General features: G+C 38.6%; 1 protein-coding gene across 2 annotated transcripts; it reads right to left on the bottom strand.

The window, feature by feature from the left end:
• Positions 1-11,870: 11,870 nt before the first annotated feature.
• Positions 11,871-55,313, bottom strand: LOC104059962 (opsin-5-like). 2 transcript variants are annotated; one of them, XM_054060815.1, is made up of 7 exons: positions 55,193-55,289; positions 47,930-48,000; positions 27,663-27,750; positions 26,898-27,060; positions 24,105-24,232; positions 23,245-23,579; positions 11,871-14,440 (listed from the first exon to the last, which is right to left on the bottom strand). In XM_054060815.1, exons 3-7 carry the CDS (start codon positions 27,748-27,750, stop codon positions 13,829-13,831), a joined length of 1,326 nt encoding a protein of 441 aa, XP_053916790.1. In that variant the 5' UTR covers positions 47,930-48,000; positions 55,193-55,289; the 3' UTR covers positions 11,871-13,828. The 2 variants fall into 2 exon arrangements, with proteins under 2 accessions (XP_053916790.1, XP_009559983.2); XM_009561688.2 differs by lacking the exon at positions 47,930-48,000 and having other exon boundaries at positions 55,193-55,313.
• Positions 55,314-60,234: the final 4,921 nt, after the last annotated feature.

Genomic DNA, 60,234 nt, shown 5'->3' with positions numbered 1-60,234 from the left:
GATCACCAAAGAGACTCGTTATTTTTTGTTATTTCTTAAGAAAAACTTTATTGCTGCAGGAAAAAGCAGATAACATCCCTCCTGACTTATAATCGTTTCTAATACAAGCAATTAGGCAGAATATGTAATTAATCGCCTTTCATGCAATGAAAGACTAATTAGATTCCATCTAATTTTAAAATTTCAGTAGCAACAAATACTGTCACTTCATTTTCACACCACCTTTTTAATCATATCAGTACTGTAGGGTTTTTTTGATGTTGTCAGAGAGTGTTAGGTATGATTCTGATAATATTTTATTTCAAATTAATTTAATTCAGTGGAAATAATTCCCTAATGACTTCTTGTATTCTTGATAGAGTTTCTAACACTCCAAGATCTTGTATATCAAGGCTTATTGGTTTACTAAAATTTTTGTAGTATTCAAGATGGAGTCAACCTCTGAGGAATGAAGAAAAGAAGAAGCAGCAGACTGTTGGCTTTTGTAGCTACTGTTTTCCATGAAGTGAGCATATACTGACATGGAAATAAATCCACTATTTTTTCTAACCTGAATTTCATGTCATAAAATGAATTGAGGCAGCATCATTTCTACAGCTGCCCCATTTTCTGAGTTAATCACTACAGCATTTGATGAATGTGCCAGGTACGTTTGCTGCTTAGGATAGAATGGTATCTCCCAGAGGAATGTCTCCCAAGATTTTCTGTTGATTAATCGTAAGTCACTACGAGTTCTGTGTACAGATGCTGTACAGTAGCAACATTGGAACATTCTGGATGAACTAACTTGACTTGCTTGAAATGTGCTTTTGCACAGACTGACACTTTTCATTAGGTGATTAGGAGCAAAGCATTAGGGATCATGCTGTCACCTTTAACTGAAACTAAGACTGCAGTCATGTCAAGCATGAAGAGGGTATCTCAGCCTGTTGTATCTGCCAGTTTCCACTTGAAGGATTGTTGGATAGACTCATCGTTTCAGGATGGCAGACATCATAGGAAGTCAGTGCATGGGTGCTTGCTCTAGGAGTTTGGTTGGAGCCTTACTCAGAGTATACTGGTAATGCTAATAACATGAACACATCATAAAAATTGGCTTACTAGTATGATATGGTGATAATAATGAAACAGCTATATCACACATGGCAGATAAACACGTACCTCAAATACTGGGGATGCTGGAGCTGCTTCATCCTCTCTTCAGCTTCAGAGCACCAGATTCAGCATCAAAAAATGCACTTCACATCACTATGTGAAAATGTAGACCAAACACTGTCCTCTGTATCTTCTCTCTCACATATTTTTCTTTCTTCCCCTCACTGCTGATTCAAATCAATAATTTAATTTCACTTTTTAAAAATACTAGAATTTAAATCTCCTCCCTTTATGTTTCAAATGTAAACGCACAGAGTCAATAGTGAATACAAGTCCAAAAGCCAGGAAAGCATTTCCAGTATGTTTTCAGCTATCTGAATGTCCTTATGCATCTTCAACCTTAGAAATATGTATTTGCACACATACAGAAAATCTTATGTCTGTCCCAGTCAGAGTTCCTACATTATTTTCTTATTTATTGTGTTATTACTACATCATTGCACCTGTTTGCTAAGGTGACAAAAATCCTTATAAAGAAAGGCTGGGTTCAGGACTTCACTCTTCAGATTTCTTTGAGAAAACATCTCTTTGTAAAGCTCATGTGCAAATTTCCATCCTCAGCAGCCCATGCATACATAGGGCAGCTGAGTCCATTGCTGAGCCTACTCAAGCTTCAGGCAGATAAACCACGCCTGCAGAGACACAGTTTTCTCATATTCCCTGTCGCAAAATAGCAATCAGAATTGCTGTTCTTATGTGATGTTTCTTCCTTCCTGTCTATTATTTCTGGAAAAGTAGAGCCATTTGAATGTAAAACTATCAGGAAAGAAACACTTGAGAATATAATACTAAAGTTGCCTAAATATTCCCCAGGCTAATCATCCCAATTGGTCCAAGTTATTGGTCATTACTAAGAGTGGCAGATAGGTTTTTAAGGCAAAAAGACCTTAGATATTTCTTCTACTCAGGCTGAAAGAGTGCTTATCGTAATCGTTGTCTTCGGTAGGTTTGTCTAAGACTTCCTGCTTGAGCTCATTTTAGTGCACCTTCCCCACACCTTTGACTGAAGATCCCTCCAAGTAGGGAGAATAACATCTCAGTGGTCATTGAAATCTGTGGTACAGTGGTACAGTGAAATCTGACAGTGCTCATTACACCAGAGTCCTTAAGCTGCTGATAGTACTCTAAGGAAAATACCTTATTGCCACACTTCTTGTGATGCATTAAACATTCTGAAGAATGACTGAGATGTTGGGTTCCTGGTTCGTGAAAGGACACCCCCATGCTGTCTCAGACACTAACAGGTCACTTCTCTGTGCCAGCAGCCCTTCCTCTGACTACTCATCTACCTCAGCCCCGAGAAACCTCCACAGCCCTCGGAGGGGATTGTTATAATAGCTGAAGTCTCTGCTTCCAGAAGCAGATTTTGATATGAATCTTTATGAATTTAACTGTGCAAAATGTGTTACTGTGTTTATGGCTACATGGTACTGGGGAAATCAGTCCTAATTACCCCACTTTGCAAATACAAGTATGCTTTTTTATAGCACTATGAAGTCATTCCAGAGGCTTTGTGAAGTCTTGTCCTCAATTAAAGACTAATATCTCCCAAGTGATTCCTCGGCAGGATCTGCTCTACAAATTCTTTCAAATATTTTTTAATTATTTCAGGGTTTAAAGAGAAAAAAAGATCTTGTATGTCTTCAGTGCGAGTGACAGTCAATGCTGACAAATGAGGAATTGATGACAGCGATTTCTTGTAACTTGGATCTCACTGCCACTCAGTATGATAGCTCATATGATAAACACTATAGCAATAAAATCGGAGTATGTCACTTGCTCCCAGGCGCATATAGTTCATCACAACAACTACCTGAATTTATAACTTCCAGTAGATTCATCTCTTAGCTATGTAGATTTTACAGTTATTCATTAAAAGATTAGCTTTTGATATATTCTCAAACTTGAGACTGTTGTCCAAATGTTATGCTATCAGTACTTTCTAAGGAATGTTTAAATCAAGAAAATGGAGACAATTTTTGTAGGAAGTATTTATGGTAAAAGTACTGAGAAATGACTGAGCCATACAAATACAGCAGTGTGTGGGTGCTGACAGAAGTAATTTGCTCTGATTTACAAATACAACCGTCATTTATTGACATTACGGAAAGAGGTCTCTTATTTCAAGGAATATGTTTATTCTGGAGCAAAAACTAGCAGACCAGTCATCAAAGAACAATGAGAAAGGGAGCCTTGAAAGTTGCTACCTTGAATCTAGCAAGAAAAGTGAAGAACAGAGTTTGTGAGGAAATGGTAATGACTGTAGGATCATTGGGTGTCCCTGGTCATGCCCAGTTTAATCATATAAGGAAAAGGTCACTTTTTAAAACTGGAAAGTACTATTAATTAAAGCAAAAGTGGGTTTGTGTAAGTATGACAAATCCTTTTGCATGTATTCTAGAGGTTTTATTTGAAATTTGAGCTAACACAGAGAATCTGTTATGCAGAAAAGACCTTGAGGGGTAGTTTGATGGGGGTTTGTAGCTCTTAAGGAATCAGAAGAGAAAGGAAAAAATGACAGAAAAATAAGCATTCACATAAAGCATGACCATCCTATTTAATCTATTAGTTAGATCAGAAAAATTAGAGTTTCAGAAGGTGTAGTGTGCCAGATCACATAAAAAATCAAAGGTGAGAAGGAGGGACAGAGAGCTTGTTACACGTTTCTTGTCTTTTGTGGCTTGCTGATGTTAAATCCAATCCTAGCTAGCCAAGGTTTCCATGAGTAATCTTCCAGCTCACTTGCAAGTGTTCTTTAGTTAGGAAAGATTCACTGAAAGACCTGTCTGTTTTCCTCAAATATGTTTCTGCTAAGTCACTCAACCTCACTGTCAGTTGTGTTTCAGGGCAGCTTAGTAAAATCCCACCTTGCCTAAAATGCACTGCCTTAAATCTGAACAATTCCTTTCCTCTTCAGCATGCAGATGCTTTGACTTTGTTAATCTGTGGTCAGTACATACAAAATGAAGTCTGCTCAGAGAATTTACTCTCTCTTATTTCCATGCACCAGCTGCTGCAGTACTATGGCAGATTTTGTTATCCTTAGATTAATAATTATAGTACAGAGAAAGAGCTAGGTAGTAACCAAGCACTTATTTTTAATAAATTCTGCAGAATTCATATGGGTCAAGGTAAGGAAGAAAATGCACCTACGTTTAGTTTTATAATACCTGTGTCTGTGAAAGGCATTTTTAAAAGTTTTACATTTGACTTTTTAACTTTTATAAGTGTAATGCATCTCCTTATTCTTCTAGTAGGATCTAAGTCCTAGATCTTCTCACTCCTGGAAAAAAAACAATGGGACTTCAAGATGAACCGATTCTCTGTTCACTTCAGCTGGTACATCAGAAGTCTCAGACAAAGGCATAGTACAACCAACCCAAAAGAAATGAGAAGACTTCGTACTTTCCTTGCCAGATACCACTCTTTCAAAAAATTCCAATTAGATATTCTGCAGCTGTACATTTTTAAAATCAAAATGCCTTATGGAGGACTTCGATTAACCTCAAGGTTAAAACTCAGACAGGTCACCAGTGAAAGAGTGTTTTCCAGACATCTTTTTTACTCTACCTTCTCTCCTGCCAGCATACTTAGCATTGTAATGAATTGCTAAGAGACTGGAAGTCTTCCAATTTTTTATTTCCAGGTAAATCAATCATTTGAACTGTCTTGGACCTGAAGCCCTCATAATTTTCTAGGCCCCAGCTCCAGGAAAAAAAAAAGAGTAATTTTATTTTGCTGAGAATTACATACTTATTTGGAATGCATTCTGGAAAACCACTATGAAGGGAAATTAACATCTTACTTGCTTCATCTTTCGCTTTCATCCTTGATATGAATATTTGTTCTTGAATAAGCCATCTCTAGATCTTTTACATATTAATGTTAGGTATCAAGGTATGAGTTGCTTCAAACTACCTGGCAGAATGCTAAAGAGGTAGGTAGGCTGTTTTCATGATTGTGGTAATATATTTAAATGTAAAGAGGTTAGATAAAAAAAAATCAGAAAACCGATATGAAATAACTCAAGCATCAGTTCATTAAAATCATGCTTTAAGGGGACATTGACCATAAGGAAAAGTAGGACAGTTAAACAAGAAGCAATTAGGACTAAATTTTGTCCACACTGATGGATATGCAAAAGTCCTGGACTGTAGACTTTATTGATGGTCACTGACCTTTTGGATAAAGTAAGTTTTAGTCAATATCAAAGAATGCGTGTTTCATTCTCTGGGGAAGGAAAAAAAAAGTAGAAGTTTGACTATAGAAATTATTCAGTTGCCTTTGGATTTAACTATGATGTTTTGAAACTGCAATTCACATATGTCATAAAGATAATGAGATTGTTTAACTGGGGGAGAACATCTCCTACTGGTGGTACGATACAAATTTACCCATTTTTCAAACTTCAGAGGAGTCACAAACCCCACCAACTGTGGAGTTAATATCTCCACTAGGCTGATAGCTTTCCCAACACCACATCATCCATGACTAACATACAACCCTGGTACGAAAACACTCAAAAAGTCCAAATGTTTTGACGGGTCTTTCCATATTTGAAATACCTTCACAGTGACATAAATTCACCAGTTCTCTTTGAGAACTGTATTCTTCTATACCATAATCATAAGTTTTGGTGACTACCTTGTATATATGTATTGCCTTCTTTTAAGAATCCCTCCTTTTAAAAATGTCATGGAAGACACTGCTGAAAGTTCTAGTAAGTCAAGTCAGAGTCAATCAATCAGTCACCTTTTTCTAATTCACCAGGCCTGACACTTTGTCAGGAAATTAGACTGTTTTTTAATATTCTGTTCTCAGTAAACCCATTTTATCATTTTGCAATCAAGCTTAATAACTTGAGTAGGATCTTTCCAGTGATCAAAGATTAGCTGCATAGAAAAACAGAAAGCTATGGACCTTCTGCCTTTTATAAATGCAGAATGTTGATCTTTTTACAGTCTTTAAAGATCTTCTCTGTCCTATATTAATTCTCTACATAAGTGCTAGTGGTTCATAAATCATATTGGCTGCTTCTTTTAGTTCCCCTATAGGATGCCTTTTAATATTGCTTTGCCAATAAACTGTAACTCACCTACATTAGCTAAATGTACTTGATTTTGCTCTTCAGACTTCTGTGAAGATATGTCTCTTCTATAACCACTTAAGGTATCTGATTGCATCAAATTTCTCCAGAGACTGGAGTGAAGTAATAATTTAGTTCTTCAACATACTTTGCTTCCCCTTTTATCCCTTCTTCTCATTTTGTGAAGCACCAGTACTTCTTTTTTTCTTCCACTTCTGACAGAACTATTTCTATTTGTCTGTCTCTTACTATATGAGGTCTAGTATGCATTTCTGATTTCTTTACATTCCTGAATTATTTCTTCATAAAAACAGCTTGTTTTCACTTCTAATGCAATATCTTCTTTATTTTCAGGTCTGTTAGGTTCATATTTATTACCAAAATTTCTTCTCTGCCAGCCTTATGGATGCATTGCATTTTTAAAATCCTTTCTCCTTACTCTGTTGCCATTCCTCTGTAAAATTTTGTGGGGGAAAATTCTCCAAAATTCATTATCTTTAACCTACACTTCCTTCCAATGTGGTATTTTAATCAATTTCTGTTTATCCATGTTCATTTAATGCAGCAGCCTGAAATAGTTACCACACACAGGTCAAGTTCAGGAACATGTCTCAGAAACAGGGCAAACGCACAGGTATCAATATGCAGATCACAATACTACAAACCTCATTTGCACTCCGTGAGACTTGGGCAGTGAATAAGGACATGTGCCTCTTTTTTACCACTGAAATGAACTAGCCAAGTCTTCTAGTCTTCCCATCATGCAGCTATTGGGATTTTCTAGACACATAAACCCCCCAAGCTTTCAAATCAGAAACATGTGGATTTAACAAAAGCAAGAGTTGAATCACGCCTTTGTGGCAGAACGTAAAGGCAGAGGGGTTTTGTCCTTGGCTTAGTCAAAGTCCACAGTACTTGCCAAAACAAATTCCCTTTTATCTCCTTGTACATTCACATATTCCTTCTTTAGACATGACAGCCCACTTTACAGGACGGAGGTTTTAAATCTTCCATCCATGTCAAAAGAAAGCACATTATCTTCAATTCTCTAACCAATACTGAATAGTGAGTCATATTTCCAAAGGAATTCCCTAGAGAAAAAAATATTCATCTACCTTTTGTTTTTAAGAACAGATAAATAGTGCACACATAACTAAAATAGTTTTCCTTCTTTCAGTCATTTTTTTCAGTTTTTAGTGTATTACATAGATTACTCAGCAGCTTTACATTTTGCTTCACCTTTCTAACCAGTTGTCACCACTCTCATATGTCATAGCATACACAGCGTTTTAAAATCAGGTGATAATTACGTTCACGATGGAAACATTCACTGGCAACATTGAGAAGATGCACAGTGTTATAGCAAAGGGAAATAACAGTTCTGTAACATAAGCCATAATGAGGCTGTCCTATGACAGACAGTACAGTCTGTACTGCCAGAACATCTTTCCTTCATTTCAGTTCTCTTTTTCTTTTTACAGCTAATTCCTTTGAATACTGATACCAGGAAGCCGGCACCAACTGATGCGTTTAGACCAACACAGCAATCTGCCTGTGCAGAGTAGCTGCAAAAGCAAGACCACACATGTAGGGAACTGATAATTGAAAGAAGCAGAAATAAATCAGCTTCCTTTCAGGTGGACTGGGCGGGGACCAGACTGAAAAGAAAATACGACCTAATAGTGTACCTCTGGGATAATATTCTACCTTATGGTTTGGTTAATTATTGGCCTGGTCAAATTTGGTTTTGCTGGGAGTCTTGTTTATATTGATCTGCTGAGCAGGTAGCACCCTGGAGCAGGCAGATTGGGAGCATAACACTGTCATAGGGTTCCTTCCACCTCATAAAGCAGCCGGCTGGCAAAGAAAAACTCACCCAGAAAATCCACATGCGGAGCAGATGTTACAATGTCACTTCTTCAGGAAAACTGAAAAACTGCAAGGCAAAATTCTCATGCAGTTTTAATACCACAGATATCCTGACTCAAGGCTGTGGATCAAGAAAATTACATGCAATTGGATGTGGAACTTCATCCAACACGGGTAAGGACTGAAAATAATAAAATATCTTGGGAAAAGAAGTCAGCTGAGATATGTCACCTATGTCAAGCTGTGCAGAATGTTTCCTAATACCTTGGGCCTGGAGCAAACTTTCCCTGAAAAGGTATTTAAATCGGTTTGGTTTTTTTTTTCATCCAGCTTTCTGGCTCTGTTTCTCTATTGGTGGTGTAGCCAGGGCATGTTGAAGGAACCCTCTTCCCAGGTAATTAGGCTACTTGGGGTTGGCCAGACATAGTAAGCTGTTTAAAATCCAGCTGTGGTGAGCTGCAGTGAGGGAACCACGGACTGGGTAGCAAATGGAAAGCTGCTTTTCAGCTGCAGACTTAGCTAGCATTTTAATAGACCATAGTCATTTCTGTTGTACACTTCTGTACATCAGGGAGCACACTAACTGTGACCACAGTCCATAGAGAAGTTGTCTGTGTCCATGCACATAGAATTAGAAAAATTGCCTGTAGAAAAAATGTGATTTTCCCCAAAAAGCAGGTAATCAGCATTCAGTAGCAGCCTTGTCTCCGCACGAATCCTGATGGGAAGCAGAGTGTCATAGCAGAGAAACAAGATAATTGAAAATGAAAATGCTTTCAGCACTCATGGCTTCTTCTGTCAGTCCCTCTGAACTAAATCTCAACAACTGACTGGCAGACAGCATTTGCCAGTGTTTCCCTGTCAATGGAATAGGTTGGTCCTGACCCTTTTCAGAAAGTGAGACACATCAAACAAAAAGCAACAAGATTCATCCTCATTTCAGCTCACAGCTATTAATTTTATGGTGTGAGTCCTCCAAATAACAGATGCATAGCCAGAGATGTTCCCGGATTCCAAGTGATCGGAGACGAATTTCTAGCACCTTGACTCTTCTAATTACTCTGACAAGTCTCCTGAAATCTCTGCTGTGGTCCTTCATCTGAAAAAAAAATGCAGATGATCTCAGTAGCATCTGTTGAGCTGAGAGGAATGAGAGGATTAGTTAGTTGCAGTTCATAAAACAATAAGATTAAAATCCTTAACTGCAAAGTGTAATTGGCAATAACAATACCATCACCACAGTGCAAGAAGGATAGAATGTCAAAAAAAAATATATTCATTGCACTAAGCCCATGGACGAGGGAGAAGCCTGTATCGCTGGCTGGGTCTTCAGCACTGCTGGCTTAGGCAGCTGCCTGCTTCTCCTCAAGGCTGGTGCACAGGCAGAGTGATTCTCCATCAAAGGAGCATCACCCCTACTTCTCCAGGCATCTGATGGTCTCCTTGGGTCTTACTCTGGGGCTCCTATGTGGCATCCTTCAGCTCACTGGGGAGGATTATGACTAGCTGTGGTCTCGGGGCCTGTGAGATGTCCTGCAGAGGAGGGGGTGTGCAGAAGATAGTGTAGTTTTAACCTTTCTTCTGCCAGCCCCACAAGGTGTAGTGTGGGCTGCAAGCTGCTGGATAGTGGGACAGCCATGTCCCAGGCACGCTCAGCAGCCAGGCATCACCCTCAGACTAAGGGTTGGTCTGATTTGACATCTTCTGAATGGTATCAAAACACTGTTTTGTTCCAGACTGAGAAAATCGAAGCCATTCACTTCAAAATTGCTGTATTGAACAGTGGTTTTTTTCCAATCCAAAACCCTTTAACGCTTTCACCTATCTCGCAGCTGTATTTTGGAATTACCTGAAAAACATATCCCACGTGTTATTTTTTTTGGTGGATGAAGTGCTCTTCTGTATGTTGTCACACTGCTTGCACTGCTGGAGCACACAGAACTAGTCCAAAATACTGCTCCCGCTTGCTTATACAACAACTGTATGCAAAGACTATTTCTAGCCTTCCTAGGGGCACTAAACTTGTAGTGTGCTAATCATAGCTTTTCTATCCAAAGAGTCTTTCTTTTTGACTTTTCTTTCCAAATGTCCTTTACCCATGATGAGATGAGGAATTTCACAGAGTGCTCTGTTAAAAGCCCAACTCAATGAAAAGGCATTATTTCTCTGTCAGAGGGACCACAGCATGGGAATCATGTACTGCAGTATTGCCCTGACTACTTCTCTCTACAGATAGTATGTCTGTCCAGAGGGGAAAAAATACTGAGGATTTCCCAGTCTCCCTTGCAACCCAGTTTCAAGAACATGTGATCTTGGCAGGTGTACTAGAGAAAAGCTTTCATGGTATCTTGTTAACATAAAGCCAGAGTCATCAACAAAAGAAAAGAAATGCTTAGTATATACTCCTGGCTACCACAGACCAGCTCAAGTTTAGTAATGATTAGAAAGCAAAAGCCAGCAGTTGCAAAAGTCTGACATAGCACATGGAAAATGGGCAGTTCCCAGCATTTTATGGTTCTATTAGGTGTAATGAAAGTGCCAGGTGGCTGCTGCAGAGCTCCCGAGGGGCTGTATGAGTGCCAGGAAGCGGGGAGGAAAGAAAGAAAGGTTGGGAGAAGAAAAAGAAAGCTGAGGGAAGGCAGACAGCTGAATGGAGAGGAATGAGAGAGCACAGCAGGAAGGATGCAGTAAAGGGAGGAAAAGCACCACAGGAGGAACAAGAAGGTGGCAGAAAAGTTACGAAGAGCTAATTCCAGCTCTTCTGGCTGAGATGGGATGTAGCCAGCTAGTTCGCTTGCTCTCTACAACCTCTGACAAACTCTCCTTGCACTGCAACAATATCACTGCTCAGCAAATGAAATGGCTTGAACAGCAAGAATAATGTTTCCAAAATATATCAAATACCTATAGCACACATTTCTTGTACACAGTGAGTACAGAGCAAAGCCAAAAGCACTATGAGCCTCTCCACACTGCCTCCAGGCAAGATCCTCAGCCTTCCTCTGGAAGTAAGAAAACACTTGGTGTTTCCTACCTGATTTGAAAGCCTCTGCATGCGAGGAAGAAAGCATTTCCCACCTCAAAAGTTACCATCCTCTGTAAGACAATGCCATAAATGAATGCAAGAGCAAAATACACAAGGAGAGCGAGGGTGCTGTGATCATGGAGCGCAAGGCACACACTTCCAGTTCCTGCTGGTCTGGTCCAGGAATTAACCATCCTCAGCCCAGAGCCACAAGCTATACCCTGCTTTCCTTCGCTGAGCCCCTTCATGCCTTCAATCCAAGTATAGAGGATTTTTTGCATGCTTTCAGTACTAGTTTTTTGTTAAGCTATGTGTGTGCGATGAAGTCGAGTTTATCTGTTAGTGTGTGAGCTGTGTCTATCTGCATCACTAACGCTCCCACCAGGTGAGAATGGCTTTCATTCCACTCTGGACAGAAACAGCCTTAGATCGGTGACCTTTCTGAGCAATTGGGTTTTAAAAAAAACAGTTCCCCCTTCAAAAAGCATTGGAGGCAGACAAGGCCCACTACATCTTCCATGCTACGCTGCACTAGCAACCTCACTAGTTCACCTTACCAGTCTGCTGCTGACTATAATTGTTGTGTTTATTGTACTTAAATACATAGTTAACAAGAAAATTGATGGATATGTCACATAAAAACCAAACATATTGTTCAAATATATTTTTATTCCTTTGACTCTTTCATCAGACCTTAGTGTATAATAATAAAGAGCCTTCGCAGTTGATGACATTTGATATACACATACACTTACTAGCAGTAACTTATGACTAACCCTGATGAACAACAGATGGGAAAATCCAAAATCTGGTAGGTTTGAAGAATTTCTTGGAGATTATGGTTGCTACAGAAAAACCTACTCACACAAGAGAGAAAACTTCCACCCTCTACGTACTGGGAATATAGTCTGAGTACACTGTCATTCTTAATGTTTAATATACGGGGAATTCTCTGCAAAGGCACAATATTCCTTCCATTTACTTATAGAAGAAGCTGGCATGGATACTATAGTCATTTTAAAAATGTCACATGTTCTACTCAAAGTTGACAATGACCTTCTACGTAAATGTTTTACTCTATACTCAGTGTTGACAGCCACATTCAGACAGACCAATGACACTTTAAAGGAACATAAAAGAGATACAGCAGTTTTTTCTTCACATTAACAAATAGGCATTACATAAATCTATGTTTGCATAAACATAAAAAAGTAGCATCTAGTGCAAATCAAGAATGGAGACTTCAGATTTCCTAACTTCCTTATGTAGTTCCATTAGAATAATCATATTTGTCGTTTAGACTAGTAGATCATAACAGTATCTCACCATGTAGACAATAAGCGGCACAACTCAAAAAACAGTCACATTACAAAGACCCTCAAGACTTTTCTGTTTATTTTGGAGCAATGCACTGGGATTTCAAACATCTGTACAGGAGCTGGGTGTGCAGCCCCTCCACACAATGCAGATTATAAGTTTTTGTCCTCTGATAGTGTGATGGGCTGAGGCTTTGCAATGATATGCCAGTTAAAACTTCCAAACATATGCCTTTGTCAGTGAGTCCTCCAGAGATTTATTTGCTTATTCAGCTTCATGCACTGATGTCAATAGGACTTGAAGTAGAAAGAACCAGATGACATCTGAACGCAGCTTCCACTTCTGTTTTTCACTGATTCACCATCTGAAAAGGTCAGCATTGCCGAAAGGTCCTGAAAGCTTGATCCCACCTCATCTGCAGTCAAAGACAGAGGTTGCAGTAGTTGCAGCCTCACAAAACTAGGTTGCTATTTGTACTGCGCTGCTGACCCATACGTCTTGGGAGGTCTTCGAGAAAACACGCACTGAAAAGACTTTCTGAACATTCAAATTCCAGCTGCCTTTTCTGATTGCTTTTTTCAGAGTTCCTGAAGAAACCTGGTATTTTTCGTGTTGGGGAGGCTCTCTTTTCTGTAATGCCCTGTAAACATTTTGTTCTCTTCATCAGGCCATGTATTTTAAACATATAGATGGCTATGGAAATCTAATAAAATACATCTTAAGTATTGTTCATGTACAAAACTCTGAAGGGTAAAAGGAAGCTATACCCCACAATGTAAACAAAAGTTACGTACTATCTTGAATCACCAGAAATATTTTGATTTTATTTATGGGGAATGAGGTCAGAACCTGCCTGTTCATCTCAAAGCAAGGAAAAATGTGACCCATGACTCCCAGTAAATGCAACATATGTAGTTGTTCAACATAATTTCTTGCAAAACAGGCATTGTGGTTAGTATCTACCTTTTCAGTTGCTATAACAATTAAAACAGGATGAGCTTGTCCTTTTAAAACTCCACATTATTTGTTTTGAGCAGATAGAATATAAAACATCCGCAGTTTAGAAAGGACAGCAACACTTTATGGAAAATCTCTCAACGGTTAGGGTATTCCCTTGAAAATGGAGTAAAAGGATGCTAAGAGAGGATTTGTCGGACAGTTTGTGATGTGAAGATAGCACAATGTAGTTAAGTTGGCATGGGGAGAATCATGCAGCATTTATAGCACGTGCATGCTCTAGCATGTGTCTCATCAAAGAGTACAACAAAAAAACAGGAAAATAGTCTACAAAAATACAGTAGTAGAAGGACTCTAGAAAAAGTTACATTCATAAATCCAGTATAACATTACTGTCAGAGGGCTTTATGCAAGCAGCTCTAGATGTCTGTAAATGTCTGATGTACAGATACTGTTTCCAAGGTGATTTCCAAGGTGTCAGTTTCGGTGCTTTTCTCTCCCCACACAACCACCTTTTCTGACTTCTTACTACGCTGTCTCATTTTTGATTGGAAGTTGCTCTCCAGGGGGACAGTTTGTTGAGGAGAGAGTTTTGTAGTGCTTAGCTTCTCCTGGCAACATTTTGGGTTGTTTTGAGAGCATTCAAAAGTACCACTGTGTTTCTCAGGGAGGAAACAAGAACATTCTTCCACAACTGGTAGAGAATTACAGCTTGATTCATTTTTGCCATTAAGTGTTCGCAGGCTGGTTTTCAAAGTCATTCTGTAGTTGTCCGGTGCCTTGCCACAAAAACAACTCCTGATGCATAACTTTTGAAAAACTGTGAAATCTTTGGCAATGGTGTTTCGGAAATTTGGCTTCAGGAGGAGATATATAATCGGATTGTAAAGTGTAGAGGACTTTGCAAAGACAGCTGGCACAGCAAAGGCTAATGGAGGAATCTTATCTATTGATCCAAAAGCTGCCCACATGGCAATGATGGCATAAGGGCTCCAGGCAGCAAAAAATCCAATGCATACAGCAACACTCAGCTTGCAGAGAAAAAGAAAAAGCAGTAAGTTAAAAAACCCACATGCATGAGAAACATAGCTACCAAAATGGTATATGCATAAAAATACCACTTGATTGAACCCACTTGTTAAAAGTCTCTCAAAGTCTTCCATCATACCTCAACTGTTCTCCAAATATTTGTCTATCAACTTAATTCTATCTAAAACTTATTTTTGCCTGAAGCTTCAAAGGTACAATGTATCAGCTCCTACATTTCTCTTTCTCTTCACTGAAGTGCTATGAAAATTCTTTTTAAACCTAAAACGAAGATGACCTAAAGAAAAAGATGTCATTCTGGGGAAACGCTTGTCTGGATTGCAAAGCCATTCCTACCTACTGTCCAATTCATGAGTAATACTGGTTTTCCTGGGTACAGAATGTCTTCCATACTTTTATTGCTCGTGCTCAACTGGAGCCACGCACAGGCATCAGACAGGAGAAAACCAGAGCAATCCTGAAGGCAAATTGAACTCAGGAATTTAAGTTAATTCCTACTGCACCATTTTTTGTCCTGACAAAATCTATCGAGAAACCTTGGATAGGCCTTAAAAAAAATCATGTTTTTTTAAATATATATAAATTATCAGACATGTATGTAAAATGCAAGAATAAGTATCAGATCTGCAATAAAAATAAATCTCAAGAAATCTAAACTAAACTGTAAGCATCAGCATATATAGGAAGACTAACTTTCTGAGCATTATTCTCAGCCCTGCTTATGATTGAAGTACACATATATTTTAAACACAGAAACGAGAATATTGATACTTTTCAAGAAGCTTCACAAGTCCATCTTTGTCAAAACTGTGGTTTTCCAAATGGGGAAGAGAGTACAGAATCCATTCAATTTACCGTAGTACTGGATCCAAGGGAATAGAAGAAAATTGGTAAGGAAAGTACTTTTGTTTTCAGCTGCTAATTGTGCAACTTGCCTGAGCTGCCCTCTGCAAGAGGGAGTGCAGAGCTGCTAACCAGCTCGGTTAACTGCAAATCTACCACTTTTCTCAGTTCAGCTTTGGCTATGGATTCAAGGTTGTGAAAATAATGGGGTTTTTATTGTGAGAAATGACACTGTTGTTTTCAGAGTGAGAATGAAGGAGGCCCTGAGTGCTAACACTGAAGGAATACACTCTTTTAAGGCACAGAGAGATGCTCTAAATGTTATTATATTCTCCCCTAATTTAATAGTCTCACAAATTTAATTTTGCAAGAAGAAATGCGTGGTGACTGCAAGAAATATATAGACCATGAGTTTTGTGAGGATTGTCTGTGGCATTTAACTGTTTTTTCTACTATGGTAAAATCCATTTATGGATTTGCATATGTCTCTAGAAAGCCATCTGCTATAATAATAGTGGCATAGGAGAAATTTCGCATTTATGGATGATTACAATTTAGACCTCCAATCTGTTGGAGCTCACATGAAGTCCAAAGTTAGAGTGGTTTGACAGAACTGAAAAAAAAGGTATTTTGCCAGAATGACACTAGTTAATAAATGAAGAGGTGACGAATCCAGAAGACGAGATGAAATTGATTTTTCTCTTTCATTCTGCAGCATTCTATTTCCTTACATTAGCTGAAGGTCTGGTTTTATCTACAGATAGGCTAGTGCCACATGTATGGGATTTGTAAGCCCCAGCTGTCCATGGTCAGTATTCAAGATGGAAATTAAAAGTAGTCTGTGTCAAGTAATACAACTTGACCCTTTGGAATTACATTAAAAAAATTGATGTTAAAATAAATCACTAGACCCTATACATTACAAAAAGTCTATTAGTCTATACATTTAATAACTGGTGTGAAGCATTATTTCAAAGTTAAATTCCAGAGAGGTTTCTAGAGACTTGTTTTGGGTGAAACAATCTTAAAAGCCTTGTAGATAGTCTTAGGATGAATTGGTCAACCATGTTATCACCATTCTCAGAACAGTTCCAACAGATTGGATCCAGTTTGTTCTGGCCAGTATAAACAAAGGCAAAACATGCTTACTGCAAAAGTGGCATCAGTGAGTGTCATCCTGAGCACTGTGCATTTTTGAATCCTGAGGAATTACCATGGCAGGCTGGACTGCTTCCATTCAATAACAAAATCTAGAACAGTTGTGAATCATAGGAGTTTTCAAAATAACAATTTCAGCTCAAACTGCAGCCCACTGCTCCATATTCAATCAGAAGCCAGAAGTCTCACTGGGTGAATTTGTGTCTTTAGTAAAGCAAACAGATTTCACATCAAAGATATTGAGTAGAGGAATTAAGATTGACAGTCACTAGAACAGGCTAAGATCCAGTTAAGTGTACTATAAAAGCATCGACATGAGATAAGTCAATCTAATCTTTCATCGTCATTCACTTAGCACCAGATTGCACCGAAGGAAGCACTGCAGACCCGGGATGGGGCACAGTCATGGTAGACAGGGTAAGGGGAACTATGTTCAAATTCTGTAAGATTTAATACAAATGCATGTTTCTAAACAGCAGATTAATTCCACTGATTTTTTTATGCCTCAAGGGACTGTTACAACCTCTACTTTGTTTTTCTGCAAAATAATAACTCAATGAGCCAATGTTTTGCTAAAATAGAGGAAGAGGTAAAAGAAAATAGAAATTCACAGGCTAAGCTTTGAGAATTTATGTCATAGATTCTACTTCTCCTTTCGTGGAGCAAAGCACAATATAGTAAAAAAAGTGAAAAACAGTAAAATACTCTTACAGTACCATTGTTCAGAAAAAAGCCCACCTGATTCATATTGGTGTCTTCTCCAAAATAAGTCAATGGGTCTCTTTCCAATGATTACTCTGCTCTTAAGTCCTTGGAACAGACCTTTGACAACATTTTTTAAAGAAAGCTGGCTTTATTTCGTTCACTTATTCTTTTGTACATACTTAGATCTCACTGTATCTGCTCAGCTTAGTGATGCTGAGTTGTGCAAGGTGATTCTTCTTCAATTGTCATGCTAAAATATGTCAAAAAAAATTTTAGTGTTATCTAATTGCTACCACTTCAAAATTTTTGGGATCTGCCTATATTTTTTTAAGTAAGCCCTATGATTACTGCATAGCTTACAAAAAATAAACATAAATGGGTTTGCCCTCTCCTGTAGTCAGGCACTAAGATATATTACCTGTGATATATCTAAGTAGATATATTACCTGTAGCTCTAAGTAGAAAACAGTAGTAGAAGTGCTGTCATAAGCATTTCATTTACAATGTGTACATCAACTATGTATCTTCAGTGCAAGCCATTCTCCTTGCATCATGGATTAGCTTGGTTGTCATGTAGATGGGATCGTTACATGCCTCCTGATTAATTAAACACTTGAAAACTAAACACAGTCTCCACTTGTCCTGCCCTAGGGCCACCTAAAGCACATGGATGAGGAAAATCTAGTCTCCCCCAGAGGAGAAATTCCAGTGCTAGATCTAGAGACAGATTTTCTTGTAGGGGTTTACAGCTACAGAGCATATCCAGAGCTGGTTTATGCCCTTCTTTGTATCCTCAGCACAACCTTTTTCATGTATTATGAGTTGCAAAATCAAAGTTTTTTTTAGAGTCAGTATGCACAGGTACACCTGCAACACACACCAAGCAAATTCCCGGTGAGCCCCAGTGGCCAAAGCCAGCCTGTCCCCAGAATGCCCATCACCCACCCCTGCCTACTGAAGTGCCTGAGGGAGTTCCTAAATTTCATCAAGAATCTTAACAAAGGCCTGCACCAACAGCTGCCACGGCTCTATTTTCAGAAATCAAGGAGCATCCACTGCAATTATGAAAGCTGGGAACAAATGTAGGAAACGGCTCTTGTCCCTTGATCCATCCTTCACCACCTCAAATCTGTCAGTTCATCCACCATCCTTTACTAAGACTCTTCCTGTCCCTTACAGTGGCTCACAAGATAAAGACAAGTTCCTACAAAACACCTCTCCATTCTGCTTAGTAAATTTAAGCTAAAGTCACAGAGCATGGACCGCAAAACTTAGCCTCTGAGTCCTTGAAGACTGCAAGGCTCACTAATCCAATCTCATTAATCAGCCTCTAGCACGGCTCTCTTTCTTCAAAAGCCTGCAAGAGTAAAGCAGTAAAGAGAACGGCAGACTCTGTCTCTGTGCAAACTTTCTGAGTATTCAGGTCACCATAAGTACCCAGCAAATCAAGAGTGGTTCCTAAATTTGGCTCTTGTAACTAATTTTGACTACACTGATGGCCTTGGTTTGGTAGTTTAAACTTGCTCCAGTTCTCATCAGTAAGGGAAATATCGGCTGTTATTTCCCATCTTGCAGAGTTTCACTCCACATAGAAGTCATGAAACTAGCCAGCAAAACACTCTGCAGATTGGGATTTTACTGGCCTGTAAAGACAAGTTATGTTACAATTGCATCTTGCAAAATATAGCAAAGAAATTACGGCAAAGTCTGAAAAGCAATAGATGAGAACAGTTAATTATATTGTTCCTATGCTGGGAGGGAAGGAGTTAAAATGGTATTTGTCCCACTGCAACATAAGTCTCATGAACTTTGGATGACTAGAGGCTGTCCCATACCCTTGATCTGCCCTCTTTTTCTTCTGTAAACCTTTTCTAGATTTAAAAACACATATCTTGTACTTTTGTCCATGATGCTTTGCAACTTTATAAGACTACACATCTGGAAAGCCTAATGTTTTTAGATGTGTAGCAGCGATCACTATAAATGAACTAGTCAAGCGACAGAACACAAAAATGAAGGCCACTTTCCTGAAAGATTTTATTTTTCTCAGCCATGGTCACATGAAAGTCTAAAAGCACTTCTCTCATGTCTCATTCTTATAAACGTTTATGCTACACAAAAGTAAAAGTCAATAATAAACAAGATGATCTGTATTAAAGTAACAGAACCTCAATTCCATGTTCTCCCCAAATGAAATGTCTGCATTCTTCCGTAACAGGCCTTGACAGTAAGACACTTTCAACATGTTCTTTATCGGTCAACCAGATTCTCCTACATTTGCCAAAAAACTGATTGCTTCCATCTCATATCAATATGTATTATGAAGTCAGTAGTGTAAGTCTGGCATTAAGACTTTGAAATGCCTGCAGCCAATCCCAATGTTGCTTTGCCTTACAACTGAAGCATATGTTCAAGGTGGACAAAATCAAGACAGGGATTGAAAAGCTGTAATTCTTTTCCTTCAGGAGCAGATTTACTCATTACAATGAATTACTGAGATTTAGCATCTGGAATTCTAAACTGTAGGTCTTCTTGGAAGAATAACCTTTACGCAACCTCATTTCCATTATATTTCCTATTATGCTCATAGGTCTTCCCACCTGTAATTAGCCATAGCTTTCAAGATGGCTTGTACCAGTGGATACACAATACTTCTAGTCTCAGAGTAGTGAGACACCCTGTATTAATGTTGGTTGCAAAATTTCTATTAATTTAACAAAAAAAAATCTTCAAGTGGATTAAATAAAACCCTAAGCACTATGTCTGTGCATTGTAGAAATCCAATTTAAGACCAATTAACCTCCAAGGATTTGTGTTGTTTCTCTGAATATCATTGCATTCCAAAAAAAGGATAAAATCAGTTTCTTCAAGAAATAATATTAGAAAAGAGACATGAATTATTCAGCCTTTTCCTTTTCAGCCAAATGATACTTCAGTGTCATAAATCAGGTGCTTCAGAGGTATCACAGATTACAGCCACAAAGAAATACAAGCTGAGAACCACGAGTGTTGTCCAAGCTTATATGCAATGTCTGAATCATAACAAAAACTTAAGATATCTCAAGTCAAAGGCTTACCCTTCATGATTTACACTGGATGTACTCCAGACAATTCAGAGATGACGTCTGGACAAAAATTTGATGAGACATGAAGTTATACTCATGGTGATTTTGCTCCTGCAACACATAGGGGGAGTTACTAAAATGGCTTTATCCTATGGAATTCCTGGAGAAGAGGCATTTTTCTACATCTCTATTTAAATTCATTATATTTATCCATCTTATCTGTGTGCTTACAGCATGTTTTCTCCAGAAGCTGGGAAACCCATGCACCTGTGAAGAGATTCCATGAGAGTATTGTCCTCTGTACGCATTATAATTGATTTTTATGATGCTATATAATAATAAAAGCAATATCAGCAGTTAGCCAAGCTTGCAAATTTACAACCACTACTAACACTAATAGCACCATGCAGCTCCCATTACATTTTCAAAAAGTCTTGCTATTGTCATTCTAAAATACCACAGAAAAAAACCCCCACTACAAATAAATCTTTTAATATGGAAAGTAGTTTAATAATAGATATCTGTATTTTTTAATAAAAATATTCCATCATTAATAGACAAATAGAATAAAGAGGGCCTAAACTGAACACTATGATGTTGTTGTGTTAATTTATTTTAGGAAAGAGGTAGATATTAAGGCACAGGCAATACAGATTAAAGCAAACTGCAGGAACTTGGGAAGTCTTTATGCTTACAGAGGAACCTGTGGTATTTTCTTAGAGCTTTGAGACACAGGCAGCCACCAAGGAAGAGCTTCCATAATCATATTTCTGGGTATAGCCTGACTCATAAGTCTCTAAGTCCCATTGTAAGTGCCTTAGTAATTTTCTGGATTTAGCTTTTCAAGACTAAAGCACTGTCCAAACACTTCAGCTGAAGCTGGATCAGACCATAGAGGCACAGGTAAAACCTGACCAGGACTTCTAAGTACCAGTGACCTGATGTCAGTGGCAGAATGGAAAATACCAGAAGAATGACAGACAGGCTATCAATCAATTCTGTACAAGAACTAGAACTACAGTTCAACAAATAATCATTCTAATTACGTTACAAAATTGACATATTTAAGGTGGATTGTTTTAGCAGGTATTCTTAAGGCAAGGGGAGGGGAAAAGAAGGAAATTTCTCTCTTCTCTCCTCACTGCTCTTATGAGTTTGACTTACACCATTCTCTTAGCAGATATCTCCAAGGGATTATCATGTATAACTATTTGCTGTTTGTATTATTATTATTATTATTATTATTATTATTATGTGATATTATCTGCGGATGATATAGAGTCTCAGAATAACTTGAAGACTTTACAGTCTAACAGTGAATATTTGAGCAAATTTGAGGGGAAAAAAATCAGGAAATATAAAGAAGAAATACTTGTCAGTACATGACAATTTTCCTAGTGTACCACCAGCCCAACAAATATCAGCCTATATGATATACCAGCATGATTTTTTATGTTAACATCACAAAGGAAGTTTTGAAGATTTTTTTTTCATTTAGCCAGCATTTATTAGCAGGAAGTCATAAGAATAACAAGAAACATTGAACATGCACGTGCATTTCTGAATGTTGTGAGCATATAGTGTAACCAGCATCTTGGTCTCACTGAACAGGAGTAAGCAAGTCCATTAGTATAAGCAATGAAGAGTTTTAAAAGTTAATTTAAGAGTTAAAGGATAATACTCCATAGTCAAATTAAAGACTTAAGAAAATTAATGTCTACTGAATATCCAGGAGTGGGGCAGGAATATACTTAAGATCTTGAGTTGGGAAATGTTCCATCTAAGAGTTATTACAAAGAAGGAGGAGGTCAGATCTAGACATAACTCTTTAGTTATTAAACTGCTTGGATTGGGGAAGATATTTAGCTTACAAGATCATGAAGCAGACAGAGGGATGGTGTTTCCCATTGTGGTTAAAACCAAGATACTCAAAGGGAGAGACAGGGCAGATTAAGATGTCTAGTGCAGCTACACTGCACTTGATAGTCTGAAGAGAGATCTCAGAGAGAGACCAAGCTTGTTATCATGAAAAAGAGAAAAGTTCATCTATACAGGAGCAGATCTGTGAGATATGCAATTGTGTTTGCAAATGAGAGTGTCCATATTACAGAACAGAGAAAGAAGATAAATGGAAGGGTGGTGGGAAAGATACTAAGAAGGACATGCCAAGCAAACAGCTAGAGAAAGAAGAAAATGATTCATTGAAATCAGGAAAAAAACAAGGATTTTCTTACTGGAGAGAATTAACAGAGTCAAGGGGTAACTCTCATGTCTTCCTAGAAATATATTACCTATGGAGTAAAGCACACCTAATATTAGCTGCAATGTTCCTCTTCTTATTTTTTAGTGCATTAAAAAACCAGATGCTAATATTTTCCTGGAAAAGACAGGGAAAGAGCTTGCCAACATGAAATAATTTCCACAACAAGTACTGTTACACAGGTTTAATTTTACTATATAAGCTAGTGAAACATAAGCCTTCAGAGGTTTTGTTTCAAAACATATTTACAGATATAGAGTTTTCTGTGACTTTTGTAATTTATTCAGTAATAAACAAGAAAATTTTATCTCTACAATACTATTTAAAATCTTTAGTGGTATAAAGCTTAAGCCTGGATCTCCTCAGATGTCTGTAGCTTGGCAAGCAGAATTCACTCACTCAAATCCAGACTGGCTTTCATAAGCAGTGGTGCAAGAGCATGAGATCCAAACCCACTTCTACACAGTGCTTCAGTTTTTAACCTTCATTTTGATAAAAAAATCTTAATTTTCACAAGTAATGAAGCTCTGTGAGCTTAATTATCACCTTCCAGAAATAACACTGCCTCTATTTTTGTGTTTAGCAACTTATTGCCACACAGCAAACCTGCAAAAGAGAATACTGAGGACTGAAATGAAAACACAGTAAGGACCAATTTTCTTTTCCATCTTTAATCCCTTTCAGGAACTTTCTCAGTCCTTAAATGGTACTGCCCAGCTGTGCCAAGTATGGCTTGCAAAGACTAACTTTCAAATACCTTGACAGTAACGGTTTGTGCACTGCTCATCCTGGCAGGACCAGAGACATGCTGTTCCACTGCTTTCCTGGATTCTTTCACAGTTATCAGAATAAGAGAGTAGGAAGTGACAATTACTCCACAAGGGAGAATAAAACAGAAAACAAAGAGAACTATGATGTACGACATGGATATGGCGTTTATGTTGGTGGAATGCCAGTCAATGCAGCAGGCTGTTCCATATGGTTCGGCTCCATACTCTCCCCAGTGAGCTAGGGGGGAACAGGCAAAAACTGCTGCATAACTCCAGGCACACACTATCAAGATTTTTCCATGTTCTCCCTTGAATCTGTTCCCTGGAAGACACAAAACAAGCAGTGAAGATCAGTATAGTTAACATGTCTGAATGGAGTTTCCATATGCGGGCAGCTGAGCAGGGTAAGTAAAGCAAAACTTCAATAGGTGTTCAAAATACTGTAGTATATCAAAAGTTTGTAAAAATACGGCATGGTTCACAAAAATTTGCAAAAACTTAGGTAGTTGAATTCTCTCATATTTGTAGGATACTGAGCACAACATGAATCTGTATAAATGTAGCAACAGGCTTTGCAAAGATTGGTTTGCTCAGGCTAGCCTTGCTTTCAGGTCAGAAGCCCTATTCCATGTTTCCACATTATCACCCTGCCTTAAAAAACTTATAAGTAATCAGTTGCAGACATCTATCCCTACAGTTAATTATCAATGGTCACAGAAATAAGACTTGTTTGACTGGATGCAAAAGGCCTGTTCTGCAAAAATATTCTCTAGGATATGCAGCGCAAAAACAGTGGTCTACATTCATATGAAAAATTGAGTAACCTAACACATAAACAATAGCTTACCATAAGATGGAAAACAAATTTTGAGGCAGCACACAGTGCTCAGCAATGTCAGTGTTGAGAGACTGCAGATTCCAAACAGCACTCCACAAAATGCATAGAACAAGCAAATTTGTTTCCCATACAGCCACCTGGCAAATAACCAAGAAAGTTAGTTCTTAGATGCTATCCTTTTTTCTTAAATGTAAAACTAAATGGCAGAAATATAGTTACAGTTGTAGCCTTAAAAATTCAATATAACTGCATGATTAAATTATTTGTTCAATGATAAAAGAACAAAAGATATTCTAATTTGAAAACTTACAACCATAAAAGTAATCATGTTCTGCTTTATTTTTATGATTCACATCTAAGACATTTTTATAAAACAAAGCAGTATCATTCTGAAAAGAAAAATGAAAACTTTTACCAGTAGTAGGCTGAGGTCATAAATTAATACTGTTTATTATTACTTCTGCTATCCTTATGCATATTTTTAAAACTAGCTTTCATAAAAATCAACACATTAGCTTGTGAAGGTTCTCCAGAAGAAGGAAAATCTGTCTGAATCGCTGTACCTCCAGCCTTTCAAATTCTGACATCTGCATGATTTGCAGTAGCGGTTATCAAAAGCCTCATGCTACATTTTGAAGACATCTTCTCTATTAGTCAATGTATTTTCAGTATTTCAGTACAGAAGCCAATATGGTAAAAACTGAGCAATTACTTGATTTTTTTCTCCTATTTTTTATATTGAAGCCGAAATGAACAGCAAACCAAACACAGTTTTTTTCATTTTGATTAACTGAGTAAAAAAATTGCCCAGAGGTTATGTTGGGTGAAGTGTTCTCCATATCTTTTGTTAAAATATATCGTCTGGAAATACATTACTAAACATGCATTGTAACAGGGTTCGGATCTCTGCATCATACACTGCTATGTGACTCACTGATCCATGATGCTACTCTGAACAAATATTTAGCTGAACATGTAGATATTCCTTAACTGTTCCTCTCTATCTCCCAGTCTAGGGGCTTTGAGGAGACAGCACAGCTCAGAAAGGCTACAGCATTTCCCACTCTCGGGGCACCCAGCAGGAGCTGAGCTACAGCAGATTATGTCTGTGCTGAGGCACTGACAGTATGTCAGTGCTGGTCTAGAACACGCTCAATCTGCTAAACTAAGTTTCAAACTACCTCCACGTGCTAGACTGGAATCTATGGAGTTTCAATTGTTGCTACAGAACTACCTGGGTACAACACCAGCAGCTGGACCACACACCTCTTAGAGGGACAGTGGGAACTCGGTGGATGTTAGCTGGGACTGACCACTTGACTAGACTCCTAACTCTCTGTGGGGATTACAATGAACTTCACATCTGTGGCAATTAAATTAATTTCCATTTTTGAACACAAGGGTATTTCTCCCTTTCTTCTCTTTAGCTGACTTCACATCAATTTTTGACTTATATGTCTCATCACCAGCGTACATCTTGCCTTAGCAGTTCTTCCAAATTTCTGTTTTTTCCATTATGTCACACATGAACTACTTAATGATTCTGATGCCACTGCAATTTTCAACACATTCTCTCATAAGAAAACTTAGTTTTAATGAATTATTTTTTTTTAATTTCTGTCAATTTTTATGGACTACCTTGATGATGTCTCCTTCTAGCTAGCAATGCTTTACTTTCTCACAATCTCTAGCATTTTACAGACTTTTACAGTTTTCTCAGTCAAGTGTTTTGGGAAGCCAAATCAGCACTGCATAATCACATAGAGTCATAAAATCACAGGATAATTTAGGTTGAAAAAGACCTCTAAGATCACCGAGTCCAACCACAAGCGATCGTCAAGTCCAACAACAAACCTAATATTGCCAAGTCCAACACTAAACAGTGTCCCTAAGCACCACATCTACATGTCTCTTAAATCCCTCCAGGGGTGGTGACTCAGTCACTTCCCTGGCCAGTCTCTTCCAGTATCCAAATATCCTCTTCCAACATCCAATATGATTCTAAAAAATCAAATCTAAACCTCTCCTGGCGCAACTTGAGGCTGTTTCCTCTTGTCCTATTGGTTGTGGGACATTCTGCAATCCACTGCAATAGACCAAAATGTTACAAATACCGTCCTGTCCCAGACTCTGCAGAACATCTCCTGAAGACACTTCTGACCTTCCTTCACCTTTTCTGTCTAGTTCCCTTCACTCAAACACTCTCATACTGACTGGGTTGCACAAATACTGTCTGAGGTCTTATAATGACCCTCCTAAGCCTTCCAAACTTCAAAAGAGGATCACAAAAAAATAGATCTTGTACAACAATATGGGGTAGGATTCATGTGGAGAAAGAAGAGAGAAGGAGAGAAACAAGGAAGATGGTCCACATTCAGAGTGTTTGCCTACAAATTAATCCAGATCACTACATTTCTATGCATTATCACTACCACTACTTATGGAGATCATAAGTAAATTCAGGGATTTCTTTTTGTGGTACCAAATTTCACTGTCTAATTCAAAGAAAATTAAACATTTCACCATCACTTGAATAATACTGCCCAGAAAGGATAAATACAGTAGGAAGTGGATATTTGGAACAAAATGTTCTCAGCCCTGTATAAAGCAAAAAGATAGTAACTTCAAATAGTGGTGAACACTATTAACACCAGCAGTCCATACAGCTGCTTTTACAGAGCATACTTCTCTCATTCCCTCTTTTATAATAAGCAAAGTGACAGAGTAATTCAATCTTCATCACTGATACAGACCTCCAAAGCCTGTGGAGGGTACTACATATCATGTGCAGAGTGAACAAACCTGTGTGAAAGGCTGGAGGTTACAGCTAGAGGGTACAGTGTCAGAGTCATACCGAGGTCACTGATGGCAAGATTTATAATGAAGTATTCGGCTGGTTTCAACAAATTCTTTTTCTTGTAGGAGATGTATAGGAGAATACTGTTCCCACACAAGGAGCATATTCCTGCATGGAAACATAGAGAAGAAAAAGTTAATTTCAGCAATCCAGCATTTTCTCAGAGGTGCCTGTTATAATTCCTAGCATTAATAGACAACAGAGCAAGAATCTTGAATTATGCATAAAAGAGAAATATGTAGTTAAGTAATGTTTTCAGTAATGTAGGATGCAAGGAATTTTCTCTCTACCTTTAAAAAGGATCAAAACCTATGATGGACACACAAAATTAAATAAGAATCAGATGACCATGGGTTTAGAAGGTCAGACAACAGTCTAAAAACTGAGTTTTAGGCAGCCTTTTATAGACACACAAGAAAAATACCTTCAAATATAAATCTTCAGAGGGCCATGGACAAAAAAATACTAATAAATGAGAGGTTTCCTTAACAAATGCCATGTGAAATCAAGCTGTTGTTCTATGGTTTGCAATGATGTCTGGAAGAGATGCTTTCTTGTTTAAACTTAACAATGATTACACAGATGATAACTGCCTTGACCACAAAAGTGGCTGTTCTTGTCCAGCTTTATATTCCTAGCACTGAAAGTTTTTGCACCTAACATAAATCACAGGTTAAAATATTTTAGTGATTTTACTCTATCATCCTTACCAAATACCATATAACATATTCCAACAACAATATCAGCTGATTCTGTTATTTTGGACTGGAATGTTGAGTTACTGAAAGATGGACCCATCTGAAAAACAAAACAGAACATGTTATTAGAAATTCAGTATCCAAGCAGGCATTTGTGAGCTCTCTGCAAGGTTGCAAACTGCTTTGAGGAGAAAGGACAGGGAGGATTTTATTTTATTTTATTTTATGAATTAACAATTAAGGATGGGGAATACAAAGAGGATGGAGCCAGACTCTTTTCAGTGGTGCCCAGTGACAGGACAAGAGGCAGTGGGCACAAACTGAAATACAGGAGGTTTCCTTTGAACATCAGTAAACTTCTTCATTGTGAGGGTGACCAAGCACTGGCATAGGTTGCCCAGCGATGTTGTGGAGTCTCCTTCCTTAGAGATATTAAAAATAATCTTGACAGAGTCCTGGGCAACTGTCTCTATGTGGCCCTTCTTGGAGGAGGGGGTTTTGACCAGAAGACCTCCAGAGGTCCATTCTAATATCAACCATTCTATAATTCCAAGTAATTTATAAATGAAATCACACCCTAGAACTGAGGTAATTTCTATTAATTTGAGGTACTCATTCAAATATGAGTATATCACAACATTACAAATGCAATTGGTGAACAAGGGTGCATTGCATTTTGGAAACTTGACTTAGCTCAGTGAGGTTTGTTCCAAAATAATACTCATCACCATTTTACTACAACCAGAGGAAGTAAGGTAGGAAATCTTAACAACAAGGGGTACAGAACCACAAGTGAAAACAAACAAACAAAAATATATATACGAGAATGTATGAGATACTTGTACGCAGGCACTTAGTTCTAAAACTTATTTTCACTATTTAAATTATAACTTTACATAGGGGTGAGCCAGATAAATTCTCTCTTTCTTCCCGCCTTCCACAAACATTCCGCTTTTATACTTCCCATCCCCGCCCTCCACCTTTCTGAATCTGTCCCACTGAGTGTATTTGTAAACCCGTATAGAGAAATTCGTGCTTCTCCAGCCCTGAAATTAACAAAATAAATGAGAGAGTAAAGAGCTGAAGGTAAATCAACAGTCCTTCCTTTAACGTACAGCTCCTGCCAATTCCCTTAAACTACAACAGATTAGACTCCCTCAAATTTCAGGAAGTAGGTTATTAGATTTAAGAAAGTCTGTATTTCTGGTATCCTAAATGTCAACTCTGAACATAACTACAAGGTTTAATGTAAAGTCTTCAGCAACGAGACATACTTACTGTGACAACTCAAGTCAATGGGATACTGCTCAGATTTTCCTAGCAAAATCCTTTTTGAAGAGAGTTACACTAATGAAAAAGAGCTTTTGTCTTCATGTTGATCTCAGATACATACTGACATAACTCAGAAGAATACAAGGGCTACCACTCACTGTCCTCTGCCATTCTGGTAGTCAAGGAGCCTACCATGGGGTCAGCTCTGCGATGCAGTTTAGAACATACTGCCCATGCATATAAGTTCAGGATTAAAGTGAGGACAGTGATGTCCGATACAATTGCAATACACCTACTACAGCCATAACTTGATAAGTAGATTCTCTCATGGACAGGATTTAACACATCATGGAAATTAGGTGCAAAGACATCAAGTGGACTTGTGTTCAAAAAGTTGTGTCAGAAAGAAAGAAGTCCAATAAAGGCTAATCTGATTGGTTGGTTTCCCCTATTCACAAATGCTGTTGTTGTATTTTCTTAACCAGTATTAAATAGATTATTTGGAGCTATTCTTGGCAAACTGAAGTTACAAAAAAAATATGATGATAAAAGCTCAGCAAAATCATCCCAGATATATTCACAGGCCTTTGTCTCAGATAATGGTAAATACATTTCCATGGCTGGTCATTTCTCACTTTCTCTTTTCTTCCATTGAGTTTCTTGTTGCAAAGGGAAAGCTCTTGTTTCCTGCTTGATCACTGAGGACAGCAACAGGCTCTCACTCTATCCCCAGCATAACAGCAGCTCACAGTGAAGCTGCAGCACAGCTTCACCCCTTTGGCTTGAGGGCAACATGGTAAATGTCAAAGAAAATGCACCTGGAGAAATAAAGTTAGCATAGCATACAGCTAAAACTCCTAGTTCACATAGCACTTAAACCCACCGTGTTTCAGCTAGCTGGTGTTATCCTCATTAACTATTGATCTTGTAGCTGCATTTATTTCTTTCAGTGTGATAATGGAGAGTATCTAAATTCAGCTCATCTATCTTCCCTGCAGCTTCCTGTAACCTGTTTATTCTCCCAGTGGTCCTTCACTTGTTTCTACACAAAACCCTCTTTCCTCATTTGCTATAATCACAGAATCATTTAGGAAAAGGAGCTACATGTTTACTCACCAGGTGTTCACTGAGCAGGAATTCTAAGCCTCATCCATAACACTAATAATATTTATATTTTAATGCTTTTACCAATATTTGTTCTATTGATTAAGCAGAAGCAATAACAGCAAGATTTCACATCCACATCAAAAGCCTCAGTTCTAGCATTTTCCTGGTGGCCAGTGCCACAGCGTGTGACTGCCCTCAAGAGACAGTCACAAAAATAGTGAACAGGACATGCATCTGCTTTTCCCTGAGGCAATTTATTCACAAGGAAAGGCTGAGCTCATTACAGATGTTAGTGCTCTGTTTTCAATGCTCTCTCCTATCCAGAGCAAATTTCATATTTGCTAAAAGGAAAGATATTTTACCCTAGAAAATGCATTTTTTTTGGCTGGTAACAACCTCTGGAAATCTGCTTGAGCTCCTGGTTTTCCAAAGCAGTCTACTCACTTTTCAGAGATAGAATCTCTTGGGCTTTATTCCTGTTGTCTTCAGAATGAATTTTGGACAGTGAAATCCCATGCTGAGAAAAGGGGATTTTATTCTAAGTGCCCAGTGCTGGCTGGACTCAAGCAGAGGAACATTTAAGCCACAACTTCAATACTTCAAAAGTGTTATTCAGGCATGAGAAAAACAGGGTGATATCCCCAGTGTTCCTCATGCAGAATGCATCCAACCCTACTCCTAATTTGGCTTTGATAAGAGTGGTCAAGGCTTTTCTATGTAGATTAAAAAAAAATCTCACTCAGAAATGCCAGAAGTGTGGCTCTTGCTTTTCTCATGTGCTTTACCCCTAGTCCGGTAATATCACAGTTTTCACCTGCCACAGTAAATGAAAATCACTTCAAGGTTGTCATAATCTATTTCACTCTTTCTGCTGTGGAAACTGTAGCTCCTAGAACCCACTCTACCCAGCTCCTCTGGGACATATGTCTCCATATGGCATATGTCTCCTTTCCACCACCAGAGCTTGTGCAAATCCAGTGTACCAGCTCTGTGCTCCAAAGAGGTTTCAAAGAATAAATGTTTCGGTCTTCTCTGTGTTATCAAAATGAGAAAATAAAAACAGATAAATGAATCGATGATCAAATAACATGAACTCTGTCTTTGTTAATAAAAAAAAGCTAAATGTCTTCATTAAATAACACTTTGATAATCACCTGAACAGTCAGTTCTAATTGCTCTTATTTGTAGGGTTTGGAAAGCTGCTTTTTCTGTGAGCACTGTAAATATTCCTTGCTATTTTTTACAGTAACTTTAACTAAAATTGTGCCTTCTCAGAACCAGTGAAGCTATTTCAATCATGAATGCCCAAGCTGCTAAGTCTCCAGAAACCTGCTGCCTAAGCAGTTTCCAAGTGCCTATGTTTTTGCAGAAATTTATAGTAATTTTAGAGTTAAGTACGGTGATTAACTTTGCACATCAGTAGGAAACAGCTCTGACAGGGTTATAAAAGAGGGCTTTAAAAACAACCATTTTAAAATCAATTTATAATTCAAAAGCAAAAGTATCACTTTTAGAAAAGACAGATAAAGTCATTTTCAAATAAGAACTGGAATAGAAAAGAACTGCACGTTAATGTTTCAAAACCCACTCAACACTCCTTAACACGCTGTGCTGGCAAATAGCTACATCTTTCACTGGCTTTTTTCTTTTCTTTTGTAGTCTGGGATGATGAACTACAAAATGATATTTTTTTGAAAAATGCTTTACCTGTGTCTGCTTGTAAATATTTTTACCTCTATTTTTACATTTATAAATACTCTACTTGTGTTTTTCTCACTCGTACCCTCAATAGCTGAACAACTTGTCAGCATATTAGAAAAGCATTTAAATTTAATTTAAAAAATATCAAAATTTATTTAAAGCTATAAAAACTTTTGATAGTATGTTAATTACAATGATTCAGGTAACAACTAAGGTCTGGACATGTACATTCCAGGTATCAGTGAATTGGTTTAAAAGTCACATTCTTAGTTAAACTGTTTTCATTGTGAATATACGCCACTAACCTCTTGTTTTCTCTTTGCTTTGCTCTTTTCCTCCACTGTATATAGAAGCATGAAAAGGTAGGTAGGAAATAGCTTAGTAGGAAAAGTATGCAGCAGACGGAGCAGCAGGGTACAAGGAGAACCAAGAAATTAATACAGTCTAATAATTCAACATTTAAGTGTTTGTAATAACTAGTAGATAATATTTAATTTCAAATCAGGTTAGTGACATCAACATATGACTAAGGAACCAGAAGGAGAATAATTTCCAGTTGCACTTTCAATAATGACTGTATTTTTATACCGAAGAAGCGTTGTATTTAGTCCTATACTAAGCTTCTTTTTGGAGTAGGTTCTGCACCCTTTTTAGTCAGCTGTATCCATTAAAGAAGTGACATAAAGCCATATATATACATGCATATATATCCAAAACTATAACACTATGCCTCAGTTAAAAAAAAAAAATCTCAAAATCTTCCCTTTTTCAAAAAACTTTTACTCTTCAATAGCTCTGACATAAAAAATAACCCACAACAATTAAGCCAACAGAAATTACACAGAAACTTTGATGACTATAAAGTGCATGAAAGATTACTGAAATAAGGAAGACATAGGCCTTTATCACTACACATGGAAACTTCTTTCTCTGCCATAGACATGCTTGTGAAGATTTTGGAAATCGTAATGCTAATAGGTGTAAAAATATATTAGACCACAATCACTTGTTCACAAGTATAAATAAACATTTCTGTATACGGATTCTACTCTCTCGTTTTGTTCACTCCCATTGCCATTTCAGCATGCAATCATAAAGTGAGACGGCTCTACATGCATTCGCAGAGGCACTGAAGTCCTGTTAACATTCATTCTCCTTATGGAGAATTCTCTTGGAAGTTAATGCTGTTTTCACTCTGGTTATAAAAAGCCATAATTTTTTTGAGCAAAATACTGAAATCATGCTCATTTCCAACATCATGGCACTCCACCTTCTATAAGTAACTGTTGCTGGAAGGACTAATCAGAAGTCAAAGAGCATTGTTACTTGTGTGCTGTTGCTTATTCATGAATGTACAAGGGCTAGTTCTGATATTACCAATCAATAAATTACCTTGAATTACTCTTTTTTCTTAACATGCCCAATGCCAGATAATATGCTTCCTGCCAACCACATGAATCAAATACATTTGGATGAGAAAAGTTGTCCAAAGAGAATGACAATCTATGTGCTCCTGAATGGAAAGCCCCAGTGTAGCACTACTGCTACTTCTACATCACACCACAGAAGGGAGAAGAACATGCAAAAAGGAACAATTTTTAAGTAGATCTGTTAAATTTAGTAAATAAGAAATAAAACTTCTGACAAACTTTTTTATTCTAAGAAGTTATACCAGATTCAGAGATATGAGAGACCTCATAAGAAACCTCTCATAAAAGTCCTGCCATAAGAGACCACAGGTCACATAATACGATCACCATCTGATACAAGATATTTGGCTTCAAGAAATTAAAGCAATCATTGAGGCTTGACCTAAAACACAAGGTCCATCACGATCCTTTGAAAGTCATTTGTAGGTTTAGTTGGAGGTGGAGGTGATGCTTTGGGTTTTGTCATTTGTCTAGCTCCTATTTCCAACCACATCAACTCCTGCATGAGAACAAAAAGACCAAAACCAAGTCAACCTTCAACCTTTCCTGGACAATTTAAATGGAATGATGTCTAGAGGTTTAGGGTAGAAGGTGTTTCTGCTCCAGCAAACTGATTTCACTGATCTCACCAGAAGATCTGAGACTCCAGCATTTTGTCTTTTACATACAATAGGCTAATCCAATATCTAAAACATTTCAAAAAGCGGTTTTCTCAAAATGCAGTGCTCTCTGCAGGCCATTTAGGAACTGATCGCGTCATGTTGGGGCATTCTGCCATTGCTTCCCAGATCTCAATGCTTTCTGCTCTTAATATTCTTCCTCAACAAGCAACAGCCCAATTTATCGGGCTGCTCATCTCCAATCTTTGTAACATCTCAGGAACTAATAAAGACCATGGAAGCTTTTCCAGCTGACCAGAGCAGTGGGGAGAAGGGCAATATACCACATTGACAGGCTGCCACCTAAACTCTTTTCACATGGAGTAATTGGGTGCCAAGGCTGTCCTTTAGCCACAAAGTGGATAACGACATGCCCAAAGGACATGTAGCTCCCGTAGTTCCTTTTTGGTCTCATCATTTCTGCCCCATAATATCTTCATTGTTTGTCACGTGCCAGCAATAGGATGGACCAGCTAAGTTGAAATATGACTATGATAATTCCCTTTTCAAAATTAATATTTAGAAGCAAAGCAAAATACAAAATACGCATCATATACTCCGAGTTACACAGAGATTGTGCCATGCACCTCAAAATCTTTTCTTGTCTACCTGATGAAGCTTTGAAAGAATTGATTTTGTGATTCTACTATAATTCAATCACCTTCTAGTCAGAAGGCTGCAGATGTTCAAAGCAAAGCATAGACAGCACTCAGTATTCAGTTTTAGGACAAGGTTAGTTAAAGTAAATAAAAATTTTAATTATTGGGAGGAATAAGTAGAAAAATAAAGCAAAAAAGGGAAAAAACCCTACTCTTTATATTCAGAACTTGTTTCCAGATCTGGAATAAATCAAGGTGTTCTCACTGAGTACCTGAGAATAGCTTTGAACATAAAAAACCCACAAATATTAATTTTAAGTGCAGAATATTTATAAAGAACATGCTTCAAACTGTATACTTAGTTGAAAAAAATTGATATGGTTTAACTCCAACATTTCTGCAATTTTGTTTCTATCTGATGAATGGAGGATTTAGTTAACGAATCAGTACAGGGAAACTTGGAAATTAATAACACTCCACTGAACTCTGTGACATACCATGCATTTGTGTCCAAGGATAGGTTTATGAAAGCTACAAGAGACTACAAATGGTGCAGATACACAATAAAACAATGGCAATTCAGTGAGAAGTTACAGCAGTATCTTGCTAACTTTGTCTCTCAAGAGGTCATAAATAAGGCTATTTGCTGTACTGCCATGTCTGACAAACTGAAACACCTTTCCAGAGCTATAAAAATAAATTCTTAGTATATAAAGGAGGAATATTACTGCTTGCTAGAAAGAGAACTGACTAACAGCAAAGGATTGAAGGAGTGAAGCAGTATTGATTCAGGTTCATGGGAAAATAAGTCTCATTAATCCTGATTAGGTCACAGTTATCTAGGGAACAATTGGGCACAAGAGAATTTATTTCATCCCTACCCAGTGAAATTGTTTTTGTAATTCACACAAATATACACTACTACAATTATTATGTTTTTACCTAGCGAAATGTGCTACATTGGGAAAGAAACAAGAAGCAGCAGCTGATGGGAAAAGTGACCTCATTACAGTGGGCACAAAATCCTATCCGCAAAAGCATTAGCTACAGCTATGTGAAATGTTTTGTATAAAATCTGATTAAATGTCCTAGTTGACCTCCACACTCATTATTTTTTCTGTAAAACACACATGGGTTTCCTACACTCCTGGTTAATAAACCAAAAAAGACCCAGAATACAGCTTCGATAAATATGTTTTAATAGCACTTAATATATGGTTTCAAGATTTACTTCAGTTTTGTTAAGATTTGAAAGCTGAATGCTTTATGTTATTGAAATTATTGAACAGCCCAACAGTTTTCAGCTGTATTTTTTTCTTTCCAGCACAGCAAAATTAACTGAAAAAAAAACTTGTTAGCAAAGTTCTTAGCTCAGTGTCTGTGATTCACGCAGGTTACTTACTATACTCCATATTGTTTTATACTAAATATTAGCAACTTGATTACTTGAAAAGCCTCTTCTTTCCCTCCCTGCAAGAAGGCATTGCAGTAGCAGTGGATTTCTATTCATTACTGGCAGTGCTCTAGAGTAGCTAGAACAGTTCCAATGTGTTTTGTGCAAGTCATCCATGACTCTGGAATTCATTTTCCTATTGGTCTGCCAGCATCTCAACTGTTTACCACATTTTGGTGTCTTAGAGACCCATTTTGATTTTTCTCTTTTTCCTTCAGGCATTTATGAACTGGATAGGTTAAACAGGATAAGTTGCTGCTCATTCCACCTAAATAGGAAATATGATCAATTATTTATAATACTAAGGAAAACTAAATTACTCTACAGAAAATTCCATAACATTGTGTATTATTAAAATTAATTATTAAAATTATTATTAAAATTATTATTAAAATTATTAAAAAATTAAGTTGAAAAAAATTACAACCCATTCCATTGTTATTTCTTTGAGATGGCACTAAACTATAATTTTACTTCTTCATCCGAACATTTTAATTGATGACAGAAACGTTTTGTTTGATACTGAAGCCTAAAAACATTTGATTTCTCTTGTTCATTTTCAGAGAAAAGAGGAATTATAGTCAAAATCTTAAATAAATAACATTAAATCTTATTCAGTGAGAAGAAGATCTCTAAGAAACAGTTTCTGTTCTCACCATCAAGAAGGGTTCATTAATGGCTGGATATTCAGTAGCATTTACAGAAGATCACCAGCTTTTAGAAAGATATATAGGCATGATCTCTAGAGGAACTCTGCCTGAGGAAGAGTATTTTCACATTTTATACACATAGCACTGTACATCATACAGGCAGTGTATGATGAGAATGTATAAAGATTTGTGAACCTACAAGAACAAGAAATCAACAGGCTCTTTAACAAAAGCATTCCATCAGAGGTCTGATGGTGGTGGAAGAAGAAAGAGCATGTTTTAACTAGAATAATAATATATATAAAAGCTAAAATTGAAGTCATCTGTCATTTCTGGAACTGACATGGAACTCGGAAAGCAAATAAAAGCTCAGGACTGGGTCGTTGCTGTGGCAGAAACATCTGATGATGGAGACCACATTTACTCAGCAGATAAAGGAAAAAAAATAATGACAATATTAACGTAATGTAAAATATCAGGGAAAAAAAACCCCAGACTTTTGTAATTAATTTTGCAATTCGTCGGTATTGCAGTCATATTCTGGAAGATGCTAAATACAACTATGGGTCCAGCTCTTTTAAAAGTTGGTACACACACAGTTGATACAAAGAGATGGTTAAGTGTCTACTTGTAAAATGATGCACAGAAATAACAGAAACTCCTGTTGCACAGTCAGTCAGGAAGGCTTCCCTGGGGAGCAACTGCACACACAAGAAAGTCTGTCAGTTTATGTATAAGCGAAAGGAATGGAAAGGTGAAGACAGCAGGAAAGCAGTCAGGAGTCGCATCATCTCTTGCACAGAGTACATATTTAAAAGGCAGGCTTGGACTTTGAAAAGAGAAGGTCTATCCTCCAGGTGTGCACAGTGCTCTGCATGAATACTTTGCAAATATTCAGGGTTACGCGCTCAACACAGTCCCAACCCTTGCCTCTCCTTCCTCTCTCCCAGTGGAAACAATATGGCCAGATGTCCACATCCAGAAAACTATGCAGACTCAAGACAAAACAAGGTTGGAAGTTAGGAGAAAAGCATGATATATCTCAGGAAATTACAGTGAGGGAGCACAAGGCAGCTCCCCAGAGCTCTGCAGTGCCTGCCCTGCCCCCCCCGCCCCATCCACCAGAAAGTTACAGGCACTGCATAGATGCAGCCCTGAAACTTGGCTCAAATTCTCTTCTGAAACCTGTTCATTATTACATTGTGTGTCCTGTTTGATCTGTGGAGATCAAACCTTTCCTCACACAGCAGGCAGGCAGGCAGAAAGTTTATGAAGAACGAAACACAATCCCCTCCTGCTTCTCTGAAGGATGAAAATCATCTTCTTCCCTCACAGTAGGGGTGTGCATACCTGTTAGGAAAGTGTCCAACTCTGACTATATTGCAGCATGTTTGCTTCATTCTAAGCCAGAACGTTTTCCTGTAAGCATCCACCCATACCTTCAATATACACAGAGGACATGCTCTTACAACTCTTTCTATGTTTCAGTTTGTAATTAGAATCCTCTCTTATGTTGCAGCAAAGAAAAGAACCGTAACAAATAACAACCTACTCCTCCACAAGGTATGAGTCAGGAGAATAAAACCAACAACATAAGGTTTGCAGTGCAAGCCCTTGATACACAAATACTTATTTCAGAACTAATGAATACTAATATAATTATAAAGCAGTCATTAGATTAAGTAAACCCTCTTAAGGAGCACAGTTCAAAATATAATATTTAAACCTGCTATGAACAATGCTATTGCAGAATAATAGAATTAACCTAATGGGATGCTTGCACGTAGTTCTCTATTTTTCAGTTTGCTTATAAATTTTTAAGAATGAAATAACTTAGGTCTTAAAAATAGACTGCTCAATGAATGGAGATTCCTATACTAGTAATTGTAGAGAGAAACCATAGGACCATAAACCCATAGAATCATAGGATGGAAGTTTGGGTTGGAAGGAACCTTTAAAGGTTATCTACCCCAACCCCCGTGCACTGAGCAGGCACACTTTCAACTAGATCTGGTTGCTCAGAGGACTGGGGCATTTACAACCTCTCTGGGCAACCTGTTCCAGTGTTTCACCACCCTCATCATAAAAAATCTACCTTCTTTTAGTTTAAAGCCATTACCACTTGCCCTGTCAGGACGGGATCAGTTAAAAAGTTTGTCGCCATCATTCTTGTAGACAGCCTTGAAGTACTGAAAGGCCACAATAAGGTGTTCCTAAAGTCTTCTCTTCTCCAGGTTGAACAATTCCAACTCAGCCTTTCTTCATAGGAGAGGTATTCAATCCCTCTGACCATTTTTGTGGCTTTCCTCTAGACCCTCTCCAACAGGTCCATGGCTTTTTTTGTACTGGGAGGTCCAGAGCTGGATGCAGTACTCCAGGTGGGGTCTCACCAGAGCAGAGTAGAGGGGCAGAATCACCTCCCTTGGCCTGCTGGTCGTGTTGCTAGTGATACAGTAGAGAAGACAGTTAGCCTTCCAAGCTGTAAGTGCACATTGCTGGCTCATGGCCAGCTTTCCATCCACCAGTACCCCGAAGTTCTTCTCAGCAGGGATGCTCTCAATCACTTCATCCCCTTGCCTGTATTGATACTGCAGGACCTGGCCGTTGGCCTTGCTGAACCTCCTGAGGTTCACATGGGTTCACTTCTCAAGCTTGTCCAAGTCCCTCTGGATGTCATGCCATCCCTCAGGCATGTCAACTGCACCACACAGCTTGCAAACTTGCTGAGGGTGAACTTGATCCTGCTGTCTATGTCACTGATGAAGATATTAAACAGTGCTTGTCCCAAATCAAAATGAAGTAATTGGAAAGAGATGTTTAGAACTGAGACGATCAAGGCACTAAAGGCAGTGGCTTACAAAGATGTCTTCTATAGAGACAACAGAAATATAGTAAGAACATAATGTCACAGAATCTCTTAACAGGTCAAAAAGGAAAACATTTTCAGGGCATCCTGTACTGACCTTTATGTTTGTAAAAGTATTGAGTCCATGCTGTCTCATTGAGCATCAAATACTCCAATACCAGAGTAGAAAGTGTTATCCTCAGAGAAACACATTAAATACCAAAAACTAAATGAAATGTTTAATTAAATTAAATGAAGAGGGGCTCCACTCCTGAAAACTATGATCAGGGCATTCACTACAAAGAGAAGAGTTTGTTCCTGAACTATTTCTACGTCACACATTATATTACCTTTGTTTGCAATGGCAACTCTTTCAGTAGGACTATAAACAAAAGAAAAAAGCAGGAACAGAGAGAAGTGTGGGCCCAACAGTACAGAACAGAGCATGGCAGAACATAATAGATAGCTCTCAGGGGAGATGAAATTCTCGTTTTGTCTGGTTATAATTGCTGCTCTTATTCAATGGCTTCATACTGCAGTTTTGTCCAAGAGTAGAGGGATAAGGAGGCCTCCAGGAAATGAGAGGGCATCTTCATCACACAGTTCTTGTTTCATTAGTTAACTGACTATTCTTGCCATGGCTTATGATTTATCTAGCATAATTACTACAGCAATTGTACTTTTGTTCTACTTGTTTCAATAACCGAAACAGTAATAAGACTCTTTATTGTGTATAAATCTCCAAATGTTCTCAAGTAATCTATTTCTCCTCTCATTTGTAAGGAAGAAAAGGGCAGTTGGATTTTCTGTTTCCATTCAGTTATTTGCTACAATGCCCTTGGGAAGCAGCTGTATTCCTCATTTTGGCATAAATAAAGCCTTATTTAAGAACCATTATTTCATTTTGGGAATCTTTGCCAAACAAAACCCAATAATGACTGACTTGAAATAAAATTTACTTCCACAATGTAAATTCAATGGAACCCTGCATCAAAGTAAAAATAGGGTTTGTGGACTGTATCAGAAGCTGAGAGGAGACAGCTTTCCCATTCAACAAGAACTAGTAATAGTATCTGGTTTCAGTCTCAAGTCCTACCACAGGAGCCTCCTTGAGGCCATGAAGTTCAGTGAGAGGAACTTAGTTCTGAAAAAAGGACTGAATGCCTGAGGTGAAATAGGTGGAAATAAGGTGTCTCGTTACCCCTGTGGGAACTTACTGCTTTGATTTCCTTTCTTATTGTAGGTAGGATAAATACACTAAAAATTTCTCACTCTCCCCCTGTGTTGCAGGCCCTTCTGAAGATGTTGTGATACTGTCACAGCACCCTCTAAGAAACACGAATAGCACTTTAAGAATCCTGACAGTCTATTACTAATGGAACATCCTCAACCAGGTTTTCTATGGACACACAGTGGATATTAGATATTAAATGCCAAATTAAAAAAGGATACCTGGTTTGAAAATCATAGAATCATAGAATCATGAAATAGTTATGGTTGGAAGGGACCTTAAAGACAATCCAGTTCCAATCCCCCTGCCATGGGCAGGGACATCCCACTGGATCAGGCAGCCCAAGGACTCACCCTACCTGGCCTTGAACACCTCCAGGGATAGGGCAGTCACAACTTCCTTGGGCAACCTGTTCCAATGTCTCACCACACGTTCTACAGGCAAACAACTAATAACACAAGTACTGCTCTCTTCATGAAAATGTTACGTCTCTTGTATTACACACCTTATAATACCCAGTTACACCTCACTGACAGGCACATGAATACATATGTCTTCACAGAATGTGACAAATCATTTCTTATAAATTAAGAGCTTAAACAGATAAGGAAATCTTTTCTCTGACCCCATGCAGCTGGCCCCTCTTTCATGAGAAGAAAGTTGTGCCACTTCAAACCTACATCCTAGGCTGCCAAAGCAAGACAGAAAGTCAGTGATTGAGTCCACCAGATCAGCTGCCTAGCTAGGAAGGACAGGGGTTGATTGCTGAGGGAAAAAAACACACTGTCAAACATCAAAGGTGATATTGGAACAACAGACTCCAGAACGGGCCACATTTGCCAGCTCTGAGCCAAAAAATCCCCTATCTGTGACGCTGTAATGTGAGCATCTGCTCTGATACTGCCACCTCAAATCACACCATGTCATGTGTTAGCCATCTCTTTGCAGACTGATGCTACAGGATGTTCCATTTGTCCAAGTAGAGGTGATAAGGTATAGATTAAGCTACCCTCCCTCTCTCAGATACTGACGGTATCTAGGTTACTGCTTCAGATTAGATACTGAAGTATTAGTTAACTAAACCAAAGGAATATGAATTCATTCCTAACAACACAATCTACTACTAAGACAGTTAGATTTATCTGAGCCTATCCACATGGTATTTGTGGTCTATAATCTTACCAACTGTGCCAAGTTTATAAATCACAGTTCCTTAGCACTTCTACAGTATTCTGCTGCAGGATATGTGGCTGTTCTAACAGTTTGCTCAGTTATGACACAGCCTTCCTCAGACTGAAAACTAGCCATGGAATATCAACTTGTAAAAATAGCCAGAGTGAGAAAAGCAATCAACCAATTAGTATACCATGAGAAGGATGCACTTCACTCAGCAATATTTCTACTTAGAGCCAAGAGAAAATAACCCACTAGGCAGAGGTGCTGCTAAAACATTTTTATAGTAGGAGTCAAAGTCAGAGGTATGTGCAAGTGTCTTTTTCTCTGAACTTTAAGACAGAAAGTAATTGCTTGAAATACCACTGACTTAAAAGAAGACGATCTTCTAAAAGCGGAGCAATGGAGGAAAAGTCTGGGAATTATTCCCAGAGAACATGCACTGATTACTTGTAGCAGTAGTCTTCCATAGAGAGACTCCACAGTGGTACCAGAATGCCTAAATTTTTTAGTGTTAAAAAAAGCCTCTCCTTATCAGATTGCTCTTTAATGCAACAAAAACAGCAACAACAAAATCACAAGAAGAAAAGCATTATGCAAACATAGCAAGAAATCCATAGAGTGCCTCCAACGTAACCCCTGTGGCTGCTGCTATCTGGGCCTTTCAGAACAGTGATTTAAAGACTCACAGCTATGATCTGAAGTGCTAAAGAGTGATCCATGAAGAGCAAGAGGCTGAGCAGGCTGAAAGGCCAGAGAGCATAGGTCTGGGTGTGAATTTTACCTTCTCTCTAGGCTTTGGTGCTTGTCTCAAGGTTGTATTTTGCCTACATAGGGCTCAGATCCTATGTCTCTCCTGGGTAGACATTGCATCTGAACAGGCTCCCCATGCAAGACTCCATGGGAAGGGGGTGAGGCTACTGAAAAACCCTACCTTCTGCACCCCTGCCACGTGGCCACAGGCATAGTCACACCACAGTGTGCAGCTTAGAACCTGGGGACTTCTTGTCTTAACAGGAGTCAAGTCAACGTCTCCGATTTCTGAAGGGAGCTTCAAAACCACTGGATTACAGTATGGTGGAAAGTTTACCTGGCTGGAGTTAAACCACAAGGAGGAAAAGAGAAGCTATGATCCATGATGATGCAAGAGCTTAGCTCTGCAATTCAGTGGTTGAGGCATTTGCCTGAAAGAGATAAGGACATAAGTTCAGCTTTTAATTCTTCTTCCACTGCCCTGATATCCATGCTATCTTCTTTATTTTTCTATTAAAATTTATATCTTCCTAATTAAATCTAAGGCCATTCTGGGATTCACATAGCTGAGATACATTGGCCATGACTGTAAGAACAATCTAAATAAACAGGATGAGCAGAATAGATACAGCAAACATCTAACGGCTGCCATATACGGAAGGGCATCACTAGAAATCCAATATCATTATTGGCAGTAATGATAACAGAAAGAGGTATCTTTGTTTTTAAAATCCCACTTCTCCTCCAGCTACTGAGACAAAGTTGTAAAGGGTCTTGAGATACCACAGAGGAGGAAAACAGAGAAAGGTGTGACAGAGAGGTGTTTGTCTCCTTTCAAACCCTGATCTCGTGAGAAAGGGCCAGTGGGCCCAGACCCAGTGAACAAGACTCCACTATTGAACAAGACTTCTTCAATAACACGATGTTTTACTAACTCTGTTGCAAGAAACTGCTGGCAAGGTTTCTGGGTTTGATCTTGAAGCTTGAATGATGTCTGCAGTAAGCACTGTGGCAACTCAAAATGTAGGCCAAACCCCAGCACCAGTGGAGTAGAAAATGTGCTAGGCCACTTAACTTTCAAGGCCAGTCTTCTCCAGTGATGAATAGTTGTAAAACTGCCTATGGAGAACAAATATTTCAAATGAGAAACCACAGCCAGGACACCCTCAGGTTTCCAGGGACAGAAGGAAGGACAGATTCTGTTCATTTTCTTTGATAAATCTCAGAACTGATAAATCCCAGAGGAGTCAAATTTCTGTAGAAACTAAGAAATTTGAAGTAGAAATATGACCTATTCAAACACATCGACATGCCTTCAAAGGGCTTCAAGATACTGTGTTTTAAAAGGTACAGCCTTTAGACAGATGAACTTTCCATGGACAAATGGGAGGAATTTAGTCCTTTAAAATTAGAATTAGCTGAGAATGGAACCCAAGCAGTTCTTCAGAAATGCTGTATACCTCCGTCATGATCCCAGTTGCCAGCAATAAGTAGACAATGGAAAATGAATGGGAAATAACTCCTTGCTATCATTTCAATCCCTTCCCAGAAAAATGAAAGTAGGCTGAGGCAGCCTTGAGGCTTCTGGTTTTCTGAGTTGGCAGGGGTAAGATTTACATATCTACAAACACTATTACTTTGGAAGTATTTTATGTTAGAAATTATGAGGGAATTTTTCTAGCAGCTAGGAAAAGCTGTGTATTTGCCAGACTAGGACCCTGAGTCTGGGTCAAAAAAAGAATTTAAAGTCATTGATTATGTACAGCCTTCAAGAAAAATTCTTGTGCCCAACTAAACTACTGGTCAAGCACGAAGGAAAGGGTGAAGCTTTCCTGGAATAAGAATCAGCAAAAATATTTTTGGAAGGGTTGTTATTTCAGCACACAAAGGGGAACTGGATAGAAACCAAGACTTGCAAAGCTATGTGCTGGGACTAGAAATGGTTTTGTGACTCATGCCAAAGGCATTCTTAAAATATTTTAATACCACAGTTCTGGACCAAAAGTTTGCAAACCTATTGCTTTTTGCCAGACATCAAAGGTCAAAAGCTAAAATATTTTCCAGGAATTTTTATGGCTCCATATTCTTACAAGTGTTCAGAATGAATCCTTGGAGGAAAGAAAATAAACAGAAAAGAGCAAGAAATTAACCAAAAAAAAAAAAAGAGAACACCCAATAATGAGCAGAGGGGGGCCTTTGAGTGAAATTAATTCCTTGTTCCTGAAGGAATTGGTACCATATCTCAATACTCCCAAATCATTCTTCTTAAAAGAACTTAAATTTCCTTCTCCTTAAATTGCCCTGAGGACTAGGTATGATCTTCCAGCTTGACTATAATGCCAACCAAGAAGCAGTATTACTTCTGCTATGAAAACAAAGGAAAACAAATCGTAACTTGAAATCACTTGGTCCATGATTTCACTCAAGCTTTACAGGTGACACTGAGCAGATTTCTTCTGTCCTGAGCAGTTCAAATGGAACAGGATGAGCAGGAAAAAAGCCTGTGGTCCTCCGCACCATTTAGACAAAGTGGAAGCAGACCAGACTGTGTGATGTCTGTTCCCCTCCTCCACAGCTCTACCCTTCCCAAGAACCCTGGGCCACGGAATAAGAAAGCAAAGACCCACAGAATGAGAGCCAGATGGTAATTAGTCTTACTAATTATATTTCATGTATATACTTCAATGGGTGAGCCACCTGCACTGTTCACTATTGACTATATTCTTTGGCGCCAGAAGGCTTCCTGGATGATGCTCTGCTGTTTCACACATCACATGTCCTGTTTCATGATACACACTATTTCCTGCTGTTAGCAAATAGTTTGTTTAAGGAAAACTGCAAAAATACTAGTAGCTTCTTGCCAAGGGCCAAACGATATGTGAAAAAATGTCTTCTTCCTTCCCTGAAAGCTTAGCATCCTAGCTGTATGTCAGGTCTTGTTATTATGGTATCCTACATATTTCTAGCTACTTTGTTCATAATTAGTAATTATTTATTTTTTTTTTTAACATTTACACTTAGAATAGATTTCCTTCATAACATTTTATCCAATAGCACCTTTTACTCTACTGTCAGTCCTTTCCCATTGCATATACATCTTTGCTTAACAGCACTGCTCTTTCAAAACCTCAGGAGATCTGTCACACTATGGTTGAATTAGGAAGTCTAACATCTCTTCTGCAATTGCTACTGTGGTTTAGGCAAAAGGCCATGTCAAGGTGATAGAAAACTACTTTACCGTCTTTTCTTTAACAAGGTGGGAGAGAGCAACTCATTCAGTGTAATCATTTTCCTCACTCATTGCTCTCTCCGGTCTGACACAATGCATGCCCTGCAGTTACAAACCATCCAAGATTTTATTTACATCTTTACGTTTGATCTTTTACCATAATCCTTTGATGTCATGAATTACATTAGCATCCCAAATTGGCTACTTTATATCAATACTTTCACCCTCATGCACTATGAATCAAGCCAGGATTTCTTTTCTTATGGAAGTGGCAAACTTTTACTTTCCAAGGGGAGTGCTCTTCCAGGGCTCTACTCTCTGTTTTGCAACAGTCTTGGTCAGTGAAACCTGACACTGAGTTACAAGGAAAAATAATCATTTGAATGAAAACACATTTACTCTTGAATGTAGCTTTATTATCTTGGCTGAGGTGTTTTGCAATCCTATTCTGTTTCACAGCAATTCAGTTTTAAAAGGTGAGGGCAGCATACTCCTTCAGATTCACAATGCTTAACCATTTTCCCAACATATGAAGGCAACACTCAATAGGTCTGGCAAGTTTATACCAAACTTGTATTCAAATGATTTGTGTTCAAAAAGGTTGTAAAAGGAATTATTCAGCAATATTGTCTTCCAGAATCAACCGCAATTAATCAGATTTCAGAACATTAACAGCCAATTAGCACCAATTCCAATGAGATTTTAGTTTTTATCCTCTGAAAAAATACACAAATAAAAGAAGATAAGAGGTGTTTATTTGAAACTCTTACTCCCTCTTGCCACACATCAGCAAGAATGTCTGGGAGACACTACATCCATAAAGAGGATTTCAAACCTGTGTCATCAGACTATGTTAGCCCAGATTTTTAAAGATTTTGCCTCCAGCAGTTGCTGTAATGAATTTAAAATAATAATTTCAAAACTCCACTCTTATCCTATTCTATTCAAAAAATCAGAAAAACATTTTATATTCAAAAATAGAAGCACTTTTGTTCTAAAGAACCAGGAAAAGCACACAGCAGGACAAAACAGGAGAATCAGAGCAAGGGTTGGACGTACCTCCAGTGTTGGGAAGCTTCTGAATTTTCCAAAGTCTGAAAAAGCATGTTCAGACTTTAAGGGTAGGATTCAGCCTTTTTTGTCTCTTTACAGAATAAGTCCTCTTACCAGGACTCTTACGGGAGTAGGAGCGGAAGAGCTGGGGTTTCAGCACTCACTACACTCACAGGAGATGTAGTGGATGCAGTGAATAGAGCCATGAAGGCTCTTCATTTCACCCTAAACCAGGCAGGTGAGTAGAATAGATTTCTAGATGCCACTGACTTCAATCACTAGATCTCCCCTGCATGCAGGCATTGTATAACACTTTTTTTCATTTGGAGCTGGATTCCACCTTTGGGCATGAGTCCTCCTCTTCTGCTAGACATGGAGAAAATTTAACACTCATCAGAACTGGCAGAGAGGCTCTCATTTCACCTTCAGCTGAATCCTACCACAATTTCAGTTCTTGAGGGAAATCCTACAGCAGAGGTCTACATCTCATCAGAAAGAAACAGCAGGAATTGTCTCTTCCCCCACACAGGTCAATAACCAAGCTTTATGTGCAACAAGCTGGGGGACTCCACAAGCCCACAGGTTCACAAGTTCTTGTAAAGATGCCTGAGCATTTCAATCACTCTTTAATCAGAAGATCTGAATAAGGCTCATGCAAACCGTACTTTTGGTAAAAAGATGAAGCCAGTAGCCTAGTAATAGTGTATTTGAGTAATTCTTTACAGGACATATATATGGAAGAATTAAAAGCTCTCTTAGCTTTTCTACGCTATTAATCTTTACAATTATTACTGGAGAAATCCTATTGCCAAGGTGAAATACTCTGGAATTTCATTAGGAGTCTCTGAAGCTAAAAGCATAGTCACGTTTTAAACTGATAGAAAGTGTGCTGTCAGACTCAGAAGTATACCAGACACACAGCTTTTGTAGTTCTTCTGCATAAACACAATAAAATGTGGTTTACAATTTCACACCTGTAAAAAGACTGCTCATGAATTCCTGTTATATTAAGGATGTGCAGATAAGCAGTATCAATTTTAGGCAAGTTACATATCTATTACCTTTTAGAATCAGTCTCTGCTACAGTGGAATATTACATGCAACACTGGATAAATCTCACTTACTTTTCTGTGATCTCCTGGCTACTTTGAGCAAGTTCAGGCGTAAGGCTAAAAGTAGATAAATACAGAAATTTCTGTAGGAATAAATACAGAATAAATTTATTTATTAGGATGAATACAGAAATTTCTGCACTCTCTCTGTTTTACTAAAGAACCTCCTTGCTCAGAAGCAACCTTTCCAGGCCAGAGATGTAGGGAAAAAAATCTTCGTCCCACTGCTGTGAGAATTACACTGACATTGGCAAGCCCAGAACCTCCACCTCCTATTTAGCCAATGAAAAACTACGCAAAGTTATTTTGACATTCGGGGTCACAACATGTAGATGCTTGGCAAATCTCAAGCAATTACCTAAAGGTCCTATGTCTGACAAAAGGCTGGATTTTTGAAGAAAAATGGCATATTTTAGACATGAAATGTCTTAGTTATCAGCAAGAATTTGCTCTTGGGGTTTGGAGTATGCCAAAAAGTATATATGCCAATGCATGAATCCTGATCACTACCAACAAAAACTGTTCCTGACAGCCCTAATACTTACATACTGAATTCATATATTTGAATCTGATCGTCTTCTGTAATTGAAAATACAAGCTTGATTAACCCAGAAAGAATAATAAAATCCCTTTCCTTACTCATTTTCTATATACAAATGCATAGAGTCCAGTACCTGGAGAAAGATCAGACATGTAAAAAAGCTGCAAACAAACCTAATGTCCTCTCCAAGCACAATTACATGGCAAGAGGGACATAAGGCATACTACCTTTACCTGCCAAAATAAACACTTGGATCCTGATTTTGAATCCAAACTACAGATAAACTGGGTGCTACTAGCTCAGTAAATGAACTACAACAAGTTGTTCACAGAACATGAGTTTTCCTTTTCTCCATGCTGTGAAATTTTCCACAGCAGCCTATGCAAGTTCCTCATGCAAATTAGGCAAAGACCCATTTAGATGAACTTGAGTCATATCCATCCTGGAAAGTGCCTCATGCAGAAAGAAAAAACTGTGCTGGGGAGGAGGAATGAGAATGTATTCTTTATTTTCTTCCGTCATTATGAAATCCCAACCATGAGGAAACTCCCCAACTGAATTAAAAAAAAACCAAACAAACAGTACAGTTCCACCAAGTCTTCATTTGAGACTTTACAGGAAAAAAAGTTAATTTGTTATTTTTTTTCTTCAAAACTAAATACTCTAGCTGATAACTGGGGAAATCCAGTGTTGAATCGGTTCCCTGCATTTTTCCTTTATTTATTTAGCACATTCACCTCATTAAGCAGAAGGTTTACCTCATATTTGTTTTGTTTGAGGATATTTACAACTTAAAAAATTAGGCCCATAAAAATAATTCTAGCTCATTAGTCACAGATAAATGTTAGGCACTCACTTGTGGGAACAAGATTCAGAATGCCTGTACTTGGCGTTTTAGCTCTGATGATACTGGAAGACAATATTTTACCATTCAGTTTTAGTTTTACTTTTCTCCAAATTCACAAAATCTTGATTTTGATATTTATACAGTCTTATGAAAATACTTAATGCAAATCTTAGGTAGCAGAGACTGTTTCTATTTTCATCTCATCTTATGGTTGTACCTTGAAACAGATTGTGCTACCTATGAGAGCGCATGCACTATGTTTGGTACCGTTGCCTTTCAGTAACTATATTCCCTTGTAATTGCAACAGCCTGAGACCACTACCTAGGCAACACTTACAAGTCATCAAGAATAAGTACAGGGAAAAAAAAATGTCTTCCAAAAATGCTTCTAAACATTTTCTTGCACAAATTAAGTAGATTTCAACTATTTAGTAGCCTCTGGCTAAACTTGACAAACAAACTCAGAGAGGGATAGATACAGCTAGAAAGTTTGTATATAAGAAGAATGATCATTAGGCAAAAATCAAGATCTGTAAAAAAAACCCACCAGATTTCTTTTCAATCAATTATTTTTCTTTAATTTCCCTTTTCAAAATTAATAAAATGACATAGTCAAAAGACTTAGAAGAAAAAAGTTAGCTGGGTCATATGTAACATGGATATGAGAAAGTAGTTTATTTTCCACCAAATACGTCTTTGCAAAAAAAGAGATAACTTGAAAGTTCAAAAAAAACACAGAAGAAATGAAGTGGGGTGAGGGGTGGTAGTTTGTCTTTCACTTGGAGCATAGGGAAAGGTAATTTACAGCATAAAAATTCTTTGAAAAAAATAGCTGCTGCTTCACAGCACTGGTTTTGTGCTGTGACCTACTGCCACTAAAAAAAGGATTCAGGAGACCTGGTTAGGTCTTCTGAAGTAGACTGCTACCACATAAACTTCATCCCACAGACAAACTGAATGATCCCTATCCACTGAAGTGTCCCGATGGAGTGATCTGGCATTTGCGCACACAGTATCTGTCAGCAAGGCTGTCTGAGAAAGCATTGGTTTCAGGAGAAACATAGTCTATTTTGTTTTCTCTTCCCATAAGAAAGTGCCGGCTTGACTAAATCAAAACAATGGAAGGTGTGGCAGCTTCAATGGGGAAAGTAGCTCTGTTTTAGATGGCAGTTTTTGGTCAGAGTGAAGGAAGCTGTCATTGGTTCCAGAAGAACAAACAGCCTGGTGGTAGCACATGTGTGAGCTCAACCTGCCACATCCAAATCAAGCAGCTGACCAGTGCCATTTTGCCAGTAACCACGGATTCTTATAAAGGATATTTGAAGGGGTTTTAAAGCTTTTAAAACTGTTATGATCCCTTCCTGAGCATTTCCTTTGACTTCAGTCTACTCCCGGAGTTAACATTCCCAGCACAGAATCAGGAAACCCAAACTTGTTTTTCTGTTTCTTTTCTTCATTTATTTTTAAAGTGTTCTAAAACAAATATATTAATTCACAAGAGAGAATACAGCTTGGTCATATATACACATATATAAATATCCCATAAATATTCCCCAGGGACAATACCTTCACCTGACAGACTTTTTTAAGTACCCATTCTGTTCTTCCCTCACTGTGTATGACAGTCTTTCAAAAGCACCAGAAGGGCTCTGACCACATGCTGTAAGACTACTCTTTGAAGAACTGGAACCGATCAAAAACAAAGATAAGGAGTTTTCACACTACAGAGGAGCGATAAACAGAAAAGTATGATATGAGACCAACATTTCGTCAGCCAACTAAGTTCTCTCCCACACACTCAGCTAAAACCTACGTGGCAATGCAGTGATCACTTCTTCTAGCTGGAAGATCACCACTCACCTCATGCCACAAAAGACCCTTATCTTTGTTTTGTACAGTAGAAACATTCTTAACTTCTCTTTGTTCAGTGTGGATCTCATCCACTGGATGACAAAGCATTATCAGTTCCAGTTTTACCCTTCCTGTTAGATACTTTTGTGGCCCATTTTTTGAAGTTTTTGATAGGGGAAACTCCATGGTCTCCCATGGTAGTATTGACATATTCCCATGGCTCATAAATATGTTACTGTAAGGAAGTTATTCCTAACATCTTCCTGACCTGCCCTAGATGGCTCCCTAAAATGAATTATCCTTTCCTCTTTGCAATAGCCTTGAAATAATAGATAAAATACTGTTCTATCCTTCTCCCACTTCTGCCTCTGATCTAAGAAATTCCTTTTTCAATATTTTTCATTTCTTCCTTTTAGGTGGTATTTTCTCTAGGCCTCAACCATTCATTTTTCTGCATCCTGGACTTGGTCTTTCAGTCAGTCATCTCAAAGTCATCTCAAACTTCACATTATGTTTAAGTTTGCTCCCAGATATGCTTGACATAGCTATGAATTTTCCCACTTCAAGAAGTGGATGCCTCATCCCTGAAGGGGGTCAGAGTCAGGTTGGATGAGGCTTTAAGCAACCTGATCCAGTGGAAGGGGTTCCTTCCCTTTTGGCTGATTTACAATGTGGATTTATTAACAAAAAGAGAGGTCCCAACAGCCACTCATGCATTGCAATCATGAGGCTGGTAGCAATACCTCACATAGTTATTTTTCTTTCTTAATGTTAAACTGCAGGCTGGTTTTAGATGGTTAAAATTTACTAAAGCTGCTGTCTTTAATGGCAGGTCTCTCTAAATCAAACTTGAAAACTTACAACACTCATTAGTTCGACCTCAGCAAAGTCCCTCTTTTAAAACCATCCTTTCCTGTCTTGCTAAGTAAGTTTTCACCAGATAACATTTGTTTTATCTTTGTGGGTTTTCCTCACTTCTTTGGAGCTTATTGCTGTTTTCTTTGAAAAGGTGTTCCTTACACGCACTTTCTGTCTTCGCTGACCAGGAAATATTTTCCCCGCTTGTAACTGAGTCACAACTGCTCTCACACCAAGTCCATTAGCCCTTCAAAAGACTTGCTTTACACCAAGGATTAAGATATTCAGTTTTCTCCCTCAAACCCTTTACTTTAACAATCAAGAATTTCTATTTTTTCATTTATCTTGTCCAGCTTCTTAAAAGGAGAGGCACAATCCTTTCATCCAACTCCATCATTTTTGTATCTGTCTTTGCACTCAGCCGTTTCTTCTAGCTGTTCCTTCTTCTACCTTCTTGTTCACCTGACGTATATAATATTTTTTTTTACAATGGCCATTTTTTTGTTCTTTAAAGCCAAGTGTGAAGATTTACAGATCTCTTCAGCCTTCTGCCTTGCATTTCTCCATTAGAACTTTGTATTGGCTGTAGTATCTTGACATTATAGGACTTGCATCGAGGCACAGGAGAAAGCTATCCTCCCATGACCTTCCTCCAGGGTAGCTATGACAGAGGTCCCAGATCTTCATGGCATCAGATTTAGAGGCATTTGCTGCCTGAAGACTCCTTACTATATGGAGTCTAATTCTCTGTGACTTAAGTGAGCATTTCTTATGTCTCATATGATATTTTGGTCAACCCTGAGGTGTTGCAGGATGCTTGGAAAGCTGCTTCAAGGGTTTTCTCATAAGTGGCAGTTTCTGGAGCTCTAGGAGGTTCTTGAGAACTTCAAAGTTTCCAGTCACAGTTCCACAGGGAAACACTACAGGGCACTAAAGTGAAGCTGCCACAGAATTACATTAAACAACGAAATACATTTTCAGCAAAGCTTATCATGTATTTCCTCCCAGGTATTTCTGTATCTTTTCTTGAAGAATTACTCAGTTTGGGAGGAAGAGGAGGATGGTGAAGCAAAGGAGAGAATACCTTAACACTGTGGTTTGTCTCCTCAGCAGATGTCTTTAGCCACTTCAGCTAATTCTCCCTTACATAATGTTTTCATTCCTTACTTTGTCTTACAAGGCGGTTTCTCTGCCAGCATGAATCATTTGCAATCTAACGGGAAAAAACTGCTAACAGAACATTCTTATTGCATCCTGAGCCTGGCTGATGCCATGCACACCCTATGTGGCTGACAAAGCCTTTCGGATCCCAACACCTGGAAGTTACACACTTTGACCTGACTCCCTGTCCCTAAAGCTTTTTAGGTCTGAGAAAGTCTGCCCACATGTGCAAGTAATTGTGCACACCTGTCACATTTCTTGCTATCAACCAACAGATCTTGCTTCTCTGTGTAGAAAAAGCTCAGTTATTCCTTCACTTTATGACAAGTGAAAGCAAAAGCCGGAGTAGATGCTATTGCCAGCACTTACGTTTTGCTGGTCTTTGTCTTTATGAAACAGTTCAAAAATATATGCACTACTGGCCCCCTAAAGATCTTGCCTTGTTTCAAGGATGCAAACACCGTGATGACACCGAACTTAGTCAACTAATAATGATTGAATTTGCCATATTTCCACAGCATTTCATAACTTCTGGAAAATATGGGAATCAAACTCAAAATCACTTAGTAACATCATTGTTAAACAATCTTGGCATACAGTGCATGTCCAAATTCTTCTGGTTGTTTACAGGGCAGCAACCACTTGTTCCAAAACAAAGATAACAGAGGTAGCTCCATAAGCCACTAGTACGTACAAAGGCTATATCACAGTGTTTGCATGCAAAAATTAAACATATTTCCTGACTGCCAGTGAATAACTGAAGGTGGGCTGCAGACAAATATCAGTTGCCTATTACTATAAGAGAATAAAACCACACTTTCTGGTATTTAATTTTTTTTCCATCAGCACTCATCTAAACTGAATTTAGATTTCACAAAAAGCAAATTGGAAACTCACAACTGAGACATGTTTAATAGCTAAGAATATTTTTTCTCTCAGGTCAACATGTAACCAGTATATGAAGTGCTGAAGAAATGAGGAACAAATCTATCTTCTGTTGCTTTACTAATCAAATCTCAACTTCTCTAACAAATAATCAAAGATGCAGAGAAGCAATTTTCTAAGCTGTCACAGGCAGCAATACATTAAATATATATGCATTCAAAGCCACTGCAAAAAAAGAATAAATTGAACTGGTCCTTCTAGCAACCTCCAGAATACTCAACTCATGCAGTCCAGATCCCATGAATCATTTAAATTTTTATAGATCATGGGATTCTAGGAGACTAAATTCCAGATTTTCATTTTTTGCCTGATGTTTTGAGAGCATTCAATGCGTTCAGGCTTTTGGCATTATCTCAATGGATAGTAGCCTACTTAAATTTGATCTACAGGTTTCCTGTAATTCCCTGAATCCCAGAACTGACATTCCGATCACAGCAATGCTGCAACACAGAACAAACAGCTCATGAATGGAGAAGATATGCAAGATGAATATCTGTTTTAAAGCTCCATAGCTTCCGTATCTACATCACAGATACAATGCACCGGATGACGCAGTGGTGTATGTCCCCTGACCTCTGCATCAGGAGCACCTGTAGAGCTGCCACCAGGTGAGTGACAGTGAGCACACAGCCAAGGCAATAAGTAAGAACACTCCAGGACAGGGTGACCCCAGCAATTCAGGGCTCCTCTCCTCTGCTCCCGTTACGAGCATACACTTGATAAGTGCTGTGACAGGCAGATTCCCAACCTGAAGTATTTAGCATTTAAACATGCCATCCTTCCTAAAAGCCTATTAGGGAACTCTCTTCTTGAGCTGAATAACTGGCATTCACCTGCAAATTTGCAAGGCGTTAATGGGAGAGAAGAAGAAGGGGAGAGAAATACTCATGGAGAGCCGATCCTTGCAGCACATCACTCCTCCAAAGCATGAACTCAATGCGAATTTCCCTCCCGCTCCCTCGCTCTCCCCCCGCCACCGCTCCCTCCACCCTCGAGCGGCTTCCCTGGACCCCCTCTGCACCCCACACGCCTCCTCTGACCCCAGCAAGACAGAGCCCGAGTGCAGCACTACCTCCAAGCGAAGCGACATGCAGAGTCCTCTGAAACGCTGCGGGAGTGGGAGAGAGCAGCGTCCAGCAGCAGCCCCAGTGAAAGATGAAGAGTTGCAGGCACTTGAAGTCCCAGCTCATCCCAAACTGCGGAGACGTTTTGCCCCTACACCCATATGACGTGACACATGCAGCACAGAGCTGTGGCTGTTCCAGCCTCACTGGGAAAAAAATCTCCACTCTGGACTCCATGGAATTGGGGTAAAAACAAAACAAAACCAAACAAAACCATTTATCATCAGCATAAAAACTGGTGTGTTCTCAGTACTTAAAAGCCTATCCCTCAAAATATTCTTCTGCATACAGAGAGGTAAAGAGGCAGCCTGTCTGATTATAACACTCAAGGCAGATCTAAAGCACACTTGATTTAAACTTTTACTCTTCCTTGTCACCTCAACAGGCTCTGGGGCTACCCACGACTCAAACCCATTGAGGTGGAAGCAGGGCTGCACCACAGCCTCTGTGGGGACTCGGGTCTCTACAAACACCCAAGCAGAAGTACCCCAGGATCTGCTGGACCCAACCTCTTCTAGACTTCCCAGGTTCCATAAGAGGCAGATACAACAAAGTTATAAAAGTAGCTCACACACACATTGACACCCGCATCTGACGCCAAGTGCAGCTGCATTTGTCATATTTTCAGCAGAAGTCAAATTCAAATATCTCTACACATAAAAACTGCCCTTTAAAACTGCAATGTATGGCACTGAGGCAGAGGTTGGCAGAGGGTGGCATGTCAGCAATGCCTCCAATCACACAGAATCATTTCTGAGAATCCTCTAAGCTACAATTCACAGGCACTGAGCTGAAATTATTACTCCTAATTAGCTACCCAAAACCATTCCTAGAAGATTTTTGTACAAAAAAAATGCAACTATTTTCTTCAGAGTTCACTCTTTTGCCATAAAAATATGACTGTGAAACAGAAGAGGATGGAAATTGAAGCCTTCTCTCCGTATATGGAGATATGTGCATTTGTATTAATTTATTCCTGCTCCTTCAAGCAAGAAGTCATATAGACTATTGATGTTACAAGCATAATTATGGGATAGTATAAAATTCCCAAATACAAGCACACCTCCCAGAAAACTTAATTTTTTTTCCCAGAATGAATACACACCTGGAAACCGTTCTGACTTGACCAACTCTATCAACTGGCCTCCAAAACATCACCACTCTCTGAAATTCACCTTGCAGATATGCAAGTACTCACTAACCACTGTTCATAGAATACAAGCATGCTAAACAGTTCATTTCTATATCACCACACTGGTGGTTACCAGAGTCTTTACAGAGTCCTCTATGTCCAAGACTATTTCTCCAGCTTAGTAACCCTTAGTGCTTGATCCTGGTGTAGAGAACCATGTAGCTTTCTCCTCAACCTCTGCAGCTGCTGCATTCACTACTTATTTCTCTATACCAAACTTCAACAGGCAGAAGATGGTGTTTGGCTGCTCAATTTGTGTTTGAATCGGTGTTCCTCATCCCTTCATGGAATGAAAAAGGACCAGATGGGAATATCTGTATTGAAATAGTCCAGCCTTGTTATGCATAACGGTTGCTGAACACTGATCTGTGCAGCATTAAGAGAAGGCGATGAAGACCTTCATCCTGTGGGTGTTTTTCTCAGATTTATGTTCCAAAAGCTGATGCAAAGCAGTGCAGCTACAGAGCTGCTTTATCTCTTGGGGCAATGACCTGATTCGGAGAATGCTAGCAACTGAAAAACCTGTAAGAACATTGAGATCATCTCCTTGAAACAGTTCACTGAGACCAGGACCACAGCAACCTTGACTTCCGCTTAGGCCACTGTGCAACCCCATCCTTCGTTGTGAAACCATTTCAGGTGTTCCCTGCTTATTACAGAACAGAAAAAGACAGAGTCCATTTAAACTTGTTAAATTAATGCTGTAATTTATCCCACGGATCCCAAACAATTATACTACAGAACAAGAAAAAGAAGCTGAAGACAGTATAGATGGTTTAAGCCAACTTTGCCAGCATTCAAGGCATTTGTGGAGTAACAGCCAGAGCAGAGTGCAGGCATCTGACACGGGATAGGTGCCTCCTCCCTTCAAACTCCTCCAAAAGCCATGCTGAGTGCTCTCAAAGTGGATTCTTAGCAGCACACCTCAATTTTGCAATTTCAGTCATGGAGGAATGCCGTTTCACAAGCAGAAAATGATGCTATACCCATTTAAATATGATCTACCCTTGACTTCATTAAATACAGAGTGAGGAGGTTACTGCTCTCTGGTTTCTATCAGGAATAATTCAATTGGAGTCAATGGTATTTCATGTGAATAAAACAAATGTGAGACTCAAAGCAAGCACATAACACTCAAAAATATTTTGCTATGTTGAAATGCAATTTGCAGGACCATACAAGTGTTTTAAGTCATTTCCTAGAAAGCAAAATATCTGAAATTAGCCACTGTGAGAGCAAGTCTTTTTACTGCAGTGCTGCTGTAGCTAACACTCTGAACTGCTGGGACAGCAATTTAGAGAAAAACAAGTTAGATAATGATTTTTAAAGTTCTTTGGGAGGTGAAGGAGAAGATAACTGCTTAATAAGTTTTAATGACTTAACTTATTAAATTTATATTATTAAACATAAAATATAAAATACAATCCATTGCATTGCTTTGAAGAATGCCAAATGTATATACTACTTAAAGACGTTGTAATAGAGTATAATCTTATTTCTACTTTGTAAACCATGAATTTATCACTGACCCAGCATTGTTAACGACCCAGGAGTTGTATGTCTGGCAGTTTCATTAAATTGACTGTAACTATAGCCTCATAATTATCAATCCAGGTATATTTATCAATTTGTCTTTCACATTTTTAATTATGATTTGCTAGTTTTTTTCTGTGGGAGGCTATCTACAAGCAAAGTGATGGTTTATCTCTCATTGGTCCTTCACTTTTGGCTTTTAAAATCCACGAGACTGAATATCCTTTCATTGGATTGAAGACTGGTATTGAAGACTGCACGATAGATCAAGTTATCACAACAAATATTTAAGATATTTTAAAATCAAGTTCAGTGATTTTTTTAGTCTATTCATGTTTATTAAATGATGGCAGCAGACAAGCAAATTAGAGTTAGGGGTGTCTCCTCTGCACCTGACAAGAACTGGCTCAAGAACAGAAGTAGCTGCAAGAACAGTTAGCTGAGAATAAAGTTTTCTGTACTGTGGCTCTGTCTTGGAGACCCGTTCTTTCTATGGTTGTAATTACTTAATTTGCTGCCTTTTTTCCTCAATCTGTAACATAGGGGCGCTAGAACTCACAATGCATTGAAAATTTCTGTAGGATGCACATCATGACTCAGGTCTAGCATGAGATGACTGGCTTGCCAGTGGCCTGCGTGTCCTCAGAGTCATCAGGCAGTTGTGTTTTTCTTTGGTTTTCCACTTGGGATAAGTATTTGTAATGCCCAAAATAGGTTGCCTACAGTCTTTGTGTGATCTGCCAAGTCATTTAACCGTCACTGGACAGTAACAGGCACTAGGCAATGTTGGCTGTTGTACTATATTCAGATCCTCACATTAAATCTCCTTTGGACCTTAAATAATTTCAGAAAAAGTTAGTTGGAAAATGTGTACAGCTGGAGAGCTATTTTCTGCATAAGAGAAAACAGAATAAAATTGTGGTATGCTTTAAAGAATCGGGCCGTGAACTTACACTAGGTCCCTCAGAGTAGTCTGTAGCACAGGACAACTACATCACATCCCGATGGGCACGGGCTGATTATGTTTGATGGATGGAAGAACAAGGTTATGTTTATTGCTGGTTCTTAGGTAGTGTGGGACCAAAAATGCTGCAGGCAGATCTGGCAGGTGTTGATGCAAAGGACTAACCCTGTTTTCCAGTTAGCCGTAGATGACCTTAGTTCCTTGCAAAATAAATGGTAATTTTTTCTGTGTTTCTAGAAAATTACTTATCCCAATGGGAAAGTCAGTTACGTATCTGGAGGCTCCATTTTCTTCACTCATGCAGTGCTAACAGGATCTCCTACCCATGCATTCTGCAGTATTCAAGAATAAAATGGTATATGTCAAGAAAGATTTCTAGAGTCTTGTGTCATCCCTCTCATTCAACATATTTACATTTTTCATATGTAGAATTGAGCTTTTTTTGGGAAAAAAAAAAAAAGAAAAGACAAAAGCAGAAGCCAACAGAATGAGATATAGAATCATAGAGTCACAGAACAGTTAGGGTTGGAAGGGACCTTAAAGATCACCTAGTTCCAACCCCCCTACCATGGGCAGGGACATCCCACTAGATCAGGCTGCCCAAGGCCCCATCCAGCCTGGCCTTGAACACCTCCAGGGATGGGGCATCCACAACTTCCCTGGGCAACCTGTTCCCGTGCCTCACCACTCTCATGGTGAAGAAATTATTCCTAATGACTAGTCTAAATCTGCCCCTCTCCAGTTTATACCTGTTCCTGCTCTTCCTATCCCCACAAGCCTTTGTGAATAGTCCCTCTCCAGCTTTCCTGTAGGACCCCGTCACTATAAGACCTCCTCTGAGCCTTCTCTTCTCCAGGCTGAACAAGCCTGACTCTCTCAGCCTATCCTCATAGGGAAGGCGCTCCAGCTCTCTGATCATGAAAATTATGTTGTACTATACCTCCCTGTTCTCCATGTGCTTTAGCATAGCTTCTAGGAGGATCTGTTCCATGATCTTCCCAGGCACAGAGGTGAGGCTGACAGGTCTGTAGTTCTCAGGGTCATCTTTTCTACCCTTTTTAAAAATGGGCACAACTTCACCCTTCTTCCAGTCATCAGGGACTTCTCCTGACTGCCATGACTTTTTAAATATCATGGAGAGTGGCTTGGCAACCACACGTGCCAATTCCTTCAGGAGTCTGGGATGCATCTCATCAGGTCCCATGGACTTACACATTTTCACGTTCCTCAGGTGTTTGTGCACCTGATCCTCCTCTACTGCGGGAGGGAGTCTACCTCCCTGGTCACCATCTTGCTGTCCG

Source organism: Cuculus canorus, chromosome 2 (assembly GCF_017976375.1).
Source record: "Cuculus canorus isolate bCucCan1 chromosome 2, bCucCan1.pri, whole genome shotgun sequence".
NCBI lineage: Eukaryota > Metazoa > Chordata > Aves > Cuculiformes > Cuculidae > Cuculus > Cuculus canorus.
Note: the sequence above shows the minus strand (reverse complement) of the source record. Positions and strands in the feature narration are given on the sequence as shown.

What these genes read in the sequence shown, in the direction of transcription:
- LOC104059962 (XM_009561688.2), bottom strand. An exon ending in AATTTGTTTTCCATCTTATG is followed by an intron (nt 23,580 to 24,104) that starts GTAAGCTATTGT and finishes TGTGTCTTCCAG; the next exon opens with GGAACAGATTCAAGGGAGAA. An exon ending in CACAAACCGTTACTGTCAAG is followed by an intron (nt 14,441 to 23,244) that starts GTATTTGAAAGT and finishes TTTCTCTGCAAG; the next exon opens with CTGAGTGTTGCTGTATGCAT.